Source organism: Pelobates fuscus, chromosome 1, assembly GCF_036172605.1.
Source record: "Pelobates fuscus isolate aPelFus1 chromosome 1, aPelFus1.pri, whole genome shotgun sequence".
Lineage (NCBI taxonomy): Eukaryota > Metazoa > Chordata > Amphibia > Anura > Pelobatidae > Pelobates > Pelobates fuscus.
This window is the reverse complement of record NC_086317.1, coordinates 69,178,075-69,250,163: the sequence shown is the minus strand read 5'-3', so window position 1 is coordinate 69,250,163 and position 72,089 is coordinate 69,178,075. Positions and strand designations below refer to the sequence as shown.

The 72,089-nt window shown below is 43.3% G+C and overlaps 3 protein-coding genes across 7 annotated transcripts in view; 2 read left to right on the top strand and 1 right to left on the bottom strand.

The window, feature by feature from the left end:
* TEKT1 (tektin 1) overlaps window positions 1-2,500 on the top strand; it is a 12,114-nt gene extending 9,614 nt beyond the window's left edge. The window contains exons 6-8 of the mRNA XM_063443818.1: window positions 1-166; window positions 748-944; window positions 2,249-2,500. The exon at window positions 1-166 is cut by the window's left edge and continues 57 nt beyond it. Coding sequence (XP_063299888.1) covers window positions 1-166; window positions 748-944; window positions 2,249-2,408 — 523 coding nt within the window. The 3' untranslated portion in view covers window positions 2,409-2,500. The remainder of the gene's footprint in view (window positions 167-747; window positions 945-2,248) is intronic.
* Window positions 2,501-29,299: 26,799 nt separating this feature from the next.
* On the bottom strand, window positions 29,300-52,644 carry FBXO39 (F-box protein 39). Of its 5 annotated transcripts, none has more exons than XM_063443796.1 (4): window positions 52,611-52,644; window positions 31,812-32,959; window positions 30,769-30,942; window positions 29,300-29,548 (listed from the first exon to the last, which is right to left on the bottom strand). In XM_063443796.1, the coding sequence occupies exons 2-4, from the start codon at window positions 32,814-32,816 to the stop codon at window positions 29,423-29,425; spliced, it is 1,305 nt and encodes a 434-aa protein (XP_063299866.1). In that variant the 5' UTR covers window positions 32,817-32,959; window positions 52,611-52,644; the 3' UTR covers window positions 29,300-29,422. The 5 variants fall into 5 exon arrangements, with proteins under 5 accessions (XP_063299866.1, XP_063299849.1, XP_063299875.1 ...); XM_063443779.1 differs by lacking the exon at window positions 52,611-52,644 and adding an exon at window positions 40,636-40,750; XM_063443805.1 differs by lacking the exon at window positions 52,611-52,644 and adding an exon at window positions 40,411-40,455.
* A 1,609-nt stretch (window positions 52,645-54,253) lies between these two features.
* Window positions 54,254-71,817, top strand: POM121 (POM121 transmembrane nucleoporin). The gene is made up of 16 exons (XM_063449598.1): window positions 54,254-54,815; window positions 59,852-60,058; window positions 60,167-60,325; window positions 60,712-60,780; window positions 62,477-62,662; window positions 62,767-62,922; window positions 63,186-63,254; window positions 64,281-64,452; window positions 64,930-65,012; window positions 65,285-65,355; window positions 65,984-66,108; window positions 66,246-66,339; window positions 66,485-66,640; window positions 67,260-68,681; window positions 69,656-69,751; window positions 70,110-71,817. The coding sequence occupies exons 1-16, from the start codon at window positions 54,325-54,327 to the stop codon at window positions 70,205-70,207; spliced, it is 3,654 nt and encodes a 1,217-aa protein (XP_063305668.1). The 5' UTR covers window positions 54,254-54,324; the 3' UTR covers window positions 70,208-71,817.
* Window positions 71,818-72,089: the final 272 nt, after the last annotated feature.

Genomic DNA, 72,089 nt, shown 5'->3' with positions numbered 1-72,089 from the left:
AAAGCAAAGAAATAATGCTTTGGCACTGCGAGCCCTGATTGATAGTATTCTATCCGAGACAGCTGGTGATATGCGCAAGCAGTGCGACTCTGTGAATTTTGCTCTGAAAATCCGAGTGAACGAAACTAAAGACGCAAAAAATAAACTGGAAGTACATTTGGCCAAGGTACAGGATGGTATTGGGATGGGCAAGTTGGATTAAAATATAAATTATGTAAAATTCAAGGTATCATAAAATTCTACAAATATAATACCGCAATTCACTGGGGTCTTTACTAGATGAGGCAAAAATAATTTATGTTAACAGTCTTTGAGAAACCTTAGGAAGTGTCACAGGGGATACATAATATCATAAAATATCTCACTGCATGTGCTTTAAGGGAGACTTCTCTTCTGCATGTAAATATGCATTAAATTACTATTTTCACTAGCACATTCATCCTTGTTGCACAGTGGTGCGCTACTTACTAGGGCTTAATAAATTGTAATGAATAAAATAGTCTTTTGCTTGTTCCTTAAATAACATCAGTTACATCAAACCCTTAAATGTCCCTGCCCACCCCAAAATTTAATTCACTTTTGCGTGGGAGATTTGTTTCTGATGTATTGCTTTTACCTTGTTAAGTAAAATAATTAAATAATAGGCATTGCAGAAAAAAATATGACTAGCTATCTTTAACATGACCTGTCTCTGTTATGGAGTGTAGAATCAATACAATGAGTTCTGCTAAATCCTTTAAATTTCAGGTGATGGATGAGATAAGTTCTCAGGAAAAGAACATAGAACACTTGAAAAAAGCCATTAGCGATAAGGAAGGACCAATCAAAGTCGCTCAGACTCGTCTGGAGACAAGAACCTTACGTCCGAACGTGGAGTTGTGTCGTGACCCTGTACAGTACAGACTCCTCAATGAGGTTCAGGAGATCACAACCAGTGTAGAAAGGTGAGAGTGGCAATAGTTAGGGATATTTAGAAACATGGAGATCACGCAGCACTGGAGGCAGACAAAATTTAGTCATATTTATCTGGTTAAGTTGACAATGTTGACATACCTCAACACAAATATTTAAAGCAAAAAAGGTGAATGAGACTTGTACATATATCCAACAGGTTTTATAATTTTGACTTTTTGACATAGCATTTCTGAGCTGGATATCTGGCTTCATAGATAAATTATGAGAACCACACATTTATATCAACAAAACACAAAATGTAACCAGCTCCTGTATTAAGATAATGTTGGCACAATTGTGGGTGTGGGTTCAAGTTACATGAATATTGGTATTTCTAAATCCACAATTTATTTGTTGTATACATACATAATAGTGCAAAAAAAAAAAAAATGCTTTTAACATGGCAAGAAAAACTGCATGAGTCTGGACCTAATTATGAACCCAAAGTATGTATCAACCCATGGTCATGTGCATTCTAACTGAAAATGATAAAAAAAAAAAGTCCAAAAAAACAGAGGGAAGCAGACAGAATACTAAGTACAGGGGGAAATATAGTGAAAGTATGATATAGTACTTTTCTCATGCGCGAAATTAAGTCATTTGCTTTGCCCAAGCATTGCTCCACAAATGCCTTTGACATAAGACTGCAGAGACTAACCATGCCAGAACTCACAACAGTGATATCACGAACTGATAAGGGTTTAGATTGCAAGTACTCACAGTATGCTTCATTTTTTAATATTCCTCTAAAATGTTTAAATAAATCAAACATATGAGTTATGATAAAAGTAGTCTACATATTAATGTGATCAGTTTAGTATTTTTTTTTTATATCAGTCAGGAGAAACCAGGACATTCTTAGTGTTTTTTTTTTAATTTATTCATTATCTTGACTTTACTTAGCTTAGCTTATCTTCCCTTATAATATATATATTATGTATGTCAGTTTGGCAACCTTTTTAGTTTGTTTGTTTGTTTATTTGGTATTTTATTTTCCTGTAGTGTTTAGATTTACTCAAATCCAGGTGCTGTCTTTTAACTCAAGAGAAAGACTATTTCCTTACTTAGCAAATCTTCCATTAGTATTAAGGCAACTCACTGTGACTTCTTTCATTGTATTTAGTATTAGATTTGGAAATTAACCAAAATTTCTATTACGCAGAAAAATCCATCTAGAAAAGTTAGGAGTAGATTATATTTAGAAAAGTCCCAGAAAGCGGTGAATGCAAACAGGGATTTTGATCTGTGTTTATGATCTGTAAACCCCTGACAATGCTCTTATACTCCATAATAGGCTCCGGGAAACTGTAAGGCTTGCAGTGATCGAACTAAAAGGTCTCATCCGTAACCAGCTGTCTCTAGAAGAGGAGATCCAGGTTAAAGAGAATACACTATACATTGATGAAGTGATGTGCATGCAGATGAGAGAGGCAATATCAATCAACAACTTATAATGTAGCTTGTTAGCTCACAATAACATACAAATAACTGAAATGTGTTTCCCACCTTCTGCCTCAAAATAAAGTCTTAAAAATCATAAAGTTAATTTATCTTGTGAACATTACTTTCCAAATGGTTGCGGCCACCTGAATGGAGAAGATTTATTCATATTTACTATAAGTTTATTTTCCAAGCTACTTCTATGGCAACATTACATATGGCTAGCTCTTCACTTCTCAGCAACCGGACAGGATACATAATTAATTAAGCACGTAACAAAGATCTATTTTATCCCAAATCCCCATGCCTTGGTTCCAAGACAATCAAACTAAACAAGGAGGGAAGGTAATGCTGCCATACGAATAGCTGGGAAAAGATAGGATGAATAAATTTTCTCTATTACCAGCTATCGGGGGCAGCATTACAGATTAGTAATAGTTCTGCAAATAGGAAACAGGGAGGCTAAAAAAGAGAAACTAATCACACAAGAAAGAAGTGAAAAAACAAAACAAAATAAAACTAAAAAAATAAAACCATTTATTATGGACAAACGTAGCTGAAAAGTCCTGTGCCTAACTAAGAGAAGTCTGCGTGAAATTCCAACTGATATTGCCACATTAAAGTAATAGTGGAAGCCCAATTGTGGCTTGCAGATACTGTCTCCTGAAACAGCTGCCCATGAAGAAGAGAGCCCTGGTGGAATGCGCTTTCAGCCCATGAGGAACTGGAAGAGTCTTGGCCTGGTAGACACAAACAATTGCCGCCAAGATCTATTTGCGTATAGCAGTTTGTTCCTTCCTTCACGAAAGCCTCCAAGAAGGACAAATAATCTGCGAGACTGACTCCACACTTCAGTTCATCAAAGAGAAATGGAAAAACCTATGACCAAGTCCAGTGAATGCCAACATCCTTCCTCCATATCAAAGAGATCTGTAAGCAGACAGGGAAGAACGCCTGAAATAGCTGACTTGACCTTTGGATGGAAAAGAGGCACAGGACCGAAGACCACACGATCAACATGACAAAGAAAAGGTTCCTTAGAAGATAAAGCCTCCAATTAAGACAAGTGTCTGTTTAGAGATAGGACAATGAGTTACAGTGTCTTCAAGGTGAGGAAGAGAGAAATGTCTGCTAGAGCTAGTATCAGGAGATTAAATCCTACAGAATTAGTAGGAGATCTCAGGAAGGAGAGAATGAGGCAAAAGACAGGCAGAGCTGAGCAGAGCACTTTAGCTGGAGGCAAATGCAGACTAGCAAAACCTAGGAGTACACTGACAGAGCACAGAGGACCAAAAAATATCATTTATAAGCTAATACTTAAAAGGGAGCTAAAAAGGTTAACAGACCCAGATACGCTCTGATATATATATTCATTTATATATATATATAGAAATGAATAAAGAGAGAGCACTCAATTGATTTTTCTCAAGGTGTATTCGTGAAGAAATGAACGATCAACGTTTCGACCGAGAAGGTCTTTATCGAGATGTGTACAAATGGGAATATACAGTTTATATAAGCCATAAAACATAAACAAGCAATCACTTACCCTAGTGCAGGTGTGCCCAATAGATCCGTGCTCAAGACGCTGTGTGGACCGGAAGAGGTAACCGCGGATGCGTGGGAAACGTGCGTGATGACGTGAGGTATATGTAAATGATGATAATCGCGTCTCATAACCAAGGTGACGCGTGAATAAAAATAAGTGACTAAATAATGTTGTGAAAATTATTTAGTCACTTTTTTTTATTCCCGCGTCACCATGGTTACGAGACGCGATTATCATCATTTACATATATTACACGCCATGCAGCACCGTGGTCTATTGAATATTAACAGATTTAAGGTAGAGTGCCGGATCATTTCTTTTTCTAATTATATATATATATGGAAGGCAGGGCCTGAAGTTGTGGAGGGGCTTGGTTCCCCTTCTTAAGGAGCATCAGCCCTTCCCTCAGTACCGTCTTAGGTCTGGTGATTGCGTGTGGTCGTCACTTCCGGTCCGACCAAACAGCTGTTACTTAGCTTCAGCTCATGGGCAGCTTCCTGGAGGTCCAAACGGTTCCTGTTTCACCTAGCGTGGCTGTCTGACTTTGCAGTCAGACAAACTGTATCGGAGGCTTCCAGGCTCGGATCCAGTCACAAAATCGTAAGTTGCGGCTGTCGCACTAACGGCGTGGCCAATGACATCAGGGGGGGTCGACGGGCACACGCTGTATATTCGCATTTTCGGATACTTACATTACTATGCATTTGGTTAAACGCTTGACGATTCCTTAGATTACTCGGTCATTCGGTAGGTTATAATTATGGCTTGCTTAGGCCGTTCGTTTGTCGAACACTGTCTTATTTTAGTGATAGGTTTTCGGTGTTAGGGCGACCTCTGGTGGCTGAATTGGTTATAGCAGGTCTTATTTTTACACAGTTTGTAGTTACAGTTTTAATTACATGTCTGACTGACCCCTGGTGGTCATAATAGTTATGACTTAGTGCTGGGAATTTTGTCACATATGGATGATGATAGTGTACTACTGATAATAGGGGTTCTGGTAGGGTGTATGGCTTGATAGGTATGTGGCACTCAAATGCTACGTTTGAAATTTTGAATAAATCAGCAGATGGTTACTAGAGATGGAATACCTTTTCTATGAGCCTTTTACGTCTCCAGCTCTTAAAGGTCCAAACACGTACACTATATGTACCACAGCTAAGAGTATCATATGTCTGCAATTGTTATAGGACATATATATTTAGGTTCTGAGGAATCTGTAGCATGTCAGTAATTATATACCTTTTGTTTCAGTCTCAACAGCATCCACAGTGTGCTGCTACTATACCAACTTTTCACCTCATATAGGTCAGTAATTACTAGTTATTATCCTCTCATGATCCCACAAGGGCCGGGTACTTATGTGTATTTTCTGTATTACTAGGTTTAGGTTATGCTTGCTCCTTTGGAGTATTTGGTTCCAGTCCCCTACGGTTAGAATATATACCGGTAGGTATCCTGTTAGCAGGGGGGTAGGAGGGTTGCATATTATCATAACCCTGGAAACTCACAATTACTTTCATAGGTTACTACAGAACGCCTGTTTCACCTCTTACTACTACCTTGCAATTTGCTCATCAGGTACGTCATGATTTCTCTACAATTTTCCCCATTCTCCCTACCCTTTCGGGTTCATAGTACAGGGCTATACTGGCATTTAAGAACAGGAGCCTCTAGGTACGTTTTCTGGCCTTTTAAGCCTTACGTTAGTGGTCCCGCGAGGCCAACACCCATCCTCATTTCGGAGGTACGACATTCCCTCTGGCCAATTCATAGGTAGCCGCCTCGCTTGGTTGCATAGAGACCCATTCTGTCTTATGCTTTTACAAGTCACAGAGAAGCCATCACCCCGCCATAATGTCAATGGCCACGTACCCCACACGAGCCAAATCATAGATAGTGCCTCTCAAAGCCGCTTGGCAACTAGCAGGGCGTCCCCCGTCACGTTATTACGTAATAGTTTCGCCGCTTGGCATTAGTTACATCAGCCAGTCGGGTAGTGCCCCAATTATTTTGTTTTGTAGCATGTCACAACTACCTGAAGGCGGGGAAGATTTGTCCATTCCGAGTACCCAGATCAGTCACTCCTTCCCGGGGTGACGACACAGCAAGCCCCGCATCACTCAGGGCATGGACCATTCCTAGGATCACTGCCGAACTGAGGAAAAGGAACATTCCCTTCTCTGCTACGGCAAGGAAAGTCGAATTATATAGACTGTTGAATACTCAGACTGATAATTCGAGGGCAGGTGAAGGGTCTAGTGGTAGCCAGTCGGCTGATCTACATACTGTTTTATCTTCAGTCCTGACTTCCTTGGGCCGTATTACGGCCAAACTTGATAAGATGGGTGCAGATAGCCAGCAACGGTCACCCTCAGAACTAGGGCATCCGGTCGCTACAGTTCGCCCAGACCACCTAACGGGTAATATTCCAACTGGTATGAAAGACCCGCATATTATTAACCCATCACACATGGTGCCTGTTAGCATCAAGAAGGACATCTTGGAAGAAAAGGATATCAATCTGGTATCACTTCTCATTGTTCTCAAGATGTCCTTGAAAATAAAACTTCTGCATATGGGGACCTGTCTGTAGTGTTAAAATCTAGGGACCCTAGATTGAATCGCAAGCTATCCATACCCGAATTTGTGTTGGCTTTCGGGATCAATAGAGACGTGATATGCTCCGTATATCCTGATAGGAGGGAAGAGTTGGATCTCTATCTCCACAAGCTGGTGGATTTGGGACACAAGTACGGTGGCACGTCTTTTTCTGACTACCACCGTGCATTTTCCACAAAGGCGTTGGCTGCTCTATCCCAGTTTAATTATCAAGCCGATAGGGGGGTGCTTGATACGGAGCTTTTTTGCCGACACTTTGCGGGCCCTAAAACCCCAGCTTGTGCCATTTGTGCGTCCAACTCCCACACGGCCAATTTGTGCCCTAGCTCCCCAGAGGTGAATGCTTTATTCCCCCCTACAAATATGATGCCCACTGGGAGAACAGGCAAGGTACTGAAGGATAAACTGAGACGTGATATAGTGTTTTTGGGAAAGTCTCAAATTTGAAATAATTTTAACACAGGCACTTGCGGCTACAGTGCTACTTCATGTCTGCTCCCAATGCTTCAGGGCTCACTCTAGGTCATGTGTCCGAATAAATTATATCCCAAGCAGTACCTTTCGTCTCATAATGTCTCCCTGCTGAAAGAGTTATTGTGTGATCACCCATCTCAACATCTCGTAGATTTTTTGATGGCAGGGTTCACTTTGGGGTTTCACACTGGTATTGTGCACATGCCTACTGGGATCTTAGAATGTAAGAACTTGCAGACGGCCCAAGCAGCTCCCGACACAATTGACCTACTTCTACAGAAAGAAATTGACCAAGGGTTTCTAATTGGCCCTTTCGACTCCCCGCCTTTTGCGGTTTGGAGAACTAACCCCATAGGACTTGTCACAAGTAAATCCTCCAATAAGCAAAGGCTGATTCTGGACCTCTCTGCTCCCCACGCTTCACCTACCCCGAGTCTTAACTCGCTTATTCCATCTGAGGAATTTTCTCTCCAATATGCAACCATAGATCATGCCATCACGGCCATCCTCTTGGTGGGAGTGGGGGCATGGCTTAGTAAAACGGACATAGTAAACGCATTTAAGTTACTCCTTATCCATCCGTCCCTGTGGCATTTACATGTTGTTAAGTGGCATGATTCATATTATTTTTTCACGCGTCTCACGTTTGGATCTAAGAGCAGCCCCAGGATTTTTTATATATTTGCTGAGATGTTGATTGGATGCTGCTTAACATATGTAAATGCCCTACCGTTATCCATTATCTAGATGATTTTTTGTGCGTAGAAAGTAACCTCTTACCTCCCAGTAGCCTCCTTTCTACAAAACGACTGTTCTCACAACTTGGAGTACCTTTTTCACCCACAAAGACTGAAGGTCCGGATACGATCATTAACTTCTTAGGGGTGGTGCTTGACTCGTGCATATGCAGGCTAGCCTCCCCGGGGAGAAGATTGAACGCATCCTTTCAGCCATTGACCATTACCTAGCAGGTAGTTCTTGTAATAGAAAGGAGTTGCAATCCCTGTTGGGTTCACTTAATTTTGCGATGAAAATTATACCACAAGGGAGAGCGTTTATATCACGATAGCTGAGCTTATTTCCCCTATTACAACCTGATTCCTCACGCATTACGTTAGACATTCATGCTACCGCTGACCTACGCATGTGGAGGGAATTCTGGAAAGCATTTTCATCCAGTATGGACGGATAGGTCCGTGTCTGTATGGACAGATGCAGCAGCCACTTTGGGATTTGCCGCAATTTTTGGCAATGAATGGATGTGGGGTATATGGCCTGGGGAAATTAATGAGATTCACGAGTTTAAAGACACCTCTGCGTTATTTGAGCTCTACCCAATCATGGCAGCAATAGTTAAATGGGGTGCTTGCTGGTCTGGGAATACGGTGCGTTGCTTCTCAGACAACATGGCAACATGCCATATTGTAAACAAGGGACGTTCCACTTCCCTGGCCATCATGCGATTTATGAGGACTCTCACGTGGCTAGCTGCAAAACACAGTTTCTTCTTAACGTGCATACATGTTCCTGGGGTTCTGAATATCACTGCTGATCATTTATCGCGGTCTCGATTTCAGGAGTTCCGGGCGGCACTACCAACAGCTACCCTGATACCAACTCCAGCGCCGCGGTGGCAGGAGATGGTTTGGGACTAACGGAACTACTCACTCACGGGCAGCAACTCTCTCAAATGGGTCTTTTGGTTAACACCAGGAAGGCATACGGCAGGGCCTTCCATATCTTTAACAAGTTTCTGCTTGACTTCAAGATCACAGACCAATTTTCCATGGAAACAATGATTGCGTTCATTTCCTTTTGCCACCTTCACCTAACACTATCATTCAACACTATTAAGTTATACATCACCGGTATTCAACATCACATCCTCACTACTTGGCCTAATAAACAACGCTTTCTGTCATCTTACCAAGTTAAAGCTATACTTAAAGGTATCAAGGACTCCACCCCTACATCCACACCATCCAGATTACCCATCCACAATCTCCTGTTCCAGTCACTGTCAAACCTGTTAGACACTTCACCATTTGAAACTCACACTAATCAGGTCATTAAAACAGCCATCTATTTAGTTTTTTACGGTTTCCTTCGGCCCAAAGAATTTACCACTTCTAACTACTGCACCCCCAACTTTATCACAAGGTCAAACCTGGTAAAAGCACACGATCACTATTCACTGTCGCTACACCATACGAAAACAAGTGCCAAGGGTCAGATGGTCACTATTACCTATTACCCCACTGGTAATAGATGGTGCCCCGTGGAAGTGTTCGATCAATACCTCTTCTCCTTTCCCTCGGCTCCAACCCAACCCCTGCTAGCCTTACACGGGAATACGCTCACTGGTGATTTCTCCCACCCACCACACCTCCTTTTATAAATAGTTCATAAGGTAGGCCCTCTTTTATTTCAGGCCTACTACCTCGTCAGTTACGGCACACCACAACTGACTTTTTCCATGCACTGTTTGTTTTATGTTACTAATTCTACGGCTTTATGCCCTGACCACAAATATATATATATATATACATACATACACACACACACGAAACTTGGGTTGGATGTGGGGAAATCTACTGAGGTATAGTATGGCCTGTACAGGTGGATGAGAGAAAATTGCAACCACTGGTTTAGGTATTAAAAATAATTAAGATACAATTACTAAAAATTATCACAATAAGTCAGATGGGTTGGAACAAATTCACATTAAAATAAAAAAAAAATCATGAATAAAAAGGCCTGACAATGCACTAAAATGGAAATGTAAAATAGTGATACAATTATTAGCAATATAAATCATTAATTTATTAGCATTGCAACTAGAAAATATATAAATTTAACGAATAACAACTTGATCAGTTGAAAATACAGCTGACTTTTTCTATTTAGGCTTCTGTGACCTAAAATGTGAAAATTCACTTTTAATTCCTGACAATTCATATTTTAGTGAAGAACCCTGCTGTGTACATGTTTAGAGAAGTAGCACAACATGCAGTTATTCAAGCAGACCAGGAGATGGTACTCATGGGTTTACTCTACCCCATACTCTAATAAAAATATGATGGGACTAATTACAGAATCTTATCGATCAAAAACACTAAAACAGTCATACCTCCCAAGCATCATATATCTGCCGGAAGTGGTGCTGGAGGGAAACTCATAGGATGCAGCTATAAGAAAACACATACCCTGTGCCATTCACTCTCTAATTTATGTTTTCATCTTTCAAGTAAATCCATACCCCCTAACAGCAGTGTCCAGTGAAGCAGGCAGTCAATGGGCGGGGTAAAAGGGTGTGCTACTGACACAAATCACGTAATCAGAACTGCTGAAAGAGGCGAACATGCCTGCCTAAAGAAATGGAAGGCCCGTCTGGCATGAATGCATGTCAGGTTGTCTGCCAATCATGCAGGCTAGCCAACTAAGGGCATGCTATGCAGACAGCACCCTGAGCTTGGCATAAATGCTTCTAATGATGTGTTGACTCCACACTTTCTAAGTACTGTCCCCTAGCACTGACATGTCCACTTGTCTACTTACCCTCTTACTAGCAGGCTCATGGTATATAATCTAGGACAGAGAAAAGGTGGATGTAGTGTGTAGAAGAAAGGGAACACGCCAAAGTGTTAGAGACCAAAGTCAGCATTACCTTAACTCATTTTATTGTCAGCCAGTCCACACAAGTTTTGTTCCCATACATCCCTCTTAAGTTTCCATACTTAAGCAAGAGTATGTGAAGGATAGTTAGGGCTGCCACCTGTCTTGGAAAAATACCGGCCTTACAATTTTGCATAATTAATTATGTATGCGTGTAAATCACAAGGAGATTCTGTACAATCACCAAAAAACTACTTCCATTTATTCTGCTGAATAAAAGATCGATTGTTCCCAGTATCTCCCTGTCTCCCAGTCTTAGTGTCCCCTAGGCATGTGCATGGGGAACATTTTCGGTTCGGTATTCCAAAATTCTGGATTTTCGCAATTCGGGACTTCAACACTTCGGCAACTTCAGCATTTCGGAATTTCTGGACTTCCATTGCAGCCGCTTAGTAGATAACTCCCTAATTCCCACGGTATTAGGGAGTTATCTACCAAAAGGCTGAAAGACCTAAATTGGTCTTTCAGACAAATTTACTAATACTAAGTAAAAATGACTTAGTATTAGTAAATTTTCCCCTACTCGCATGTCTAGTAAACAGTGAGCAGCCTATGGCTGCTCACTGTTTAAAAAAAAATAAAAAAAATAGGGTCCTCCCCCCGAGCCCCCACCGCTTTTAAACTAAAGGGGGGACACCTATTGCCCCCCCCGGCCCCTACCCCTGAGTAGCGGGTGGGGGCCCTAAAGTAAAATGATGGGGGGGGGGGGATCTATTGTCCTCCCCCCTGGCCCCCACTCCTGAGCGGCGGGTGGGGGCCCTAAATATTAATAAGGGGGGGACCTAATGTCCTCCCCCCTGGCCCCCACCCCTGAGCGGTGGGGGCCCTAAATACTAAAAAAGGGGGAGACCTAAGGTCCTTCCCCCTGGCCCCCACCCCTGAGCGGCGGGTGGGGGCCCTAAATATTAATAAGGGGGGGACCTAATGTCCTCCCCCCTGGCCCCCACCCCTGAGCGGTGGGGGCCCTAAATACTAAAAAAGGGGGAGACCTAAGGTCCTTCCCCCTGGCCCCCACCCCTGAGCGGCGGGTGGGGGCCCTAAATACCAATAGGGGGGGACACCTATTGTCCTCCTCCCCGGCCCCCACCCCTAAACGGCAGGTGGGGGCCCTAAAAATATGTCCCCGTCCCCCCAGGTCCCTAAACCCCTAGTTACCCCCCCCCCCCCAAAAAAAAAATCCCCCTACCTACCCCCCTCACCCTAAAAATAATGAGGGGGGACCTTTAACTAAAAACCTGTAAAAAAAAAAACAAAAAAAAAAACTACCATTCGATGTTTTCTTTCTTCTAAAATCTTATTTTTTCAGCCCCAAAAAAGGGCAAATTAAAAAAAACTAAATAACCGACGCAATTAAAAAAAAAACGCTGTGTAATTTGACTCATAACTCTCTGATTGGTGGATTAAGTAACCAATCAGAGTGTTATGAGTCAAATTACAAAGTGTGGGAAAATTCCAAAGAACTTTCCCACGCTGTGTAAAATGACACAGAGCACTCTGATTGGTGGATTTCAAACCAACCAGAGTGCTGTGACAGGTAAATGTAGAGACTTACCTGTCAGTCTCTTCATTTACCTTCAGAGCACTCTGATTGGATTGCTTAAACCCACCAATCAGAGTGCTCTGAGCCTAAATGCAGGGCGGGGCAAGGCTTAAAAAGCCTTCCCCCGCCCTGCAGAGCTCAGTCTGCGCAAAGCCCTCCATGGGTGAAGAAGGATAATTTTTTATTTTTTTTTATTGCGTTGGTTATTATGGTTTTTTTATTTGGCCTTTTTTGGAGCTGAGAAAAGAAGATTTTAGAAGAAAGAAACTTTGAATGGTAAGTTTTATTTATTTTTTACAGGTAATTAGTTAAAGGTCCCCCCCTCATTATTTTTAGGGTGAGGGGGGTAGGTAGAGGGTTAACTTTTTTTTGGGGGGGGGAGGGGGTGACTAGGAGTTTGGGGACCCCTAGTCACCTGGGAGGGGGGGTTAACATTTTTTCAGGGCCCCCACCCGCCGCTCAGGGGTGGGGGCCTGGGGGGGGAAGACAATAGATCCCCCCCATTGGGCTCAAGGGTGGGGGCCAGGGGGGAGGATATTAGGTCTCCCCCCACTTATTTTACTGTAGGGCCCCCATCCACCTCTCAGGGGTGGGGGCCAAGGGGGAGGACATTAGGTCCCCCCCCCTATTAGTATTTAGGGCCCCCACCCACCGCTCAGGAGTGGGGCCCAGAGGGGAGGATATTAGGTCTCCCCCCCTTATTTTACTGTAGGGCCCCCATCCACCTCTCAGGGGTGGGGGCCAAGGGGGAGGACATTAGGTCCCCCCCCTATTAGTATTTAGGGCCCCCACCCACCGCTCAGGGGTGGGGGCCACGGGGAGGACATTAGGTCCCCCCCCTTATTATAATTTAGGGCCCCCACCCACCGCTCAGGGGTGGGGGCCAAGGGGGAGGACATTAGGTGTCCCCCCTATTCTGATTTAGGCCCCCCCCCCCCCATTATTTTACATTAGGGTCCCTACCCGCTGCTCAGGGGTGGGGGCCGGGTGGGGGGGGGGCAATTGGTCCCCCCTTTAGTTTAAAAGCGCGGGTGGGGGCTCAGGAAGGGGGACCTAATGTCCTCACTGCTCACTGTTTAATAGACATGCCCCTACTCGCGGTATAGCGAGTAGGGGCATAATTTACTCATAATAAGTAATCTTTACTTAGTATTAGTAAATTTGGCTGAAAGACCAATTCAGGTCTTTCAGCCTTTTAGTAGATGGCTCCCTAATACCGTGGGAATTAGCGAGTTATCTACTTATTCATTCCTGTCATTACACTGACTGGCCAAGTAACTTACATTTTATATGAATGTATGTTACTTGATTGTTGTAAGTGTTGCAAATGCTTACAGGTGAATCCTGGCTATGTTTGTGTAGTTTGTGTAGTTTTTATTTAAAATTGTATACAATGTAACATTCTTCTTCTTTCACTGGGTAAGTATATTAGTACTTAGGCAATTCTGTGCTTCGGGACTTCGGCACTTCGGACATTCGGAAGTACCCGAAGGTCCGAATTGCCCTAAATTCATCCGAATTCATATTCGGACCGAAACGAATTGCACATGTCTCCTAGTCTTCCAGTGTCCTCAAGTCTCCCAGTATCCTCTAGTGTCTGTGTCCCCTATGTATCACAGTGTTTCAGTGCCCCATGTGTACCAGTGTTCCCCTTTGTATCACAGTGTTACTATATATCACAATGTCTCAGTGCCCCATGTCTCCCAGTGTCCCCTCGTTTCCCCATGTTTCCCAGTGTCACTTGGACAATTGGGAAAACTGTAAGACATTGGTACACTAGGGGACATTGGGAGACACTGAGACATAGGGACACTGGGAGACATGGGGACACTGAGACACTAGGGAAAATTGGGAGACATGGCGACACAGACACTAGGGACACAGTGTCTTACAGCGTCCTCCAGTGCAGGGGTAGGCAACCTTTTATCAGCACTGTGTGTAACGGCTTACCTTGGTTGGGAGTCTGTAGCGCAGATATATGCTCACCCTTGCAATTAAACACAGGACAAGATGGTCAGGTAAGAACTCACCTGGCCTGTGAGTCTGTGCATGGGGGCTGTGTAGGTTAATACTCCAAGTTGCAGTACAGAAACGGATAAACCAGGAGAATAGTCGTGGGTAAGCTAGAGGTCAGTGGGTGCCAGAAATCAGGATAAACGAGTAGAGAGCCGAGGTCAGAGGATGCCAGAAGTCAGGGTACAACGAAATAACAATCCAAGGTCAGGAGAACACTCGAACACGAAACAGCAATACTTGAACCAGAGTCAATGAACTGACACTGCCCTCAGGGAGAGGCAGTGTCTTATACCTGGCTAATTGGTGATCAGCCACAGGTGTGCTGAGAATGTTGGATCAGCCACAGAATACCTCTAAATGTGGAGTGTGTGTGGATGGATGTGTCACATTGTGTGTTTGGGAATTTGTGTATGTGTGGGGCTGCTTGGGGGTATTGTGTGTGTGCTGATTGTGCATGTGTTTGTGTGTGAGCTGTTCGTATTATTTGTATGAGGGGAGGGTTATTCTGCAGCTCTGTGTATATCTAGCAGTGTGGGTGACTTCCCTGGGGTTCAGTGAGGACAGGGCAAGGGCAGGAGCTGCAACAGCTGCTGTGTGGATTCCTGTTCACAAGTGCTGGGAGGAAGTTATCTGAGATCGTGCAGGGACAGTAGAGGAAGTGATTTAGCTGGGTGACATTTTTCAGGGGGCAAAAATAGCCGCCCCCAAATGCCCAGGGCAAATGTCTTGTTAGCCTTGCGGCTAAACTGTCCCTGATCTCATAACTTCCTCCCAGCACTTGTGAACAGGAACAGGAGTAGGAACATACAATTTAATAGAATAGGACCGGCAGGCTACTGGACATCACAAGCACAGTGCTGATAAAAGGTTGCCTACCCCTGCACTGGAGGACGCTGTAAGACACTGTCTCACAGTTTTTCCAAGTGGCACTAGGAAACATGGGGAAATGAGGGGACACTGGGAGACATGGGGCACTGAAACACTGTGATACATAGGGGACACTAGAGGATACTGGGATACTGGAGGACTAGGAGACATGTGCAATTTGTTTCGGTCCGAATATTAATTCGGACGAATTTCAGGCAATTCGGACCTTCGGGTACTTCTGAATGGCCTAAGTACTAATATACTTACCCAGTGAAAGAAGAAGAATGTTACATTGTATACAATTTTAAATAAAAACTACACAAACTACACAAACATAGCCAGGATTCACTTGTAAGCATTTGCAACACTTACAACAGGCTGCTGGGCGAGCGGCACTGGCGAGGGAGCACTTTCTGCTCAGCTCCCTCGCGCTCCGCAGAGTGATACCGGGAGCCGGAATATGACGTCTGTGGAAAAGTGCTCCCCCGCCAGCGCCACCCGCCCAGCAGCCCCACCAGACCCCAGGGAGAGGGAGAACCCCTCTCTTACCCCCCTCCAAAGGTAAGGAGGCTGAGGGGGTTAAATACAATTTTTTTTAAAAAGTGAGTGTGTTAATGTGAGTGAGTCTGTGTATATGTCTGTTAGTGTGTGTCTGTTAGTGTTAGTTGTGTATCATTTGGTGGGTGAGTGTGTGTCTGTTGGTGAGTGAGTGTGTATTTAGAAGGCGGGGCAGGGGGGTGGGGGGCGCCTGAACTATGTACTGCCTAGGGAAGCACTAACCAGGATACACCACTGTCTACATGCTACAATGCATACATTGAGGATTGTCCCTCACCACCTGCAATCACTGCTCAGGTTGCACTAGCAGATATCTGAAGTCCCACTGGGACTCATGATAGGCCAGAGCCTGTTTGGCTCCAACAGTCTTGAGTGCCGTACAAAGACACCTTGAGTGCCATGCATGGCACACATGCCATAGGTTGCCTACCCCTGCCTTAGTGTCTCAGTATCCCCAGGTCACCCAGTGTCACCAGGTCTCCTTGCAGCCTTTCCCCCATCCCTCACTTACTTGAGCTGTAGACTGTCTCTGCAGGCTGGGAGCTGCTCTCTGGACTCTCTGTGCTGTGTAGCTGCTCCCCCGCGGATCAGGGAGTAGAGAGAGGCAGGGAGGGATATGCTGTTATTTCCTATCCATGCCTCTCTCCACACACAGTGATCCCTACTGGCTGGTGCTGGTATTGCATAGTAATCTCTGTTTATACTAAGAAATATACCGGTGTTCTATCAAATTTCCCTACCCCATTAGATTTCCCTATCCTCGTCACTTCCGGTGACATGGCCGCACCGGAAGTGATGTTCGCCAATGGAGAAGGAGGTATGCCGCACAGCGCAGGCGCACAACCACAAGGTAGGGAAATTTCACAGCAAGTGCTGGGGAGAAGGGGTTACCTATTGCGCATGCGCCATACCTGCCCGGCCATCACTGCGCATGCGCAGGGAGCCTCAGGAGGGATTACAGGGTAGGGAATAATTACGGGGCAGTGCGCACGCGCGGCTAAATACTCCCGTTGTCGGGATACACCGCGCGTGCGCACAACTGGGCAGGGAGATCTCTTATACCGAACATCCATCCGATCCGCAGACCCAGCTATCACAGCCTGACATGCGGACACTGCGCGTGCGCAGTGTGGGGGTAGGGAGATCTAATGGACACTTTCACTGTTAAATCTCCCTATCCCTCAGTGCGCACGCACGGTGTCTGATCATCTGGTGTCTGATCTACCAGGTCAGTCTCTCCCTTTTCCCAACACTCTCAGCCATGTGGGGTCTGCAGAGTATATGGAGGGGTCTGTGCAGTATATGGGGGCTGTCTGCGCAGTATATTGGGTGGGTCTGCGCAGTATATGGGGGGTCTACGCAGTATATGGGGGGGCTGTCTGCACAGTATATGGGGGGTCTGCGCTGTATATGGGGGGTCTGCGCAGTATATGGGGGGTCTGCGCAGTATATGGGGGTCTGTGCAGTATATTGGGGGTCTACGCTGTATATTTGGGGGGTCTGCGCAGTATATTGGGTGGTCTGCGCATTATTTTGGGGGGCTCTCTGCGCAGTATATGGGGGCTGTCTGCGCAGTATATTGGGGGGTCTGCGCAGTATATTGGGAGGGTCTACGCTGTATATTGGGGGGTCTGCGCAGTATATTGGGGGCTCTCTGCGCAGTATATGGGGGTTGTTTGCGCAGTATAGTGGGGGTCTGCGCAGTATATTGGGGGGTCTGCGCTGTATATTGGGGGGTCTGCGCAGTATATTGAGGGGGTCTGTGCTTCATATTGTGGGGTCTGTGCAGTATATTGGGGGGCTCTCTGCGCAGTATATTGGGGGGCTCTCTGCGCAGTATATTGGGGGGCTCTCTGCGCTGTATATTGGGGGTGTCTGCGCTGTATATTGGGGGTGTCTACGCAGTATATGGGGGTGTCTACGCAGTATATTGGGGGGTTTGCGCTGTATATTGGGGGGATCTGTGAAGTATATTGGGGTGGCCTGTGTGTTAGATGTGGGGGGCAGTGTATTAGATGGGGGCAGTGCGTTAGATGCTGGGGGGCAGTGCGTTAGATGCTGGGGGGCAGTGCGTTAGATGCTGGGGGGCAGTGCGTTAGATGCTGGGGGGCAGTGCGTTAGATGCTGGGGGGCAGTGCGTTACATGTGGGGGGTTGTGCATTATATTTGGGGGATGTGCATTAGATGGGGAGCTGTGCAGTACGTGAGGCCTGTGTGTACAACCCTAGTTTCACAAAAAATATTTATTTCCTAGATATCATATGCCATGGCATGCTTTTTGCTACGAAACCGCAGCCATCTAGTCACTCACCAGAGAAGGATGAGAAACTGCACCCCAGTCAGAGGGACTGCCCCACATCCATGTGCCAATTCCACCAATGTGAATGTAATACTTATGAGGTAACCATAAATACAGTGAATATGGAGAATTAAACGCCCATATCACCCAAACACTGCTTACACTGTGACCGTATCACCTAAACACTGCTCACACTGTGACCGTATCTCCTAAACATTGCTTATACTGTGACCGTATATCCTAAACACTGCTCACACTGTGACCGTATCTCCTAAACATTGCTTATACTGTGACCGTATATCCTAAACACTGCTTATACTGTGACCGTATCACCTAAACACTGCTTATACTGTTACCGTATCACATAAACATTGCCTTATACTGTGACCGTATATTCCTCTGTGAAGAATGAAGTTCACACATCTGCTGTGCTGACATTCCAGTATCACTTGGGGCATGAGAACCATTTACCTAAACCTATAACAGAGCTTTTACCTCCAGTGAGTATCATAAATAATGTCGCTTCTAGTCTGCCCTTTAAGGCCTTCTTGCATCCTGGAGAAACGTGTTCACATGAAACTCCTCATTTTGGGCTTTCCAGGGACCCATCTATAGGTGTCCTCCAAAAACAAGGAGATCCTCATCTCTTGACTCCAGTTGCATCAACCCAAATGGACTTGGAGGCCGTTGGCCCCTCTGAAGAACTTGCGCCTCAGTCTATGTTCATAGGATTACTCAAGCCAGAATCCCAGTCAGATCCAGGACTACTGAGTAATGCACCTCTATACAGCAAAAGCCCTGTGTCTCATAGGATGGTATGTTTGTTACTTACTGGTAATACGTCTTCCTTATCATATTTGCCTCTAATTTCTGTTTGTGTCTGCCTTTCTAATGTTCAAAATTATTCACAGTCCTTGCTCTTCTATGTCTCTATCCTGCCTCGCTGGTTTCTAGCTTGGAACTTCCTATCTTTCATTCCTCCTGAACCTCCTCCTTATTTCCTCTACTAGTTTGGTGACTCTGGTATTTTGCTGTCACCAGTGGGGGTTCTTGGGGTTTTGGAGTGCCTGGAGGCGCTCCTAAAGGGGGGGGGGGGGGGGGGGGAGGTACTGTTACGATTCACTCCTTAGTAGATATGCCTTTGTGCAGTACCTATAATCACCACTCTAACTGTTTGGCACTATTCCTCATTTCTTTTCATTTAGCACTACAGCTGGCCCTTGTTTAGCACCTTTATAGTTTGGTTTCTCCCATCATTGTTTCCTGGTTCCTGTGACTCTGACCCTGCACCCTTCGTTCCTTGGTCTTGTGCTCCTGGGTCCTCTGGTCCTGTGTTCCTGTCATCTGGTCTACCATCCAGTGACCCTGATCCTGCTTCCTTTTGATCGTGTATCCTGATTCTGGCCTTGCTTCCTTGTGGCTCTGGACTTGTGTACTGTCTGTTGTTCGTGGTGGCTGCCCGGCCCTGCCCAAGAGTATTTCGTATACCAAAAGACTGTTCTTTATGCTTTGCCTGCACCATTCGTGCTAATCCTAAATTACTGTATATACTTGTTTTTGGCTTTGTATATAGTTTGATCTTTCTTTGTCCTTTTGGTTTTTCGTAATTATATATATATATATATATATATATATATATATATATATATATATATTATTTACTCTCATTCATTGTGTCTTGTCATTTATTCTCTGCAAATTGGGTTCCCACATTTAAAGGAATATTGCTGTCTGAGGGCAGCACCCCTTCCTGTCCTGACAATAACACCTGTTCTCCACTCTCTGCATTGGCTTCCAATTAAATGGCAAACATATTAAAAAATTGGCCTGCTAACCTTCAAAGCCTTAAACAATCAAGACCCACAGTACCTGAAAGAGCTCTTGACACCCTACATTCCATCCCGATCAGCAAAACCCTCCTGTTCGTGCCAAGAATAAAGACAGACTTAGGTTCCAGGGCATTCAGCCACGCTGCTCCTACCTTCTGGAACTCTTTACCGTGCGCAATCAGAGAGGCACCATCCCTACAGATTTTTATTTTTTTTTAAATCTAAAGACCCACCTCTTCCATCAGGCATTCAGTCCACTTATCTGATCTTCAGAAACTCCTCACTTTTATGTTTTTATGTTTGTATATTTGTAAAGTGTTTTGAGTCTCACAGGCAGAAAAGCGCTATAAAAATCGCAAATTATTATTATAACTGTAAGACCAGAATTTTTAGTAGCACTCCGGGCACCATAACAACTTAAATCAAAATTATGTTGTTATCTGTGGCAGGAGGTTGCTGGCACTTCCTTATCATTAGGGGTTAAACTGTTCACAAATAGTTTAACCCCAACATCTGTGCTCCACCACCAGATTGCTTTGCCTCCCTGTCCTTCTGCCCTTTGAAATTCTTTAGAACGGAAGGATCAGGTAGCAACAGGTAGGGGCACCAATGAGTTGGCTTACAGTGTTCACTTGACACTCTAAGCCAATCATTAGCTCCCCATTCATAAAAATGGTTTGTATGGTGCCAGGAGGCGCCCAGCGTGTCCCTTAACTAATTTCCAAAGCATGTTGTAATTGTAATCTACAGAATATGCTCCTCAAAATGTGGCTGCTCAGCTTCAGACCAAGTTTCAAGAGAGATTCCAAGATATTCACCCACTAGAAAATAACCCCTTCTCTGTGAATCTAAAGGATACTCCAGGGGAACCACCAAGGTAACATTAAAAATCAAATATTATGGGGGGCGTGGCCGACAACCGAGCAAGATTAGGATTTTAGGCTTAGGATTTTGTTCCGGCACATGGGCTCCGTGAAATTGCGACTAACGAGCAGAAACACCTCTGAACGTCTTACCAGACATGTCACAAGCCAAGGCAAAGAAATCTGCCTCTAAGGCAGAAAAACATAACTTCTTCGGGCAGAAACCTCCCGCCACGACGGAGAATTCCGCCGGCGATTCCGATACTGGCTCACCCGCTGGACTGCTGGACGACCAACTCCCTAATGAATGCCTCACGAAGCACTACTTCGAAAGGGCAATAGAGGCGATGTCAGCGAAACTCATACAAACCTGGCAAGCTACAGCCGACCAAATTAAACATGAAGTCAGAGACCTCTCACATAGGACATCGGCGGTAGAGACACAGTGTCAAGACCTAGCTGCTACACAAACTCTTTACCGTGCGCAATCAGAGAGGCACCATCCCTACAGATTGTCAGGAAATCTACACGATTTACAACGAAAAGTGGATGAAATGACCACCAGAATGGCTGACTATGAGTCCCAGAGTCTGTCCTACCTGACGACCTGCAGTTATATGTAAGAGGCCTAATGCACGCCTACGTCCCTGAAATACCGGCGGACATGCTGTTGATAGACAGGGTTCACAGGATACTAAAGCCGAAACACTTACCTGACTCGGTGCCCCGGGATGTCCTGCTCAGGGCACATTATTTCCACATCAAAGAGCTGGTACTCCGGGCCCACCGCAACAGACAAGATCCCCATAAAGAATACCCATCAGTGCGCATAATGGCGGATCTCTCGACGGCAGCGCTGAAGAGGAGAAGAGACTTCCAGCAAGTCACGACGGAATTGAGGACCCAAGGCATACGATACAGATGGGGCTTCCCCACAAAACTTATCCTGACGAAAAATGGAGAAGTAAAATCCTTCTCTACGCCAGAGGAAGCCGCGCAGGAATTAGCGAAATGGGGTCCACGCAACAAGCAATGCTCCTCACCGACACACTCCTCACAGGGCCGCAAAATTTCAAGATCTGATCGCATGAACTGACCGCCATATAGCAAACTGTCGCAAGTATACTTTTGCAATGGTTAACTTCTCTGTTTCGTTTTACAATGCCTTTTTACCTTTTACTCTTCCCTCTATGTAAACTTGAAATAACTGTTAAACTACAACACGGCTAAATATGCTTCAAATGCAATTGCCAATATTGACCGCAGCCAGACCACAGCGCCCAGCGACCTGCCGTTGGGGAACTGGACAGGTAGCACTGAACCGACCCAACGGTAGGGGAACACCCCCTGAGGTTATAGTAATGTACTGACACATAATGCACTGCACTGTATGACTGCATAACCTGACCGCTAAATGGCAAAATGTCGCAAGGCTACCTTGCAATCGTTTATAGTTAATTTTCATGCTTAGATTTATGAAGCTCTTTCTTTTGTTGTTATGTATGTTTAAATAGTCGTTACACTATACCACGGATACACATGTCTTGAATATGTTTGATACAAATGACCGCAGCCAATAGCCATATAAAACATGTTATATGTATCATGAGGTTGATAACACTGTATTGATGTTTATTGCATTGACCTGAAGCCCAATATAGAACAGAGACACTTATTGTGCTAAAAAATCCTCCCCCAAATTTAACCGTTGCTTGAACACCATACCAATTTCTGCTCCACCCCACATTATATATCGGAGTTCCACAAGCCACCCAATTGGAAGTTTCTCTCAATCTCCAACCCCCGCGGTACAACTAGTGTACCAGACCGAAAAGGTCTATTGTATATACCGACCTTCCCTCCCATAACCCCTAGACCACCCTCCGACCTCTACCTCTCCTCCCTCCGCCCTCACTTACCCCCTCCCACAGGTGACAACTAGATACACGGACGCCCATTCAGTTCCTCTAAACACCATTAGTTCTACGCAAAATGAAACTTTACTCACATAATACCAAAGGACTGAACACCCCACACAAGCGGAGAATACTACTAAAAGATCTAAAAAGTCACAATGCGGATATTGTGTGCATCCAAGAAACACACTTCGCCACTAACAGAATCCCCTCCTTTGCTCTCCAAGACTACCCCACACAATACCACGCCACCCACTCCTCCAAATCAAGAGGGGTATCTATCCTCCTACATAAGTCCCTAACGATAGAACTGCTCCATATCAAAAAAGACAGCCAAGGCCGATACCTGATTCTACACTACCATTCATACTGGTGTGCCTATACAGCCCGAATGACCAACAAAGAAATTTTTTACATAAAGTCCTCACCAAACAGCCAACTCAGACAAATACGCCCACAATAGTGTGCGGGGACTTTAATCATACCATGAACTCACAAATGGACTCCACAGCACCTGTCAACTCCGCTAGGCACACTCAGCTGTCGCCTGCGACCAAAGCACTCACAAAACTGATCCACGAATATGGCCTCTATGATACCTGGAGAACGCGCAACCCAAATGGAAGGGAATATACATTCTACTCGCATGTCCACAAAACTTATTCTAGGATAGACCACATTCTAGCCTCAGGCACCCTCCTCCCGAACATCACCGAATGCCTCATAGGAAACATAGTATGGTCGGACCATGCTCCACTAATGATGTCTATACAAGACCAATATCAACATAGAGGGAAACCGCCATGGCGCCTCAATGACACTCTGTTACTTAACACTGCTTTTTCCGAGAAACTCGCTGAGGAATTACAGATGTACTTTGAACTCAATGACTCCACGGAAACCTCCGTCACTACCTTGTGGCAAGCCCACAAGCCTGTCATAAGAGGATCACTAATTAGCCAGGCATCCTTCCTGAAAAGGCAACAGGAACGAGAACACACGGATCTTCTAAGGAAACTGCGTGACACAACCGCTGAACACCTACTGAATCTATCTGACGAACTCGCCAAGTCAATAACCCTCATTACCAAACAAATCAACACAATGTCCCTAGCCAAGACAGCGTACATGTTAACAAAACTGAAGTTGAGAACGTACATACAAGGAAATAAAGCCGGGAGGCACTTAGCTACACTCCTCCGACAAAAACAAGCAAACTCAAAGATCCCATACTTACTAGCCAAATCTGGAGGTAAAATACACAACCCGCAAGATATAAATTACGAAATGGCAGATTACTACCAAACCCTCTATAACCTAAACACCGACACCACACTGCACCACCCCACTGACAGGGAAATCGGAGGCTTCCTTCAGCAAACAACACTGCCCACACTATCCATAACACACAAACAAACCTTACAACGTCCTGTAACAATTCAAGACCTCATAGATACAATACAAGCGCTACCCCCAGGGAAATCACCCGGCTCAGACGGACTGACTAATGCATACTATAAACAATTCGCCCATATCCTAGCCGCATATCTAAGTAAACTAATCAACCACACGCTCCAATTTGGGAGCATACCAGCGGAGATGCTAATGGCACATGTGGCCACGTTGCCAAAGCCAGGGAAAACCCCCAACAGATGCCAGAACCTAAGGCCAATTTCCCTTTTAAATACTGATGTTAAACTTATCGCAAAGATCTATGCAAACAGATTGTCTTCCATCGTCCCTACTTTGATAGGCGGAGACCAGGTGGGGTTCGTGAGTGGCAGACAGGGAGCAGATGCTACAAGGAAAATACTGGACCTCTTGTATGGAATACGCGAGAGAAGGACCCCATGCGTCCTTCTGTCTCTAGATGCCGAGAAGGCATTTGACAGGCTCCACTGGCCTTTCTTGCACGCAGTCCTGCGGAAATTTGAATTCCCGCCTCAATTCCTAGCAATCATAAACACGCTTTACTCCACCCCAACAGTGCGAGTAACAAACGGGGGTTTCATCTCTAAAACATTCACTATATCAAATGGCTCCCGTCAAGGCTGCCCACTCTCCCCAATACTCTATATCCTGGCACTGGAACCCTTAGCCCGAACATACGCGGGATACACATAAAGGGACACGAATACAAGATGACGTTATTCGCGGATGACATTCTGCTTTCGCTGGAAACACCACACGTATCCCTGCCACACTTTCACAAACTATTGACCCAATATAGCAGCTGCTCATATTACAAACTAAACGTAGCAAAAACACAAGCCCTAACTATTAACATCCCGACTCAAGACTTGACCGAGCTAAAAACCAAATTCCAATACGAATGGAGACAGGACCACATAAAATTCCTAGGGATTAATTTTACACCCACACCCAACACATTATTCAAAGCAAACTACACGAAACTTTTGGGGGAACTTAAAACCACCATACAGGGATGGAGTGGGAAATATGTATGTTGGATAGGTCGGATAGCTTCAATAAAGATGGTAATACTGCCGAAGATACAGTATCTCTTCAGAACACTCCCACTTAAGCTCCCTATGAAATATCTCCTGGACTTACAGAACCAAATCAACGCATATGTGTGGGAAAACACGAAACCAAGAGTAGCTCGGACCACAATGTACCGATTGTTCCCCCACGGTGGGATGGGCATGCCGGAAATGAGAGGCTACTATCGGGCAGCTCATATAGGCCCCCTGCTCTCAACGTTCCAACACAAAGAGACAGCGGCCTGGACTGAAATAGAGAGGGGCTATGCGAATGGGCTCTCTATCCCAATACTGGCTTGGCTACCGAAGCTCCAACGGCCGAACAACAAAAACCTGTTACCGACGACCGCATTGACCTTGGAAATATGGGACGACTACCACATAAAAACAGGCATAAAGACAAATATTTCTCCAGCCCTGCCGATAGAAGCAGTGAGCGCACTTATAACGGATCTCAACTACAAAGTGTGGAACGAACACGGAGTGACAACCCTATCCCAACTCATGACAGGCACCCGCCTAAAACAATTCACCGACCTCCAACAAGAGTTCAACATACCCGCAACCGCTAACTTCTCTTACAGACAAATACAAGCCTGGTTCGCCTCGCAAACGAAGCATCAACCGATAGCCCCGTCAACACCGCCCCTCTCGGAAGTGGAAAAGATATGCCTGAAACTCAAACCGGCAAAAAAACTGATCTCCTTAATCTACGCCTCGGAACATGATTCACATGCACAACATCCTCTGTCCTTCGAAGCAGCTTGGGAAAAAGATATAAAGCACCCACTATCGGAAGATCAGTGGAAAAACATCTACAAGGCACACAAGCAACTAACCCTCTGCGCAACTCATGTGGTACTTTCGTGCAAAATACTGTACAGGTGGTACCTGGTACCCACACGCCTTAAAAATAGCTTCCCCAACTCGTCGGACGTCTGCTGGAGGTGCCAGGCGGACAAAGGCACCATGATCCACACCTGGCAGCCCAATGTACCAAAACACACCTACCACTCCTTCCTGAAACATTTCTTCTTCTACTGCTCTCACACAAACTACAAAAGAGCCATAGATATCTCCTATACCACATCATTGTGGCAGCACTAGCGACCATAAGCAGAAACTGGAAACAAACCAGACCACCTACAATCGATCAATGTATCACAGCTATAAACGCAACTAAGCACTATGAACAGATGGCAAGGAAGGCAAGATCGAAAGCATCCTACTGGTCCATAGCCTGGGAACTGTGGGACGAACACAAGTCAGAACCCTCGAAAGCACCACCAAGTATTGCAACACAAGTAGTTCTCTGACACATCTAGTGCTCTGACTCGGAACCACTATAAGCTCCGCGATAGGAGCATGACAGCCCCCAATACACTACACTTCACGAAAGGAACAATCCCGGCACCCAAGCTTAAAAGTATCACTTACCACCCCCTCCCCCTAACCACCACTTTTTTCCTCCCCCTCCCAATGGAAGACAACAGAACAGCACTGACGAAAGCGCCACTAGCACCCGACATCCCTTGTACACCACTAAACAGCATAGAATAACCTTGGCGCAGGAAGCGCCCTCTCAACCCTAACACAAACTGAGTAACTCGCTAACCTACGAAATCCAAAGTACACATCTTGATTCGATTACATAGGCAGACACACAGGAACGGCACCAAACTATTGTTACTGTGTAAATACTGTGTAAAAAACAAGGAATACAACAATATGTCAATGCTGGATGCAAATGTTTATTCCCCCCTCACCTCTTTTCCTTTCTGTACCCCCCTTCTATTTGTGTCCCGACAAAATAAAATAAAAATTGTCAAATTCAAAAAAAAAAAAATCAAATATTATGAAATACTTCTCCTAGAATTTTAACAAAAGTATGTAGAAAAGGGAACATTTGTCAGTTTGACAATTTCATCTTCTTCCACTTCAAAAGCTCATATTTATGTTAATAGATGTTTTACAGAAAGAAGCAATCCAAGTCATAAAAGAGGATAACAATTACTGATTGTAGTCTGGATCACTGTGATCGATCAGCTACCACAGAAATAGTTCCTAACATTGAATTATGAGAAAAAAAGAGGTGTCTAGTGTGTGGCCGACAATGTGTACCAAATGATTTAATGGATGTACAATTTCATCCCTGGATTTATACAAAACTCCAATAGTTCACAAAAATACACACACCCTCCATAACAACTCAAAAACAATGACACTCCACTCAAATTCATGTTTACATTAACACATACTGTCACTTCACACACATTCACCCATGTGTGAAAACAACACAACAAGATTTTTGTCTAAATAACTTAACTTACTTTTCATTTGTTTGGTAAAATCTTGTGTGAAACCATATAACGCCTTATCAAAATCCAAGCAGATCACATCCAAATATTTCTTTGGTATATATTTATTTATAAAATATTTTACCAGGAAGGATACCTTGAGATTACAAAAGGGTACAATAAAATTCAAACACAATATTAATACAAAATATATACAAAATGTAACATAGAACAGGTAGGAAATATATAATCAACCATGACAGGTGAATTCAGTTTTGAGATATGTAGAGAGGGATCTCTTAAAGGATTTTAGGTCTGGGGAAGATTTGAAAGTGTGCGGGAGGTTGTTCCATAATTAAGGTGCTCAGTAGGAAAAGGAGGATCGGTCTGCTTTCTTTTTATATTGAGGTAGACTAAATAAAGTGCTGGTACTGGATCGGAAGTTGTAGGAGGTGGGAACAGCCGGGGAGAGCATTCTGCTCAGGTAGGGTGGGAGCTTCCCAGAAAAGCTCTTAAACACAAGGCTGGAAAGATGAAGGGTGCGTCTGGATTCCAACGATAGCCAGTTTAGTTCTTTTAGCATGCCACAAAGGTGGGTCAAGTAATTACATTGTAGCACACAGCAGCAAAACGAGTTATACAATGTATTGGGGTCTAACAACATACCCAAGTATTTGAAAGAGTGGACTGCGGTCAGTGTGCTATTTGATTTTGTTTTGATGGATAGATGGTAATTTTGTAATTGGTGTAATTTAGGTACTGTTCCAAAGATCATTGTGACAGTTTTTAGGAAGAGTTTGTTTTTTGTGATCCACTTTTTGACTTCTGTGAACTGGTCTTGGAGCACAGCATCAAGATGTGGTAGATCGGAAATGCTTGCATAGATTACAGTGTCATCTGCATACATGTGTACATTTTAGGATTTGCAGACATTAGGCAGATCATTTATAAATAACGTGAATAGTAGGGTGCCGAGAATGGAACCTTGGGGAACACTACACGTGACTGGGAGAGGGAGGGAGTCGCTGTCAGAAATGAACACATTTTGTGATCGATCTGATACATATGATCTTGATCTATTGATCTATTTTCTACTGATTTCCTTATAAAACTTTATAAAACCACATTGATTAAGTGCAAAGGATCACATTCCTGAATATTACACCAAAAAACCCTTCAAATAATTTCCCAACCATTGCCATAGGTCTGTCATTTTTGTGTTGAGATTTTGTTTGTCATCACAATATAATTTCTTAGTAGTTCAAAAACATAAATCTTTATGAAATATTCATACTGACTGTGTTAGCATTTCATTGAAACTCCACCACAATCAAAATATGTCATAAGGCAAAATAGGGCCTATTTAGTTTTTTGGTCAAGCCTGAGGTTACCAAAACTTGACAGAGCTTCCTCTGTGACATGTTGCCAGATCCCATAACTGGTGCTAGGAACAACTGTAGGATATAAGCAGCATCTTCTCGTACATTGCAAGATTTGGTCAGTGGACGTTAGTGCAATCTCCAGGGATCCTCAGTAGACCTCCATGCTGTATTTTTTGAGTATGCTTGTGGATGAAGCTCCAGGAACCAAAGAAAGAAGATGGCAGCACTGTCTAGGGAGAGCTCTAGGTTTGTTTAACAACTATTTGTTTTCCCATGCCCATCACACACAAGCAGGGATGTCACCTTCAGGGGTCTTTGCAAATTTGCAGAGATGCCCAAATATGAGAGAGCTGCTTTAAGTATTGGTGCCACCTTGCCTTTACTTTGTTCCTTTATTAGAAAATAATCTCGGGAAAAAAATATTCCTTGCTCCATTGGTATGTAATTTTGCATGCGTTGTTGTATTATAAGAAGATATTTTGTATTTGAATAAAAGTTACAGTAGCACACTGAATTGATTTTTTAACCATTTTTAGTTTACAACCAACAATTGAATTGTGAATTGTGAGCTCTTCAGTTTATGGTGACATTTGTGAGATTCAGCCTCACAATGATGGTCAATTTCCTGATGTTCCCTTCATATATAAGGGTAGACCATGGCAAAATAATTCATATTCGGAATTATATCCATGTACTTCAGAAATATCTCAAAAAGCTTCTTATCTTGTTTAACTGTCTCACTTCTGCTGATATAAATTCGGATCTGTAAAAAAACAAAGCAAGAATTAAATAAAGTGACAGATAAACCAACCAAAGAAGTAGATTAAATGTGATCATTGGTTATCTTGTTTACTTGCCACAGAACAAGTTTCTCAGTTATTATTAAAGTAGTGGAGGCCATTACGACAACTGTCCAAGCCTACCTACTCTTTATTCCATCCCTTTAACACAAACACCTGGAAGGAAATGCACAGTTACTGTTAGTAACTGGTGGAGTTCAGCAAGACCGCTGTCCCATCATACTCATCATTTCATCAATCCAACACATACACATTCAGGTGGAACATTTTAATGGTAAACTAGAGGTGGCCATTAAAGGAACACTATAGGGTCAGGAACACAAACATGCATTCCTAGTGTTAAAACCACCATCTAGCCCTCCCTGGTTCCCCATTTACTCCCCTAAATATAGTAAAATATTACCTTTATTGCAGTCCGCTGCTGCTGGCTCTGCCCCTGTTATTCCTACTGAGTGAACCAAACCAGGAAGTAACAGGGCAGTTTGTCTGGCTGACAGCCAGGGGGGTGTAACAAGATGAATTTATAAATGTCTACTGAGATTTCTACTGAGATCTGCACTTGTAAAATGAAGAAATGGACACACTCTTTACACATAAAACACTTGAGCAATCTCTAGTACTTTAGGAATCCAGAGTGTTTAAAGGAACATTATATACACCCAGATAACATTATCACATTGAAATGAATTGGGTGCAATGTCCCTGTCTGTTTAACCCTGCAATGTAAAACATTACTGTTGGAGGGGCTTCCAGGTTCTTAACAGAGTTTTACATCGAACATCTTCAAATAATTTAATTATTCCCTATACGGAAGTTTTATTATGCGTGTGGTGCTCCCATCACTCCCTCCCACTATCGCTGTGATGTTGGGGGAGGAGGAGACCTAGCCAGTTTCGTTAATGCTGGAAAAAAAGTTAGTACAAAAAGTTATTTTTTTTTATCCCTTTCAATATAGGGCGATGGAAGGGGGGTACCAATAAAGTTAGGGATACAGACACTATTGCTTTAGGGATACTGACTCATATTCCTAATGCTACAGTGTTCTTTTAACTAGTGGTGGTTATTAGGACCACTAGGCACACACACAGTGAAATCGTTCTATAAAGTTTAACAAAAGGATAATTAGACAATTACTACATAATCTTTTATTTTAGTTGTCAGATTGCAGTTATCACCTACTCACCTTGAAAGTTTCCAGAGAGCACTTGCCTTCTTTTTGTTTCTGTAATATCCTTTCCACAAATGCAACTTTCAGAAAAGCCCACAATTTGAGATAGTTTAACTTTTTACACAAAAGCACAAGTTTAATCAGCTCATCGTCAAGATATTCATGGTTGCTATACTCCAATGTCAGCTTCTAGGTTGGAGAACAAAAAACATTATAGAAGAGTCTAACACTTGCCCTCCTGACTGCATCAATCACTATATGATTTTTATTGGTCAGACATATACTTACAAATTGGGGTGGGTGGGGAGTGAACATTTCATGCCAGTTACATGCTTGCAATTTTCCAAAATTTGAAAATTAACTAATTGAAATGAAACTAAATACATTTTTCACCTCTAATTTTCTTTATTTTTCTGTGTGTATCTATATGTGTTTGTCAGTGTGTGTATATTTGTGTGTGTAACTGAGTGTTTGTGTGTATCTGTGAACAGATGTGTAGCTGTGTGTGTTTCTCTGTGTGTGGCAATGTATATATAAATATGAATATACTTTCCCAACACCAACATTACACAAAAATACATGCATGTATTCAAACAGTACACTCTTGCATACCAATGCGAACATCACATAAAAATACACAACTGCAGTCAAACAGAACCACAACAGAAAAACATCAACCTGTGTTCAAACACCAACACTATACACAAATACACTCCTGCATTCAAACATCAACATCACACGCAAATACACCCCTGAATTCACGCATGCATACTCCATAGAAAAGCACCACTACAATTTAACAAAACAATGAAAGACATTGCACAAAAATACCACCCTGCCAATATTCATGTATTCTGGTAGTAGATGGGCCTGCATTGATCCACAGTAAACAATGCAGAGCTAGATGTTCTCACTGCAGCATCCCACTACAATGAACAAAATATAGAACTAGAGACAGAGTTTCTCATCTGATATCTTATCTCTGGTCTTATGGACTCTAAACTCTGTTCTGTCCTATACACAACTGTTGTAAATAAAGTAAAAGGAATATACCATACTTGTAAAGTGTCTTTGTAATTTGGCAGGAGTTCAGTAACTGTAGATCTCAAGGACCACCTTCGATCACTGAAGTAACAACTTCTTATACTAATGTTGGAGGCAGGTATCTCTGGAAGGAGTATCCTGAATAAATCACTGTACAGCAATACTCTTTCAAACAGAAAGGTAACCTGCAAGTTCTTGGCTTCTTGTGCCAGCTTTTTCCATGACTTCCCGTCCACCACTTGCATGTGAGGATCATAAATGTGGCACTTGATAGTAAGCGTGGAAAGCGAGTATCTACAGTTTTCACACAGTATGTCCAAAATCTTATCTGAAATGCAACTGTAATTGAGGGTGAGACTATTCAGGTTATGGAAAGCAGACATTGCTTCATGGAAACAAACATCACTGTAGACAGGAATATGGCGGGTGAAGAAATCCTCAATGTTTAGCTCAGCTAAGTAGATCACATTCTCTGAAGAACTCAAGGACTTAAGAATGGTGCAGCCTTGTTCTAGGCTCATTTTGGCCCCTCGTATATTTAAGCTTTCCAGATTTTTCCCCATCTTTTTAAGGAATAGGCTGAGGCTCTGGATAAATGTATCCCTCAATTTGTTGCTCCAGATCACCCTTTCCAGTTCTAAGTGCGGAATAGAAAAACATTTTAGGCACTTGTTCTTTTTTCCCAGGTTTGCCAACAAACTTTTCATGGACATCTGGAAATCCCGGGTTAGGACAGAATTATAAACATTTAGAAACCTGATCTCCAAATTTTCCAGATATATACCAAACTTCTTGACATACCGGACTGCAGATTTAAATTCTGTTACACTGGGCATAGTCGAACGACCACCAAAAATAATAGTCCGGGACTTCCAAAGAATTGCAGAGTACAGGATTTGATTCCATTTCCGGCACACTGAAGCAGCAGATGTTCTGTCTTTGTCTCCAAGATACATGAAAATCTTCTGTAGGCACAGCTGAGGCAATGAGTCCCAACTGCTTTGACTATGATTATCCATTGGCTTGTTTATTTTCAAACTCTCACATTGGATACATTGGGAGAATCATTTCCAGGTATAAGCAGTTTCTGTAGGCTTATCTTTTGGCTTGGTTATCCTTGTATTTCCTTCAACTGGAGGTGCTTATGGATGGTATGCGAAACCTACAAAAAAAAAAAAATATTGCATAAATGTTACTGCTCTGCACTAATAAAATGAAAAATGAAGTGTAAAAACATTAAACACAATCTACAAAAAAAAAGAAAAAAATTCCACTAAACAAATTATAGAAAATAAATTAAAAAAAAAAAAGTTTTTGCTGCTAAATACAAAACAAACTTCCAATATAACTTTCCATAATCCAAAACTTGCAGTATTATTTCCATGTAGAGCACATTTATAATATACGGTACTATCAGAATGATTTAACCAGGAAGGATCCATTTAATATTTGCTAAATTTCAAGAATGTCTTAGTTATATCTGTTTATTATTTCTCAGCTCAATAGGGATGTGGGGCTTTTATTTTATGTTTTGGGGCTGATGTATACTATGGTCATTGCTGCTGTCCAGGAGTAGTGGGAGTCTGAGCGCAGGATTTTTGTGTATTTGTATTCACTCAACTTTACGCCTAGTTCAAAGTCTATATTACAAAAAGACACGAGTTCTCTATTTCAGTATATTTAAGGGAACTTTTAAAAGAGTTTTAAAACAGTGACTATGGCAAAACAAACACTTTTATACTGTCCTGTAGATATGTTATAGCAATAATTTTGTTGATGTACATTATGCAAAATGGTAAACAATAAGTGGTGGTCGGTATCATTGGAAGCATACATGAGCAGCATACAGACATAGGGGTGGACTATGGAAACCTGTTAATATTTTTAATTAAAAAGGTGTAATGGTTCCATTTTAAAAGCATGGAAATGCTAAAGAGAACGGTAACAAAATCTAAAATAACTTGAAGGTGGGAGCTCCACATTTTGTCTAATTTTGTCAATTTATTCCCTGACTGTAAGACAAATGAATCCCTACTTTGTCTTATGACATATTCTGGTTTAATTTGAATTTCAATGATATCCTAATGCAGTCAGTATGAGTATTTCACTAAGCATTTACCTTTAAGAAAATAGTAATAGTGGCAGTGTAGTGGCAGGTCCACTTTAATTATAACACCAACATAAAAATGTAAAAATGGACATCTAACCGGATTTAAGAAATGTTTAAGGAACCTATTGGCCTTTTTGTAAATGAACTTCCCGAAAGTGCCAATAGCATAGAAGATTCATCTGTCCCTTCCTATCCTGTACTGTAAGTACAATAACACGTCAGATTACCAGCCTTATCCACGCATCATTGCAGCACTTAATGCAATGTTGTGTACCATTCAAGGTGCAACTTTGACGCAAGATGCTCAACTGCTGCTCGGCATCAGATCCATATTGATAATGACGCTGTGCATCGTTCCGGCATCATATTGCTGCCCACTCATGTTCTGGCATCACTCTAATGTCGCAAGGTGCTAATGTCTGTCTATCTAGGTGCACAATGAAACTTGCTTCTGCACAATTAAATTGCTTCTTCAAATTTCAGTTTTTTGGCTTGTTCTTTGACTATCCAGATTTCTCCAATCCTGATATTTGCTTGCCTTATTGTTCTTTTGTTATTATGATATCTCGTGACCTTGACCTGCCATTGACCATTCTTACTTTTTTTTTTTTTTGTAAATCTCTTTTTTATTGAGGCGTAAAGGTATGTGGGTACATAAAAGAAGAGGGGAGACAATAAAGTTTCAAACAAGTCAGGGGTAATACAATGCAAGGCATATCATCTCTATATAGTGCTAGCCTCATTTTTTGTGTATAATATTTAGGTTACTTCAGACTGTTATTCAGTTGCTGGATATGTAAATACATGCTAAGACTAGGTTAAGGAATCTATGAGCTGTGTAAAGTCAAAATATACAAGCTGAACAGTGACACAGTACGACTTCTCCTATACAAGGCTGTCTCATGCGATGCCTCGTAGGCAGGCTAAACGATTATTGACAGTAGCAGCTTAGTTATAGTAGTTTCCGCGGTTCTGTGGTCTAGCCCAGATAGGGTGGCTGGGAGATTTAAGGCTAAGCTGTGGCCAACATGGCGCGTGTGTGGGTTTAATGTGCTTGTCATTAACAGGCTTTGTATCAAGGGTCATTTTATGTGAGCATAAGAAGACAATAGGATAATACAACAGCACATACCCCACTTATACCTATGGTGTGAGGCCTATCTAACCACATAACAGGATTAAAACTTATATGAGGCAAGAAGGTAGTTATGTAAAGCCAGTTAGTATGGCTGGAATAAGCAGGCCATGCCCAGTTCTATAAACGTGTAATATAACATGCATAGTAGTCATAGGTAAGCACTGTCTCAGGACTGATAATACAATCTAGGTTTAAAGCATAGGTAGCGAACTAAGTCATATAGCGAAGAAATACTGATAAGGTTCTATGTCCAAAAGATTCACAAGTGTTGTGCTATTTATGAGTCTGGCTAGATGTCATACTGGGACATCGGAGCTTCGCTGGGTCAAGGGGTCCTGACGGTGACTGTTTCGCAGACCTTGTGGATCAGTCCTGGCGGGGTGTACAGCTCCCGGCTTGGTCGCTGGCCCTGGCCCACCTCCTCAGCCGATCCCTTTCCGTGGCTTTGTGAGGTTTGAAGTTGGAAGGGTCCGCAGGGTGCAGGTGTGTTGCGCTGCTGTGAAGACCTCCGCCTGGCCCCAGGTCTCATGTGGGGTCTGCATCTCGGTGCCACAAACTCGGGTGTACATGTAGGCCGAGTTTTTCCCTGCTGGGGTGCCACGGAGGGCCCTGATGGTTCTGCGCCGCCAGCGGCGGTTGGGCCTCCGGCGATGTGGTCGATGCCGTGGAGATAATCTCCCCTTGACCCTCGGACCGGGTGATAGGTCGGTGGTCGGTGCTGGGCTAGGAGGGTGAGTAGTGCCCGGGGTAGGCCCGCTCTTACCCTGCTTCTCTTTTTCCCCTGTCGGGCCTTCGGGTGGCAGGAAGGGTCTCGTGAGGAGTTGCTCCCACCTGTCCCAGAATCGCTGGAATGCCAGGTCCAGGCTTGTAGGCTGCGGGTTCGTGGGCTCTGGCCTCATGAGGTGGGTTGCGTCCGCCATGTTGCCGGTTCTGGAGCATTCAGAACCCGGGCTTGAGTGAGTTGAAGGTCGATGAGCAGTGTGTGTCAGCGTGGTAGGGACCGGGATAACCCCCGCCGGTCCATAGGGGGGGGAACGGGGACTCAGATTCAGCCTTGCTGTACTTGTGGACGGCGGGAGAGCGGCCGTCTCCCCCACCGCCGCCATGCTTGTAGGCCGCAACATTAGGAGGCACTGACCCGCTGTCAAAGTCCACGTTTGTGGTGTCAATTTGCAGGTCTCAGATTCCCCAGTCGAGTGGGTTCCAACTTGAGTCAGCTCGCGGTCTCCGCTTGCCGGAAATCGGCATTAAGTTGGATCAGCTACGGGAGCAGCAGCGGCATGCGTCTGCTCCCTTCTGCGGTCAGGCCCCGCCCCCCGACCATTCTTACTTTTACCTCATACATTATCCTGATGACTTATTATCCTGGGACCGGTAATATGTTTACGTTTTTTTGTATTGACCTAGATTTGCTTGTTGGAATTTTCTATCACTCCTGACATTACCCAGGAATATGTAATGTACAGGGCATTGTAAGTGACTGTTGTAGTTTTAGTGTATTGGCATGTTATATATTCACAAATGGCTCTCAGACACTGTAGTAAAATAGAACTTCTCTTTACTTCAGTACACACACATAATGACATAACACAAGAGAGACTAACACAACAGAACAAGTGCATAACTTCACTATGCTGCCATCTACTGGAAGGTGGATTGCATAAATCCCATTACATAACACTCCTCCCCCCTAGACCTCAAAGTCTTTGAGATAACTGGGAGGTTAAATATTTTGTTTGGAACTGCTTCACCTGGACCTTCAGTTGTGCCCATCCCTTCTTCCTGTGCTCTGTCAGATGGACCACACAGAACTGGTTCTTCAACAACAACTCCTGGAGAACTGAGACCTGTATAATCCAGTGGTTCAACATCATCTGGTATCAGAGAAAACCCAGTATGACTGGGACCGGCAGCAGGCACAATCTCATCACTCCGTTCCCGAATCTGCTCGACATGCCTTCGTAATATTCTACCATCAGGAATTTGTACTTTGTATGACAAAGGTCCTGTGGCCACAAGTACTTTTGCAGGTATCCATTTAGGCCTAGAAACATAGTTCCTGACATAGACAGCACTGTCAGGTGCAAATACTCTCACAGAGAAGCATTATAGTTCTTATTGAATTGCAATTCTTGCTTCTCTTGTAACTCAGTTGTCAAATCAGGATGTAAACGATCCAGACAAGGTTTAAGAAGCCAGTTCATAAGGAACTCTGCTGGACTACTACCGGTGCTTGAGCAAGGTGTCACATGTTGTTGCAGAAGGAAATTTGCAAGTCTACGATTCCAATCTCCTTCAATATGTCTCTTTAATGAGTCTTTGGTAGTCTGAACCATACGTTCAGCTTGACCATTTGATAATGGGTGAAATGGTGCAATCGTAACATGTCGAATAAGATTACGTGCCATGAAAATTTTGAATTCTGATGAGGTAAATTGTGTTCCATTATCAGACACAATTGTATCTGGCAACCCATGTGTAGCAAACAGCCTCCTTAGAATCTTTATGACTGTGACTGAGGTAGCAGATGTAACTGGAACTTCTAACCATTTTGAAAAGGAGTCAACAACTAAAAAAAACATCTGTCCGTGAAAAGGGCCAGCAAAATCTATGTGTAAATGGGACCAAGGTGACCTAGTTACTTCCCAAGGATGTATTGAGGCTTTAGGTGGAGCATGACGAGTAGATTGGCATGGTACACAGTTCTCCACTTTTCAATTACTTCATCCATTTTAGGCCACCAAACATAACTTCTGGCTAAAGCTTTCATGCAAACTATTCCAGGATGTCCTTCATGAAAAGCATGCAATACTCGAGCTTGTCCTGTATTTGGAATTACCACTCTGTTTCCCCACAATAGGCACCCTTTATAGGCAGATAATTCATGTTGGCGCACTACAAATGGTTTGAACTTGTCTTCCACTTTTGATTTTGGCTACCCCCTCTAAACCCAGTTGAGCACAAGGGACAGCAAAGGATCCTTGGCAGACATACAAGCAATGTCACTTGCATGTAACGGAGGGTTTGGAATGGATTCCAACATGAGGACCTCAGACATAGGAGGAACAAGTAAGTCAGGAGAAGGCAAAGGTATCGGCTTAATCCATCAGCATCTGTGATATCCTTGCCAGGACGATACTTGAACTCACAATCATAGGCATTCAGCATAAGGGACCACCTGAGCATGCGTGGTGAAATTATTTGAGGAGTGGGAGTATTGCTGGTGAACAGACCCAGTAAAGGTTTATGATCTGTTATAATAGTAAACCTCCGCCCATACAAATAGTCATGAAACTTTTTTACACCGGACACAATAGCTAAAGCCTCCTTGTCAATTTGGGCGTAATTCCTCTCTGTAGTAGATAAAGTCCATGAATAAAACGCAATAGGAGCCTCAACCCCATTTCTCAAAGTGTGGCTCAATACAGCCCCTATGCCATATGGAGAAGCATCGCAGGTGAGGTTGAGCGGTTTCTCCAAATCATAGTGTACAAGCAAACTGTCAGAAGACAACAGTTTTTTAGCAGCACTGAAAGCGGTAGTATGAACGTCAGTCCACTTCCATGGAGCATCTTTATCTAGTAGACGATGCAGAGGTTCAGCAACAGTGGCTTTATCAGGCAGAAAAGAATGGTAAAAATTAAGCAACCCTAGGAAAGCTTGCAGTTCTTGTTTGTTTGTTGGAACCGGAGCTCTATGGATAGCTTCAACCTTAGAATCAGTTGGATGAATGCCCTGTGCGTCAACTCGGTAACCAAGGAAATCCACGCTGCTTACACCAAAAACACACTTTTCTTTTTTAAGTTTTAGACCAGCATCAAGAAAACGTTGTAAAACAAGTTGTAGCTGTGCAGCCAATGACTGTATAGAATCTGCTCCAATAAGAACGTCATCAAAATAAGGCACTACACCTGGTCCAAATAAGAGGTCCTCCATTAAATTCTGGAATATGCCAGGAGCAATGGAAACTCCAAACTGCAAACGTCTTACTCGGAAATCTCCTTTGAGTGTTATTATCGTTTGTGCATCAGCAGCCTCATCATCCACAGGTAACTACTGGTAGGCTTGAGCCATATCCAACTTGGCAAATACTTTTCCTTTTGCCAAAGTAGTAAGAATTTGATTAACAGCTGGAATTTGATAGGGATGCTCTTGCAATGCTTTGTTGATTGTACATTTGTAGTCAGCACAGATTCTGACATCCCCATTTGGTTTCATCACCGGAACTATAGGTGTACACCACTGTGGGTGTGTTACGGGTTCAAGTATACCTTGTTCCACAAGACGTGTAATCTCAGCATCTATTTCTGGTCTGAGAGCAATTTTGCATGGCTTCATCTGAATTGAGGGTACTGTTGACTCTAATACAAAAGAAACAGGAGGGCCTTTAAACATGCCAAGACCTTCTTCAAAAACTGCACTAAATTTATCAATCACATTCTGTAGAATATCTGTGGATACATTATTAACTCCAGTTAACGAAATTCCTAAGGGTTCAAACCACTCTCTACCTAGCAAACTTGCTCTTTGTCCCTTAGTAATTATTAAACGTAAGTGTCCTCTGAATTTACCATATTTTACTGGTATAAAACAAGCCCCTTTAACATTCACAGCCTGTTTGTTGTAGTCCACGAGATGAGTATCACAAGGTACTATTGAAGGAGAATTATGAGGCCATAACAAGGTATATGTCTCTTCTGAAATCAAAGAATATGCGCACCCAGAATCTACTTCCATTTTGCACGGAACATCTTGCAGCATAATTTCAGTGTAAACCTTCAGTCCTGATGGCGAATTTTCCACTTTATTCACATAGTCATTTGAGTAAACACCTGTAGTCATTTCACTATCTGAAACGGTATGTGGAGTATTAAAAGAGTGCGCTGTGGTTTATATTTTATTCACATTCTTATAGTTGGTCTGAATTCCACTGGCTTGTCTTTGACAAACTGTCTATATGTGACCTGTACTTTTACATGTGTGGCAAACTGCATTTCGAAAACGACATGTATTACGCCTGTGTTTTCCACCGCAACTATAACAAGTTCCTTTAAATGGAGCTGTGACATCAGTGAGTGGTGAAATGTCTTTTGATTTAACATCAGTCTTCTTCACTAGATTTATTTCAGGTGGGTTCTCTTTGCTGGAGGAGGATTGTATCTCTTTTGAATGGACATATGCAGCCTGATTTGCGAGCGCTTCCTCTTGTGCAATAATAAAAGTTAAATTGCAAGTCTCCTCTGCAGTGCTTCATCTTGCACCTCACACACAAGCCTATCCCTTAACAAGGATTCTAAGCTGGCACCAGAATTGCAATTTTCAGAGAGCCTGTGCAGGTCTGCAATGTATGCTGCAATGCTTTCACCTGGTTTCTGATTTCGTCTATTGAAATGGAAACGCCTCACTGTTTCAGATGGGGTGGGTGCTAAATGATTTTTTAACAATGCCAGTATTTCTTCAAATGAGTAGTCTTGTAGTTTAGCAGGAGATATCAGTGAGCGGACAGTATCAAAAGGCTTGGATCCAATAACACTCAGCTCTCTTCTGAATTGCATCAACCACCTTATTAGCTTCCATGAAAAACACTAACCTGTCAGCATATGAGTCCCATGAGGATGTATTAGCCAGATCAAATTCCTCCATGTGTCCCAGAGAAGCCATGCTGGAGATATATGTAGATAATAGATTTCCAAAAGAAAAGTGTTACTTCCTCACTCAGGCTGATCTTATTTCCTTTATATATATTCTGCAGTGTCCATTTACTGACATCCCATCCTCGTCACCAGTTTAGAGTATTAGCATGTTATATATTCACATAATGGCTCTCAGACACTGTAGTAAAATAGAACTTTTCTTTTCTTCAGCATACACACATAATGACATAACACAAGAGACACTAACACAACAGAACAAGTGCATAACTTCACTATGCTGCCATCTACTGGAAGGTGGACTGCATAAACCCCAATACATAACAGTAGTAGTAATCGATTGGAGTCTTCATTCACTGATAGAATGTTGTTGCAATACTTTTAACATTGAAGGTTCCTGTGCTGGGCAGAATTAAAGGTGTGTTTATGATCTCTCTGTCTGATGCAAAATAATTGAATAGAGGTCTAACAGAGAAATATGCAGTGACTGGGTGACAAAATTACAGCAAACCAGAAGAGGTTAAAGAAGTTCTAAACATAATTTTTCCTGATACCTTGTGACGGTACCGCTGGCTGTCTGTGAATTGCCCTCTTCTATATTTGTAGATTCCCCAGAATAAAATGTGTGTTTCTCCATGTAGTTTTATTTTAACTGTGTAATATTCCTTTTGACTGCGCGTGGGCGCTCCGGCGCACGGAGCCTGTGCGCCTCCCAAACGAGGACCACCCCGTTGCCCCATTAGAACGTTCCCACCAATTAATCAGAACGTTCGCACTTGCAACATTGGTGTGAAACCGCAAGGGAAGTAATTAATGAGCGCTCCCCTGGGTGGCCACCAGGGGGAGCATTCGGATGCTTCCCTTGCGGGGGCTTTGCTCTGGGACTCCAGGGATGGGTCCCTGATGTTGGTAGGAATATCTTCTGGGGTACTGGTGGTCCGGATTACCCTAACCTACTCCTAAAGGAGCCATAATAACTGTTACCTTACCCGGGGGCTGAAAGATCAGGATCATAGCTGCCCAAAGAGCGCTATCCTCGGGGTCTGCCTCAGTGTATTTTAAATGGTTCCTGATCGGCTGAAGGAAGGGAATTAGTGGAGGTAACGGTATGCCATAACACCAGAGGCATACCGAAGGCGGTTTTCGAGAGTTGAAAAAGGCAGATAAAGACTCACATGCCGAGTGGGCTTGTAGGTTGCAGCGGGCGGCCCTTGGCTGGGTGCAAGCCAGCAAGGCTCGATCCATGGAAGATGTGATACAAATGTTGCTCATGGAACAATTCTATGATGGGGTAACAACGGATGTACAGGAGTGGGTAAGACACCGCAATCTTGTATCCCTCACAGAGGCGGCTAGGAAGGCGGATGAGTACCTAGATGCACGCAGGTCACAGAAACCGGTAGCCCCAAAAGTCACGATGAAAACCTTTGGGGGAACAAACTACCCCCCTGTACCACCCCGACAGCTACCACCACCACCACCGGCTGTGCAACCATGTTTCCGCCAACCTAGCTCTGGGCCCTGTCATCACTGCCAGAAGTGGGGGCATTACAAAATAGAGTGCCCACAACTCCAAGACCGATCCTCATGGATCCGACCAGGGCCCCCACCACCCCCGAGAGCCGCTGCCCATCACTACCAGGAGGAGCCACCAGTTGCTTATGGCTCCGCGGTTCCTGTCACCACCATAGAACAGTGGGAGGTACTACACGAAGCTAACCCACTACAAGCCCATGCCGATAATCGCCAGCACCACAGACAGACGGTATACCTGGAGGGAAAAGCAGTACAGGGGCTCCGAGACTCTGGTGCCACTATAACCCTGGTCAAAAGCCACTTGGTCGCTGACAAGGCTAAGACTAACCGGACTATAGCCGTCAGAGTTGCTGGGGGAGCCGTCTACCGGCTGGACACTGCCAACGTCCATTTGCATTGGGGAGCGGGGGCAGGGAGGGTGGAGGTGGGGTTGATGCCCCAGTTACCCGCAGAGGTGGTACTGGGAAATGATTTGGGAAAGCTCACATCTGCTTTTGAGCCACAACCCACCACCACTGAGGAAGCACACCCAGTGGTCACCCGACAACAGGCCCGCACCCAGGACTACAACACACTGACGGAGGTCCAGGTAAGAGAACCTTCCCCTTCCCTAGACTGTGTCCCCTGGTCCCACCCTAACGAATTTGCAGCAGAGGTGATAACTGACCCTACCTTGCAAGTATATAGAGATAAAGTCACCTCTGATCACCCTGGGGCAGAGGGGGAAAGATTTGTATGGGAGGGACAGCTGTTATACCGGGAGTCCGACAAGAAAGTAGAGGGGTCAGACCCGATTGTGTTAAGACAATTAGTGGTACCACAGAGGTACCGAGCCGAATTGCTGCGGATAGCACACGACATTCCGCTATCCGGGCATTTAGGGGTTAGTCGGACCAGATACCGACTGACGCAAAATTTATTTTGGCTGGGAGTTAGCCAGGAAGTACGGAAGTATTGTAATACCTGTGACACGTGCCAGAGGGTGGGGAAGAGGGGAGACCGGCATAAAGCAAAACTGCATCCGCTACCGATAATTGAGGAACCCTTCCACCGAATAGCGGTGGATATCATAGGTCCCCTCCGGAAACCTAGCCCTTCCGGCAAGAGGTACATCCTCACGGTGGTAGACTACGCTACCCGATACCCCGAGGCAGTGGCCCTGACAAATATCCACGCTGAGACAGTGGCCGAGGCCCTGATGCAGATCTTCTCCCGGGTAGGGTTACCTAGGGAGATCATCTCGGATCAGGGTACTCAGTTTACTGCCGAGATCACCCAACAACTCTGGAGGCTGTGCAATGTTAAGTCCATTATTAGTGCCCCATACCACCCCCAGACCAACGGGCTCTGTGAAAGGTTCAGTGGCACCTTAAAGCAAATGCTCCGAACCTTTGCTGAGACCCATAAGGACTGGGAGCGATTCCTGCCGCACCTCCTCTTTGCTTACAGGGAAGTGCCTCAGGAATCAACGGGGTTTTCCCCATTTGAGTTATTATTTGGGAGGAGGGTAAGAGGACCCCTAGATCTCATCCGAGAACATTGGGAGGGAGACCGGAGTGCAGACGGTACCCCCATCATACCCTATGTGTTGGCACTTCGGGACCGACTGGAGGCCCTAACTAAGACAGTAGGAGAGAACCTCCAGGCGGCCCAGACGCGTCAGCGTACGTGGTATGATCGGGGCGCCAGGGACCGTAGCTTACAGGTGGGACAGAAAGTTTTAATTTTAAAACCTGTCCGACATGATAAGCTGCAGGCCGCATGGCAAGGCCCTTATAAAGTCGTGGAACAGAGATGTGACACCACTTACATAATTGGCCCCTGCACAGGAACTGGAGGGCGACGCATGCTCCATGTGAACATGCTAAAGCCCTACCGGGAACGTTCAGAGGAGGTGACAGCGATTTGTGCACCCACCTCCGACGAGTGTGACAGCCTTCCCCTTCCAGATCTGCTGGAAGATGGGAAGCTGTCTGGAGATTTAGGAGAAGCTGCACTGGGAGACCGGCTGAGTCCACAGGAGCGTATCGAGGTACAGCAGCTGTTGCGAGAGAAGCAAGAAACTTTCTCTAATGTACCTGGGTACACTCCTCTGGCAACTCACCGGGTTGAGACCCCAGGGCAACTACCCATGCGCCAGACCCCCTACCGCATCCCAGAAGCGGTGAGAGAAAACATGCGCAAGGAGATCGATGAGATGCTCCAACTGGGGGTGATAGAGCCCTCAGATAGCCCATGGGCCTCTCCGGTAGTCCTCGTGCCGAAGCGAGACGGTACGACTCGCTTCTGCGTGGACTATAGGAGATTAAATGAGAAAACCGTGTCAGACGCCTATCCTATGCCCCGGATAGACGAGTTACTAGACAGAATGGCCAGGGGCCAATACCTCACCACTATTGACTTGTGTAAAGGATATTGGCAAATCCCCCTGGCCCCAGACGCCATCCCGAAGTCGGCCTTTGTCACCCCATTTGGCTTGTATCAGTTTAAGGTCATGCCATTTGGGATGAAAAACGCCCCAGCTACCTTCCAGAGGATGGTAGATCGACTTCTGGATGGATTCCAGGACTATACCTGTGCCTACCTGGACGATATTGCTATTTTTAGCAATATGTGGCAAGAACACTTGGCTCATATAGGAGCTGTACTAGACAGGATAAGGGAAGCTGGTTTGACCCTGAAGCCGGCTAAGTGTAGTATCGGAATGGCTGAGGTGCAGTACCTGGGACATAGAGTAGGGTGCGGTAAACAGAAGCCCGAACCTGCCAAAGTAGAGGCCGTAGCCCAGTGGCCCACCCCTAGGACTAAGACCCAGGTGTTAGCGTTTCTAGGGACAGCTGGGTATTACAGGAAGTTTGTCCCCAATTATAGCGCCCTGGCCAAACCCCTCACAGACCTGACCCGTAAGAACCTTCCCCGCCAAGTAAACTGGACCCCGGAGTGTGAGCAGGCATTCCAACACCTGAAAAATGCACTGATAAATGCCCCTGTCTTGGCAGCCCCCAATCCAACTAAACGATTTCTTGTTCACACAGACGCTTCTATGTTTGGATTGGGAGCAGTACTGAGCCAAGTCGGGGCCGATGGCGGAGAACATCCCATGGCTTACATCAGTCGCAAGCTGTTACCTAGAGAAGTAAGCTACGCTGCCATCGAAAAAGAATGCCTGGCTGTGGTGTGGGCCCTAAAGAAACTGCAGCCCTATCTGTACGGACAGCCCTTTTCCTTGCTCACGGATCACAACCCGTTAGTATGGCTGAACCGGGTGGCTGGGGACAATGCCAGGCTGCTGCGCTGGAGTTTGGCGCTGCAGCCCTTTGACTATAATATCCAGTACCGACCGGGTAAGCAGAATGGAAATGCTGACGGGTTGTCCAGACAAACTGACCTAGAAAAATGATCCGTGAGCCCCGGACATCCCCAAGCCGATCCGTGTTGGATCAGACTGTATATGCCGGCTTGTGGGCAAGGGGGAGCAGTGTAGCGGAACCCTATTGTGGCTGTCCTCCCTGTATTGTGGATTGCCCTCATCTACCCTACCCTGGCCCTAAAGACAAATACTGTGCCTGGCCCTTGGATTACCTCAGGGCAGTGTTGCTACTTCAAATGGGCACTTCGGATACCGTCGAAGTGCCGAAGTAACCGTCGAAGCTGTCGAAGTGCACGGCATCGAACAAAGGACCACGTGGCGGCGGCCATTTTAACTCCGAACATCGCTGACCCGTACCATCGACTCCACTTCGACACTTCGACTAACGTCGAAGTACCGGCCGCACTTCGAACGGGACTTAGACATTTTTATGCCAGAAATTGACCGACCGCACAGCTCAAATCTATGGAACTATTTTGGGCAGGAAAATGTGCTTGCGGTCGGTCATAAAGGGACCTCCAACTAACTTTTGATCTGCTGGAGGGATTGGGACGATTTTTGAGAGGATTACTAATTAAAGGCTGCTGATTCTGAAAATGCATGTTTTATGTTTGTAGCACAAATATTATAGAAGTTATGAATATTGTGTAAAAGTTATGTTTGAAACTGTACAATAATGGGATTATGTGTCACACTAAGGGGAGGGGATGTGTGGGTTGTACCCAAGATACCATTGGTTGTTTTATGCCTCCCCCTGGGTGTGGCTTGTCTGTGTACAGTTGTAATAAAAGGCAGGCTGGATGTACCAGCCAGCAGTTCTGTTCCTGAAACTGTGTGTCGTCCAGTTATTGGGATTGCTGTGGGGATATCGCTGTGTTATTTTGCCTGCTGGAAACTCTGCCTATGGATTTACTATTGCCTTGTTCCTGAGCCTTCCTGGGATCGTCAGTGGAGAATAGCTGTGGGATATCAGCTCTCCGCTACATACAGTATTTAACCCCTGCTGCTGGACGTGTAACTAGAGTACTAACAAAATCGTAATTTATTGTTCATTCATATAACAAATGTGCTACTACAAGTTTTATTGACATACACTAAATCCACTCACAGATTTTGATCTTCAGATTTAGGACAAATCAGCACAAATGCTTAGATCAAGAGAAAGCCCACTATGATATGTCATATTCAACATTTCTCCAAAAATGAATCACCCATATTTACCAGTTGTACTTCTTAATTCATGCACCATTTCAACAGAATAATGTGAATCATAATTCTTAGCTTCAAGAGCTACCCACATCAACAAATACTCAGCAATGTAGAAAGTTACCAATTACTTACCTTTGCTGCTCCTAACATCCAGGTGCCAACATGAAAACACAAATACAGTAATGGCCTACCTGAAGCTAGCATAGCTGATTTTGTTATTGATGTGATGTCATAAACTGGCTCTCATGTCATGTCTCATTTTTGCCTTAGCTGTCCATAACAATTCTGTATTCAGCAAGTAAACTCCCCAATGTTTTGTACTTATACATACCTCACAGCTTTCGAAGGTATACGATCGGGACCAGGTGGGCATGCTTTGGGGGGAGCAGAGCCAAGCTGTTCATGCTTTTGGGGGACTTGCATCACTGGAGATGGTCAAATGGGTAGCCCAACTGAATAAATGACTACAGAAGAGCAGTGGTGTATTTTGGATTTGTGCTGCCCTAGGCATGACTTAATTCAGGCACCCCCCTAATCTAAATCTGCCCCACCAATTTGTGTCAAGGCTACCTTTTTGACTGAAAGACACACACCCTCATTGATACATGCACTGACATAAACTCACTGACTGATACACAGTCATTGGCGCACACACACACACAGTCATTGGCACACACATTGTTTAGCCAACACATACTTTCACTGACAGACACACTTTGACACACCCACTCACTGACAGACACACAGTCTCAGAAACAAACACACTGACACACACTCACAGACACACACATCCTAACTGATTTGACTGACTCTGACAGGCACACACACATTCACTCACTTACACACACACACTGACAGCTACAAGCACTCACTCACAGACCGACACAAACACACATTCACTGACAGAAACACGCACTGACAGACACTGACTGCTGCTGGGCTGGCTGGGCAGGCTCCTCACTGGCTTTGCTGGGGCTGCTGTTACTGCCTCGGCTAACTCTGCTGGCAGTGCGGGCGCTTTATGGAGGCGGCAAGGGAACTGAGCTATGCTTGCTTAGCTCCCTCGCGCACTGCTTAGTGATGCCAGGGGCCGGAGTGACATCATACTCCGGCTCCCAGCATCACAGAAGGGCGCGCGAGGAAGCAGGAAGTGGTGAGGACAGCGCTCCCTCACCGCCAGTTTAACACTTCGGGGGGTCTTATGGTTGCCAGACGGCCAGCTCTTGGTCCCCCCAGGACATGAGGCTTCAAGGCATTTGCTGCCACCCCCTTAAAGTGCAGCCCTAAGCAAATGCCTTGTTTGCCTTGTGGTAAATACAGCCCTGCAGAAGAGTGCTGTTGAACCCTAGTCTCAGGCTACTAATGCACTTATGCTGGTGCTTGCTGGGGACAGTTCCTTGGTTTCTCTAGATTTGAGGCACTAGGGAAATTGGCTTTGTTCCAACTAAATAGGGATAGTTGAGAGGCCTGTTTATATGTTGGTAAAGGCTCCAGGAGTAGGCAACCTTCAGTACTCCAGATGTTGTGGACTACATCTACCTTGATGCTTTGCCAACATTATGGCTATGAGAACATTATGGGCAATGTAGTCCACTACATCTGGAGTGTCAAAGTTTACCTACCACTAGTATAGGCAGTGTCACATGTGCTCATACTATAGGTTACAATTACCAGATTTTACTATTAGTCATGATTTTATTAAAGATACAGAAGCCAGTCACTTGAGTCACCGTCCTAGACATAGAAACATAGAAACATAGAATGTGACGGCAGATAAGAACCATTCGGCCCATCTAGTCTGCCCAGTTTTCTAAATACTTTCATTAGTCCCTGGCCTTATCTTATAGTTAGGATAGCCTTATGCCTATCCCACGCATGCTTAAACTCCTTTACTGTGTTTTTTACTATTTGCCACATCTGCGAAGTACCACAGTGGTTTCTTGAATTTTTTGAACTTTTAAATAATCCCATTTCTTTTGGACTCCATTTAAATTGCTCCAGTCTGATAATGACTCCTTTACACATATTCTAATTTTAGAAAAGTCTGTTTTTCTAAAGTCTAAAACTTTTGTTTTTGTGTGGTGTGACTCAGTCACTGTTCTTATATTAAACCACACTGACTGATGATCACTGGATCCTAAACTTTCACCTACAGTAATATCTGATACCAAATCTCCATTTGTTAACACTAAATCTAGTATGGCCTCTTTACGAGTTGGCTCCTCAACGACTTGTTTTAGAGACAATCCCAGTAGGGAGTTTAGAATATGTGTGCTCCTGGCACAAGTAGCTATTTTTGTTTTCCAATTCACATCAGGAAGATTAAAGTCACCCATGATGATAACTTCCCCCTTCATTGTCATTTTAGATATTTCTTCAACTAGTAGATTATCTAACTCTTCAATTTGTCCTGGGGGCCTATAAATCACACCTACACGAGTTACTGTGTGATTACCAAATTCTAACGTAACCCAAACGGACTCTATGTTCGCCTCACTAACCTTTATTAGGCTAGATTTTATGCTATCCTTTACATACAGGGCCACCCCTCCCCCTTTCTTGCCTTCCCTGTCTTTTCTATATAAAGAGTACCCTGGTATTGCTATGTCCCAGTCATTTTTCTCATTATACCATGTCTCAGTAACAGCGACTAAATCTACACTATCAGTTGCCATTATTGCCACAAGTTCATGGATCTTATTCCCTAAACTGCGAGCATTTGTAGACATGACTCTAAGCTTATCATTTTTTTAACACACTTGCTACAGGCACCTTCTGTCCTTGTTTTGGGGGACAATTGGATTGATGTTTTATCACCCTTTTGCCCCCCCCTCCTAGTTTAAATACATCCTAGCAAAACCTCTGAACTGCTCACTGAGAAAATTTGTTCCCTTTTGAGAAAGATGCAAACCATCTTTTTTGTACAGTTTATTTCCATTCCAAACAGAGCTACCATGAGCAATAAAGCCAAATCCTTGCTCCCGACACCATTCACCAAGCCACAAGTTAAAGTCCCTAATACGCATCCGCCTGTCGTTCTGAGTGTTATGCACAGGCAGAACTTCAGAGAATGACAGTGTGGAAGCAACCTGCCGTATATCATTGGCAAAAACACTAAAAACTTCCTTAACCTCTGATACCTCATTGCAAGCCAAGTCATTTGTCCCTAAATGGACAAGTACATCCAATTCCCCTTCTTGCTTTGCTTGCTTAACAATATTACAGATACGCCTCCTGTCTCTGTGAGCAGTAGCTCCAGGAAGACACCTCACAAGACCACCATTGTCCATCTCCACACCTCTTATGATGGAATCCCCCAACAACAACTGCTTTCTATTAGGCCTCGCCATAGTCTTCAAGCCTCTCTGCACAACACCACTAGCCTCAGTGCCTCTCTGCACAACACCACTAGCCTCAGTGCCTCTCTGCACAACACCACTAGCCTCAGTGCCTCTCTCCACAACACCACTAGCCTCAGTGCCTCTCTGCACAACACCACTAGCCTCAGTGCCTCTCTGCACAACACCACTAGCCTCAGTGCCTCTCTGCACAACACCACTAGCCTCAGTGCCTCTCTGCACAACACCACTAGCCTCAGTGCCTCTCTGCACAACACCACTAGCCTCAGTGCCTCTCTGCACAACACTACTAGCCTCAGTGCCTCTCTGCACAACACCACTAGCCTCAGTGCCTCTCTCCATGACACCACTACACTCTGAAAGTGCAGAAAATGAATTATGTAGAGCAACAGACTGTGCAATATGCCTTTTATCCACAACTCCAAGTCTACCAGATCCTACAGTAATCCATCTGCCATTCCTAGTATGTCTCTGTGGCAGTGGCTTTGCAGCAGTTCCAGCCTGAGTTTGTTTACCAGATAATTTACAAATCTCAGACTTCAAAAATACAATCTCCTGCCGCAAGATAGAGAACTGTCTACAGATTAGACAACAACCAAACCTCCAAAAAGTGGAACGTGAAACAAATGCAAAGCAACTATTACACTGAACTAAGTCTGCCATTCCAATGAGGTGAATAATTTAAATCAAACAAACCTTAGCTTTTTATTTATCCTCCTGAATACCTCATATTACCTCCAGTTTATCTCCAGAATATCTCCAACCACACACACACTTAGAAGCAACTCTCCAGAATATCTATATACACACACACACACACACACACACACACACACACACACACACACACACACACACACACACACACACACACACACACACACACACACACACACACACACACTTAGAAGCAACACTTAGATGGAGCAACCAAGCTAGATTAGCCAAGCTAATGACAACTACCCTTATATACTCCTAAAATCACCTCCCACTAGGAATGTTTAACACCTGGGTAGGCCTCTGCTTATTAGCAAACAATAGCTAATTTACACAGCAATCAATAGCAAGTAGCTACCACTTCATTGACATGAAGCTCGTATGAGCAGGATCCTCTTCAGCCTATTGTTCCTGTAAGTTTTTGTAATTGTCTCGTTTATTGTTAAATCTCCCCCTCTGATAATATTGTAAAGCATTATGGAATATGGTAGCGCAATATAAATACCAATAATAATAATGAAGTTGTCTGGCTGCAGTGGCCATATTCTTTTAACCCTGCAATGTAAAAATGTTTAGAACTCGCAATGTTTACATACCAGGGTTAAAGGAACACTATAGTGTTAGGAATACATGAATACATGCAGTAGCAGTATAGGTTCCGGGCAGCCCCCCTCAGAGTGAAGTTAAAGAGTGTTTAAACTTACCTTTTCTCCATTGTTGCATTGGCCTTGCCATTGGGAGGCTATTGAGCATTCTCTGCAAAACAAATCAATGCATCTCTCTGGGGAGCATTCAGCATCTCCATGCAAATCATGGAGATGCTGAACGTAGGTGCAGCACACAGTGCAACATCAACATAGGAAACACCTCTAGTGGCTATCTGAGTGACTGCATCTAGAGGTGTTACTAGGCACCAAAGTAAATGCCACCTTTTTTCTGAAAAGGCAGTGTTTACATTGAAATGCCTGCAGGGTCATGCTATAGACACCAGAACCACTACATTGTGCTGTAGTGGTTCTGGTAACTATAGTATCCTTTAAGTCCACCTCTTGTATCAGTCATACTGACAGCATCTAGAGGCACTTTCGCTCTACTGACTGAAGTAAAAGCTCTTTCGTTGTATGGATGTGGAAGCCCCCATAGGAAAGTGTTGATTCAATGCTTACCCATGAGAATCACTGAGGGAGCCTTGGCGCTGGAAATAGATAAGTAAAACTTGGATTGTTTTTACATTTTATTGCAAATGGGGGTGGGGCCCTATGTTTAGATGTAGTGAAGGGACACTAGAGCATTATAAATACAGGTTTAGTGTTAGGAATACACCTGTATATAGATCTAGGGAAGGGACACTATAGGGTTAGGAATACAGATTTGTATTCCTAATACGATAGTGTTCCTTTAACTCTCAACTCATCAAGTCTTTCAGGAGTGGACAGCAGCCGAAGGAAGGAACACAGGAGGTAGATCTGGCAGCCAGGGACAATTGAAACACATTTGTTATGGTGGTGGGAGTGCTCAATTGTATTATATTTTTTCTTTAATTACCAACCAGTAGCTTTAGTACCAAAAATGTATTTACTTTGTGTTGTTTGCTTTGATGGACAGTATATCAAATAGCACAAGTTTTTGAAACATGATCAATACCATGGGTGCCCAATAAGTCAACCGTGATCTACCAGTCGATCTTTAATTACACATGGGGCGAGGGGCTGGGCAGCACTACCTGATCCTAGATGAGCAGGAAGGTACACCTTCCTCCAGTGATTCCTGGCAGCGGAAGGATTCCTGGGTGCGAGCTCGGGGGTAGGGCATTGAGGCTGGGGCCAGCAGCAGGGAGCAGGAAGCAGCCTTCATTAATTGTGAGTGGAATGTTTGCTTGCTGATATTGTTGTTGTTTTTTTTTTTTTAATGGATACTGCTGTAAGGGTGTGGGCAGGGATTTTGTAGAGGGGAGCAGGGGTTTTGTAAAGGGGGGGGAATTGGTTTTGTAGAGAGGTGAAAAGAGTTTTGTACAGGGGTGACGGTATTTGTAGACAGGGGCATGGGTTTTGTGGAAAGGAGTAATAGGGGTTTTGTAGAAGGGGTGACAGGGATTTTGTAGAGGGGGTGCAGGTTTTTTTTAAGGCAACACAGGGGTTTTGTAAAAGGGGACAGGGGTTTTGTGGAAGGGAGTGACAGGAGTTTTGTAGGGTACAGGAGTTTAGTAAAGGGAGGTCAGGGTTTTTGTAGAAAGGTGAGAGGGGTTTTGTAGAGGGGTCAAAGAGGTTTTATATAGGGGGGATAGGGGTTTTGTAGACAGGGGCATGGGTTTTGTGGAAAGGGATGACAAGGGTTTTGTAGAAGGGGTGACAGGTTTTATAGAGGGGGCAGTTTGTTTGTTTTTAAAGGGGTGACAGGGGTTTCGTAAAGGGGAACAAGGTTTTTGTGGAGGGTGAAATAGGTTATTAGAGGGGGACAGGGATTTTGTAGGTGTCGTGACAGGTTTTGTAGAGAGGTGACAGGTTTTGTAGAGAGGTGACAGGGGTATGTAGAGTTGGAGTAGGGTTTTTTTTAGAGGTGGGGCAGGGGTTTTGTAAAGAGGGACAGGGGCTTAGGGGTTTTGTAGAGGGGTGACACGGGTTTTGTAGACGGGGCAGGGGTTTTGAAGAGGTGGGACAGGGGTTTGTTAAGGGGGTGACTGGTTTTGTAGAGAGGTGACAGGAGTTTTGTAAAGGGGTGACGGGTTTTGTAAAGGGTGACAGGCGATTTGTAGAGGGGAGTTTGGGTTTTGTAGAAGGAGGTGACGGAGGTTTTGTAAAAGAGGGCGACAGGGTTTTTTGTGCATTTTATTAGATTGATTCAATACCATGATACATGGAATAGTTGCAGTAAGGATTGTAATGTGTTTTTTTTTTTGTAGGTAGATCTTGTTGAGCTGGTCATATCAAAAGTAGATCATGGCACTAAAATGTGTGGACATCCCTGATCTATGTGACCTAAGCAGCATGTATCATGGAGTCACTGATGGTGAAACATGTCAACATGTGGCTGTCAGGAAAACGAAAGAAGCGCCAGCCCACATGCCATGTCCAGTAAGGCAATGGGAGGGGCTTAGAGACTCTTATCCCCGCCCCTCTATCCTGATTGGCTGTAGAATGCTAAATACTCTCCTGAGTCAGGCGGGAATTAGAAGGGTGAATTCTTATTGGTGCAGGAGGGGCGGGGATATAGTATCCGGAAGTGACGTCGCGACCATCGAATTTCCACCACTCCCCTTTAACCTTGTTGTCATCGCGCACTGGTTGTCGTCACATTTTGAAAGCGAGCGGGAGGCGGGGTCTGGGTGAGAGGGGGAGGGGGACAGCGTTGCCTTGGGCAACCCGGGATGTGACGCAGCCCGGGTCGGCGCGCGCGAGGCAGGCTGGGTATTTAAGGGCCTGGCTGAGCGCGCTCCGGTCATGTGTCCGCCGAGAGGACGCGAAGGAGGGGGTGTTGTCAGTGGCGGCGGCGGGCTGTGGGAGCGGAGAGTCCCGTGGGAGCGCTTGGCGGGCCGTTGGCTGCAGCCGGGGACTCTGCTCGTGGCCGCGCTCTTCGCCCTCGGCGCCTCCGCCGTCTATTCGTTCCCGCTGCTGTCCGCCTGCGCGCTGTGTGTGAGCGGCTGCTGGGTGTACCGGAGCTCCGGCAGGCGGTTACTGGTCCTCGCCGGCCTCAGGCCTCCCCTGGGCCCAGTGCACGCTCCCCCCAAACGGCAGAGGCCGTACCCGGCCCGCAGGCACAGGGATCCGCACTCCTGGTGGAGCCCCGCCGACCTCCTGCTCCTCATGGGGAGCTACCTGGGCAAGCAGGACCCCCCGGCCAGGGGCCAGCTCAGAGGGCCCCGCGACATTAAGGAAAGGCTGACCAGACCCAACCCTGAGGTGGCGACACCGGCCAGGCGGCTCTCCTTCAGGTGAGGTTACCGGGCCAGGCTCGCTGGGTGCCCGCCGTGCAGTCTGACTGGCAGGGCTGGCACTCTCTGTTATTACAATTGGCATTCAGTAAAGCACTGTCTGTCACGTGTTACTATTCTAATCTCCTGCTCCCTCAGCACTCCATTTAGAAGCTTACAGCACGATTACTTTACTGTTTCTAATAAAAAAAAATCCTCTAAAATATAATGGCTGTTAATTTTGCTTCTTCGTGGATGGGTGGACAAAAAGTGCAGATTTCCTGCCTGTTGTAGAACTGAAAACCTCAGGTTGCAGGTAAGCTGTAGTTTAGATGAAACAAAGAGGGCTGCACTCCACCTGGACATGCATACATTATAGGGTGATGCTGGGGCCAATATATACAAAATTTACAATTCAGCACACTCGCTTATTCGCTGAATATTTCGGATCTCACAGATTGTTTTATTTAAAAACACCTCACCTAGGCAAGAAAATTAGGTTTTAGTTACATTATATGATCATATAATGTAACTAAACCCCCATTATTTTTTTGCCTAGATTAGGTGTTTTTTTTTTTAAAATAATACTATTACAATCCTTGATCATTGTTCAGTGAATAAGCGAGTGCGCTGAATTGTGTATTTTGTAAGCTGTAGTTTAGAGCAATGGTTCCCAAACGAGTCTTCATGGGCCACCAACTATCCAGGATTAATGTGTTTTTATATATATATATATTCACACCGTTTTTTTTTCACTAGGTGAAATAGCTCCCATGTCAAGCAAAAAACTGAGATTGACAGGTCTGCTTTAAAGGGGAAACTTGGTATCAAAACCACTGCAGCAGAGGTAGGCAACATTTGGAACTACAGATGTGGGCTAAATCTCTCATAATGCTGACATAAGTATCAAGGTAGATGTAGTCCATAACATCTGGAGTCCTGCAAGTTGCCTAGCTCTGCTCTACAGAATGCTCTAGTGCCTGATGTAATGTGGGCCTGAGGCAAATCTGCCAATATTTTATCAGTCTATTGTGGTTTGACACAACCTCTGGCCCACTGGTTGCCATTTCTGCCTCAGTGACAGCTGGAAACTCTGCTTTAAACAAAGCCCAGGGTTTAGCTTATTGGCTGAGAGCAATACACAATGGTCTGCTCCATTAGTGTAGGGATTGACTCAGAGGTAATAAGTTAAACCGGTGGCAAATGGTTTTACTATGTACACTTAAGGTTGGGAGCTCTTCACACCATAACCACAGGAGCATGCTGCAGTGGTTGTGTGGAGTTTTCCTTTAAGCTGGTTTGACAAAATGGACGTTCTTACTACTTTAACACACAAACACTTACCTGTTTTAAGCAGTATTGATTGAGAGCTAACGCACTTTGCCACTGAATGTTCAAATCTGACATGAATTGGTATGAACGCTGTCAGATCAGGACTACAGCAGATGTCACAGCAAAGTAAGTGTCAAACTATTGGTTTGACATATTACTGGTGGACATGTCCTTGGGTAGGTCTGCTCCCTGGAGGTCCTTTTAAAGGAACATTCTAAGCACCTTAATTACTACAGTGCTATACCCTGGTGCATACTATACTAGAAGTACTCAAGCCATTTTCTTTTATTTTTGAATGATTGTTACCAGAGGTCTGCTCGGGACCAATCCCCAGCCTCCCCTACATCAGCAAGGGAGCCTGGCTTAGCTCCGGTAAAGAGCTTCTGGCTTTCAAGACCAGTGTAGTGGAGGCAGGGAACAGCACCTGGAAGATCCCCAATTAAGAAGTTCAGTTCTTAAACTATTTGACTGTTTATTATGTGGGGGCACCATTGAATGTCTTACACCATAACCACTATAGCCAGTTGTAATGCTATGGTGCTTGAAGTGTTCCTTTAAACCAGTGGTTCTCAACCTGTAGGACGTGACCGCTTTGGGTTCGAACGACCCTTTCACAGGGGTCACCTAAGACCATCGGAAAACATACTTCCGATGGTCTTAGGAACCGAGACAGCGCTCTATACTATAGGGCAGTGATGGTGAACCTATGGCACTAAAGTGTACCTCAGAATGGCATAATAATAGGAACGCGGAGAATAACTGGAGTTTAGCTAGTTTTGGTGCATAGGTCCAAAGTGCCCATAGATGCCCCTACCAATATTGTAACAAATCTATGCCCAAGATCGTATAGCACTGGCTAAGAGTAAAAAAGTATGTGCCAATAGATTTGACTTTATACTGGGATATTTCATTTTAAAGTTTAAACCATCTCAAAAAAATGTTATGGCTGTGTTCCTTCACATTTTGTTAGGTGCTATTTTGTACTTTGGTAACAAATGTGTTACTGTAAGTGAACATCCTTCATTCCTCTATAATGGTAATGAAGGTATTTATTTTAATAAGGTGGTGTAGTTGTGCCATTAAAAGGACACTATAGTCACACAACAACTTCAACCCCCTGAAGTCTCATTGCTCAATATGCTGCCATTTATTAGTTAAATCTGTTTAAGCAGCCCTACCCACTCCTCCCCAGCTATGACAGACACAACCTTCATGGGGAAATAAGTTTGTTTTCAATCAAATGTTAACCCCTTAAGACCAGAGGACGTACAATTACGCCCTATTTTGAGCGGCTCTAAATGCCGCCGGGCGTAATTGTGCGCCCTCCGGTCTTTTCTTACTTAGTGCTCCTGCTGGCTGAAAATAAAATTAAAGTGTGTGTGTGTGTGTGTGAATTTTACTATTAATATATATTATAAAAAAGTTAAAAAATATATAGATGTGTTATTTCGTTCCAACTGTTGTGATATTAATATATTTATATCAAAATACACGTAGAACGAAATTATTTTTATATATATATTTATGTAATATTTTTACATAATTAGGTATCCTAATTAATTACAATTAGCGGGACCTGCCTGACAACCCATGTCGAAAGTATAGGGAATTTAATTTGCTAGCACTATATTTAACCCTATAACTTTCCAAGACACCATAAAACCTGTACATGGGGGGTACTGTTTTACATGGGAGACTTCGCTGAACACAAATATTAGTGTTTCAAAACAGTAAAATGTATTACAACTATGATATCGCCAGTAAAAGTGAAGCTTTTTGCGTTTTTCACGCACAAACAGCACTCACACGGACGATATTATTGCTGCAATACTTTTTACTGTTTTGAAACACATATGTGTTCAGCGAAGTCTCCCGGGTACAACAGTACCCATCATGTACAGGTTTTATGGTGTTTTCAAAAGTTACAGCGTCAAATATTTTTCACATTAAAATTTGCCAGATTGCTTACGTTGCCTTTGTGACCCTATGGTAGCCCAAGAATGAAAATTACCCCTATGATGGCATACCATTTGCAATAGTAGACAACCCAAGGTATTGCAAATGGGGTATGTCCAGTCTTTTTTAGTAGCCACTTGGTCACAAACACTGGCCATTTTCCCATTTTTTTCATATTAAATTATGTTTCATAGCTAAATATTTGATATTAAATAAAAGCCCTGTCTCCCCTGAATAAAATGATATATAATAAGGGGGGTGCATTTAATATGAAAGAGGTGAATTACGGTTGGACAGACATATAGCGCAAATGCCAGGTTTTGTTCTGTTCACAACTTGTACATTTGGCTTGGTCCTTAAGGGGTTCATTTCCTTTAAAGGTTTATTTTTTGTAAAAAAAAAATCTTCTGCTCTGTAAATTGAATGTTAATCACATAGGAGTCCCCTGCAAGGTCTAGCAAAGTATTAACAGCGCAGGAGATAAGAAATTCTAACTTAAACAATTTACAATAAAGGAAGTGTAACCGTTAGTTCACCACCTTATTGGTAGTGTTTAGGAAGGCTGTACATGTCACCTGCATGGAGGTGTTACTAGTCTGTTACTGCAGAGAGCCTGAAGTCTCTCAATTAGTGTCTAATGAAATATCCCAGTTTAAAGTCAAATCTATTGGCACAATACTATCACTAGTGCTGATGGCTAAACAATGTATTTACTTATTTCACTTAGCCAGTGCTATATGATCTTGGGCATAGATTTGTTACAGTATTGGTAGGTACATCTATGGGCACTTTGGACCTATGCACTGAAACTAGCTAAACTCTGGTTATTCTCTGGGATTTTTATTTCTTTGTGTGATCCCATTAGTCTGCACTAGTCATGGTGCTAGCAGTTGCTAGTACACATTCCAGAGCAAGTGGTCAAAAAACTTAATGTTTAACATTTTACCTGGGAAAAGTCACTACTAAGCCATAACATGTCAATATCTGGCAGCCTTAGATGAATTATTTTGACTTCCCTCTTGGATCTGTACTTGGGATGACTGTATGTGGTTGAGACTCCTGTATGTGTGGCCTTCTGCCCATAGCATTTCATTTTCTTTTAATATTGCTGGTCATTTATTTGGCCTTGTATAATTTCTTTTAAACTTCCATTTTTTTTTATTTATTTTTTTTATTTATAGATTAGGTATAAACCATACAATAAGTAACTAAAATGAGAAAATGCTGTAAAATTGCACAATCCTATTTCTTCCTTTTTAAATGGATCCCTTTGTAGTAAGGCCGCTTATCACCAGGGTTTGCAACATGCAGAAGTTAGCTCTTGCAAAGCATTCACCCTGTCTAAAACTCCCTGTTGCCTTCAGTTGACTAGATCTGTCAATCAGTTTGTTTGTGTTATCACTCTGTACCAGGTGCACTTTTAAGATCTGTAATTTATTTATAAAATATTTTACCAGGAAAGATACATTGAGATTTCTCGTTTTCAAATATGTCCTGGTAATGCAAATGAGTAGCTTCCTGGTTGCTTCACTCATTGTTTTGTAAAGAATCATTGACTTTTACAGTGTGCATCTGATCAGTGAACACTTCTGGAAGAAATTGCAGGAGGACACGTGAGGGATTTTCTGTCCTAAATCACTAAGCGGATTGTTTTGCAAATAACATGGCTTGTTGTGGTACTTGGATTGTCGTTTTCAATATCATTCAGCTAATTAATGCTGTCAGTTGCATTGTTTATGTATCTTTTAACATTCCCTTTTCTATTTTAGGGAAACACCGGTGCATAATCGTGCTTACATGAATCCGCGACGACATTATCCAGCTCACCAGCCTCAATATAGCATGACTGGCTCACTTCCTATGGTATTTATGAATGGACATCAAGAAAAGACTGTTGTGTCACCTAAAAAATATATGCTGCGTAGCCCTGTTACTGTACGAATACCGCCTGCAGACAAAAGCACTGCGTACTCCTTGTAAGTGTGGTTGGACGTGTGTTTTATTTATTTATTTTTTTTCCCTCACAACTAGGTTTCATAAAAGAAATACTGTGCATTACTTCACTATATAATTTCTTGTTCCAGCCTTGATAATGTGCCTTCTCGGTGTCCAGTCTCTCCTACTCACTGCGCTCCAGATCCTTGTGCAAAGGAGACTGTGTTGAGTGCCATCAAAGAGTCTCGAAAAAGGCTAAACAAAGATGAAGAGAATGCTTTATTTGGAGACTTGGATACTAAGAGGAGGTTAGTTTTAGTTCCCTCCATGAACTAGCTTCTTGTATGTTTAGGTTTCAACTGATGTACTGTCTAAGTCAGGGCTCAAGATTTCCAATGGCTAGCAAGTAGAAGTTTACAGATGTTGGTGTACTCTGGTCTAAATCTATTAGACCCTGTCATCCAAAAAAGATTATGTAAAAGTAAACTGACAGTTTTCTCTTTGAGACTGTCTTTATATTTTCATTAGTTGGAGAATATTTGTGCTGAATATTTGTCTTGGATCCTGGCAAAAAAATGTCTTCTGTTTGATGGAAATTATATGTAGCACCTATGCGTTCACAGTAATATTGGCTTTATAATGTGGAATCTATATATTTGTAAGATTTTTTTTTTTTTTTTATCTATTTATTCAGGAGATATGGAAGTGGTCCATCACTTGAACCACCTGTAGCCAATGGACTGCTCTCTTCATTTGCTGCAAAGTAAGTAGTGGGTTCTGTAGACCTGGGATATACTGCTCAATTGTACAGCCTGCAAGTCTTGTCATGGCTCAAGCTTCTAAATTCCTTCTAATACAGCTTTCAAAATCTCTAGTCTGCCTGTCAAATTAAACTTACTCATTGTGTCAGCATAGTGTAACTTAAAGGCTTAGAACTAAACATTGTAATCACTTTCCATTTGGCCTTCATGCTGTAAGCAATATTCTCCCTATATTTACAGTTATTGCTAGAGGGGAAATTTAAGCTCTACAATACTGTCGTGGCTATGTCAACAGTCCCCTAGTGATTTTCCCCAGCAAGGACTAAAATGGTTTGACACTCCTGGCACCTTTAGCAGTATTGCCCACTATATCACTCACTGTCTGAAAGTGCCAATTCTGGACACTTGGCAGATGTCTTAGTGGTTACAAGCTGAAGCTGTGTGCATTTGACATTAAAGGGACACTATAGTCACCAGAACAACTACAGCTTATTGAATTTGTTCAGGTGTGTAGAATCAATACCTTCAGGCTTTTTGCTGTAAACACTGTCTTTTCAGAAAAATGCACTGTTTACATTACAGCCTAGTGATAGCCATCTGAGGAGTGGCCAGTGAAGTTTTTAGAAATCCTTCCTAGGTCATGGCTGCCTAAAATGCATCCAAACATTCAGTGTCTCCTCCCTCTGCATGCAGACACTGAACTTACCTCAGAGATTCATTGATTAAATTCATCTCTATGAGGAGATGCTGATTGGCCAGGGCTGTGTTTGAATTGTGCTGCCTCTGCCTCTGTCAGTCAATCCTATGGTGAAGCACTGTGATTGGATCAGGCTACCACTTCTGATGTCAGTGCTTTTGTTTTTTGAGGCAAACCGCATTCAGATCTACAGCTTCTGGCTTGAATACAGTAAGATTTTGCTATCTTTATGGAGGCATGAGGGGCCTGGGGGGCTAGATGATGGTGTTAACCCTATAGGGTCAGGAATATACATGTTTATGTTCCTGACCCTATAGTGATCCTTTAAAGACAACTGTCTCATTCAAATGTTTAAATGATAGTTGCCTCACTCTGCAGGCTGAGAAAAATCGGTAAATATGGAAAAAAAAAAGTTTACCTCTTTCCTTATGCTTTTCACACCTATTTCAGTGGGAACTGAACTAGCCATTCAGTGTCCGGTCCTAGGATTCGGAAAACGTGTATTGGGCATGCTGACAGATTTACACATGTGCCCTTAGAGCTCTTTATCTTGCAACCTCCTGACTGTCAGAATAGCTGTGTGTGTGTGAACATGCAGAGCAGGCTCTGGGGTCTGGTTTCTCTCATGATGCTACAATGATGCCTGGTTTCTGTCCTTATTGGACTGTTCTGAAACTAAGCTTTGTGCGTAAGAGGGCCTAAAGGAACTCTCCTAGCTGAGAATTGTGCCCACAAATGCATCCTGACAGCTTATAAATGTTAATTACATACTTTGCTAAGATTTTCTTGGTTTGTATATTTAAATGTATGTCTTAAAAAAAGTGTTGCATGTTCCTCTAACAGAATAACCAGCAAAACTGAAGCACCTGCAGGGGAAAAAAGGCTGCATCTTCTGGATCTCATAAAAAAAAAAAATCTATTTGCATAATTTAAATTGCTGGGATTTATTTCTTTTTTTTCTTTTTTTACTTCTATATTTTTTTTAACCCTCACTCCTTTAGGGATATACCTGAACGTGCTTATGTGAATCGGCGTTACCCAATTCACCAACCACAGTATAGCAAGGTTGGATCCCTTCCTTTGGTGTCTTTGGATGGATATCAAAAGAAGCCTGTTCTGTCACCTAAAAATGCATACCGACCTGGTATTGTAAGAATACCCCCTCCAGACAAAAACATTGCTAACGTGTGAGTAAATCTTGTTGGGTATTTCTTTGATTATGATTTAATATTTAAATATTGCTGCTTCCTTTCTTATGTAGTTGTGGTATTCTTGTTTTTGTTTCTTTCAGCATCAAAAACTTGCATTGTAGTTCAGTGTCTCCGCCTCACAGATCTCCAGATCCTTGTGCAAAGGAAACTGTACTGAATGCCCTGAAAGAGTGCCGGAAAAGACTAAACAAAGATGACGACTATACTATAGCTGGTGATCTTGATAACAAGAGGAGGTTGGTTCTTTCTTGCACTGGACTGACTTCTTTGAAGTTTCTGTATTGACTAAGCAGCCCTCAAACAAGGGGTAGGAAATACATCAACTCTTCAGATGTTGTGGACTACATCTTCCCTAAAGCTTTGCAAGCATTATGGGAGATGACTTTCACAACGATACAGCTTTGGGGGAGAAGGTTAAAGATTCTGCATATCCAAAACCTGGAAATGTATTGTGTATTTTAAAGTAACCTTTTATAATTGCCATTTTATTTTTTGTCAGGAGACATGGAGGTGATCCAACTTCTGAACCACCAGAAGCCAATGGACTCCAGGCTACTTCTGTTTTCAAGTAGGTATTGATACGGATATAAAGTTACCCATAGATATGTTCAGGTGAAACCAAACTGTTATATGTTCGCGCCGCTCTGTATAGCAATCAAATCAGACCAGGCACTTTGTGATTCAAAGGTTACTTCCTCTTTTATTGCAAGAGCTTTCAGACGATATAGTACTTTGTAAAACAGCATCTAAATGCAATAAAGTGTGTTTTTCCTTGAACTTCTTTTGCCCTTTTTTATTTTCAGGCCCACTCGTACGTTGGTTTCGGCACACCACAACCAACTTTCATCTCAGACACGATCCATTACGTATTAAATTCAGAGCATAAGTAGAAAGGCCATTAGGCCTGAATTTGTGGGAGGAGTAAGTCCCCTAATTAAACTCCCAGCCAGCCCCTGCTCACCTCTGCGTTCAAGTTGATTGTCCCCACCTTCACCCTTATAGCATTACAATTCTCTTTGGTGGGCCCTTTTTTATTTTCAGGCCCACTCGTACGTTGGTTTTGGCACACCACAACCAACTTTCATCTCAGACACTCCATTACGTATTACATTCCGAGCGTGTGTGTATAAATAAAAATTTAGGACGTAAGAAGGGGGGGGTTGAGGGTGAAGCTGCAATAGTCTCCTCAGAAACCACAGAATGTCACAAGTCATGAATTTATGCTAACTTGTCACACTGAAACTAGACTAAGCTCAAAGCATAACAAAGTAAAAACAGACTGGTCATCTGTAGCTTGAGCCTGGGGTCAAGGTGCCTTCCATCACAGTATATGTTTGCAGCTGCTCTGAAATGTAGTGCTCAATTGTAGAGCACAAGGGCTTTAGGATATATTTGTTAGTATCTTTGGGTTTTGACTTTTGCCATTTGATCTGCACACAAATTAATGGAAACTTGGCATTGAACTTCTTGGTTCAAGTCCTACTTGGTCAAAAATCACTTTCTGGTATGCACCAACCTCTTTTTATTATCTGTAATGACTTTTCTGTGTCAAAAATAAATTGTCTTTATAGAAACATGACTCTTGTCTTGCCAGGTCAGACAATCTGAAGAGAAGACAGAGTGTGCAGAGTTTTGATGAAGATCCCAGTAAACGTTCCCGGACCTCTTCAAGCAGTTCTGTGACCAGCAATACAATGAACGGCATTCAACTGTCTGCACATAATGCGATCACAAGTTCCTACAGTTCCAGCAAAAAGCTGTTGAAGGTAAGTTGACTGAGAAACTCATGTAGATGGGCTTTCATAATTTTCTAAGATTATACTTTATAAAAGACATGAACACCTGTATGATCCCTTTTCCAAACCCTGCTTAAGACTAAAATTAAAATTTTAGTAGTGCTACAGTGACCTTTAAAAGGTGCAGTCTAAGCACAAACCCTAGTTTTGTAGTGCTTATAGTGATGGTAGACTGTATTTGCTGTTTGTTTCTAGGCCAGTTTTTGTCTTAATTGTTTTATCAAATCAATGTGTTCCTGAATTTCTTACATTTAACAGGTCTTGGTTAAATCATATTTAAAAAATAAATATAAAAGCTTTCAAATCTCTTTACCTAGAACAAAAGCATGATTCCTGCAGCCTATTGGCATCACAGCCATGACTAGGGCATGTCTGATGCTTAGACTGCCCCATGTAAACTGTAAAAGGTGTGTTATTACAAACATTATGTGTCTCTTAACCTTTTAGGAAAGGATGGCTTCACTGAATAAATCTGCATCCAGTTCTTCTTCCAGATGCCAGACACCAGAGTGGCCCATTAAGAAGGGAAGGTATGAAACCAAATGTTTCAGAATATATTAATCAAATGCGCTCAATTCTGGTATACAGTAGTTATTCAATAACCTAATACACAATTACATTTTTGTCCTAGTTCTGTTAATGAATGCTGCTTTTTTTGCTGCAATGTCTTCAGCAATAACACTTAGTAATGTAGGCCAAATTTTTGCTGATAACCATTATTTGAAAATGTTATAAATGACTAGTATTGCAGACAAACTAACAACTTAATGAGTTGACCAATTCCTCTCACTTTTATTTCCAGCCAAGATCTGCATACCAAAAGCCCAGTAACGCCACTAAAATCCAACAGCAGGTTGAACTCATCTGGACAATGTAAGTCTGCTTTTGCACTTAATAGCTTGGAAGAGCTGCTATTTTCCTCTCTGAATTCACAGCTCTGTATTTTGCTTACATTGAGATCAAGGTAGTATCACGCAGGACAACAATGCATGTACTAATGGCAAAGTAGGGGGCCATCCTGTCCTTTTAATGCTCTTTATTTTTTTTATTACTAAATAAATGGTACTTTTACAATTGGATCGGAGTCCTGGATGTAGAGGGCAAACCTGGAATTAATGTCCTAAAATGAAAGTCTTGGTGGAAGATATATTTTTTCACAGCAGAAAGTTCAGTGTTTTATTTGAACTGTTTAACTCATGTTAGCCACTGGCTCCAATTAGTCTGTACAGCCTGGTTCTGTTCTGTGAACTGAATTGTCTTGGCATCAGCTCTCAATGCACAGATAGCATTCATACGCCAATTACTGACATTAGTGTGCTCACTGTGCTTGGAGCATCAAATGCTGCAATATTGCAAACGGCAGGTACCCTTTAATCTAAAGTCGGGTCCAAAACCTGGTCAAGATTAAAGTGCAGTAAGGTAGGTTTTGTATCTTGTGCAATGCTTGTTTATTTAATAAAAAGTTTGTGCTTGGTACATCAATTTAATGTTTCCTCCCTAGTTGCTGATACACCAGTCTCAAAAGGATTATCCACCATAAGTACATCTCCCACTGGGAATGTTGTTGCTGGAAGAAGAAGCAAAGTTTTGCTGACTTGCCCGGAAAGGAACGAGCCATACCATCTGGTAGGTGCTTGGAGAGTTACAGATGTTAAAATGATCAGGCTAGCAGAGTTCTGAATCATGACCAAATGCTCAATCATGTTGAGCATTCTGTACTAAAGGTTTAAATCAATAACAAGCACTCTAATATTTATATTCAGCCTCCAGCACCTATTGTGGGATATGAAGTGACTACAGAAGATTATGATGCTGAGAAGAAAGCTGCGTTACAGAGGTTGCACAGGGCATTGGAAGGTACATAATGGAGAATTATTTTTCTTATATATTTAAAAATAAAATTGTGTGTGTGTATATGTATATGTATGTGTGTATGTGTGTGTGTGTATATGTATATGTATGTATGTATATGTATGTGTGTATATATATTTATATTTTCTAGATCTGGTTCCAACCACTTCAGCACCATCAAGTATTGCTTCCTCTGTCTTCACTCTGCCAACTACAGCACCGTCAACCTTTCAACAAGCACCTGTTGCTAGTAACAGTTCTCTAATGCAGAGTCTGGCTAAGATGCAAGAAAAGGAAAAGCCTCCAGGTGAGACATCTGGAAGTGTTTACACATGAGCATGTATGGTGTATATTGGCATTTGTTTTAAAGTAGTTTTTTTGTTTTTGTTTTTTGTTTTTTATTATCTTTGTATATTTTGCAAAGACTCTGATGGTATCATCCACAATTGGTGTGCGGGGGCCCATGGTTGCAATAGAGATGAGTCCTATTCAGTCTTCAGTTATTGCCACTTCATTAGCAAGGAGCTCATTCCAGTGCTGTATTCTCGTACATGGTTGAGTACAAGTCTATGGAGGATCCCTTGACACCACAGTAGTCTCCATAGATATTCTTTTGCAGTGAGTGAGTGCCTTATTGCCACAGGTGACAAACATTTTTTGTCAACTTTTGTGGCTTAAACATAAGACAAAGTAGTCCCTACTTTATTTTTGTTTTTTGACTCTACTGGAATTTTATTGAGATCCAGCAGTCTTTGTTAATTTTGTACGTTATGAAATATTTTACTTACATTTTTTTTGGGTAGTTGACAACGCTCTTAATCTTGTGAGGGAGTGATCACTAGCTAAAGCCTAATGTTACAAAATTGACTATTTTTTGGCTTCTTGTTAAGATATTTATATTGTATAATTTTATTTTTCCCTCTTAGCCCTTGGAGCAACTGCACAGAGCACAGCTGAAGTGGCTACCACTGTCTCAAAAGTCTCAAATTTAACATTTGCTTTTGCGGCCAACTCTAGTTCTTCTGGCCTGCAATCTGCCATATCTAACACAACACCTAATCTTGTTACTCCTGTGGTCACCTCAATCAGCACCCCTGTTTTCCCTCAGCCACTGGGATCAACCCATATGAAGCCTCAATCTCCCAAAAATGGTCTTCTCCTCCAGATGCTCAGTAAACCAGAGGATAATGCCCAGACTGCTTTTAAACCAATCTTTGGTGCTCCTCCATCTGAAAACTCAATTTCATCGACTGCTACTCCTGTATTACCTGTCAGTACAGTAGCTTCAGCCACATTCAAACCTGTATTTGGCAATAATCTTGAGCAACAGACTCCAGCCTCCGAAGCTACATTCAAACCAATTTTTGGGGCGAGCAGCGCTCAGCCTCCAGCTTCTTCTGCACCATTTTCATTCCAGATGGCATCCAAATCGAGTACTTCAACTCCAGCCTTTCCTGGTGTCAGTGTCACCGATAATGCACCCAAAACCACACCTGTACTCTCTGCCCCCATTACAACAACTACAAATTCTAATACAGGAACTGCATTTCAGTTTGGAGCAGCTTCCCAGTGCCCAACTACATCAAGTGCTGCTGCAGTGCTAGGTAGCAACAGTAATAAAGTCTCCCAGGCAAAGCCTGCCATATCATTTGGCCAAACTGCTAACGCTCAGAACAGTGGCTTTACTGGTTTTGGCAGTGCATCAGCTGCATCAACAACTCAACCTAAACCATCCACTGCATTTGGGTCTACCACCTCTGCTTTCACTGCCACGTTTGGTTCAAACAATTCTTTCCCTGGTAATAGTGGCACACCTGCCTTTACCAGTGGTGCCTCCAGTGAAGCACCAGCAAGCAAATCTACAACCACACCTATTCCCAACTTTGGATCAGGAACTCCTGCTTTTGGGTCAAGCACGCAGCCTGGCTTTGCCAGTAATGTGCAGCCAGCATTTGGGGCTAGTGTTCAACCAACATTTGGGACTACAAACACAACTTTCAGTTTTGGCAATTCTGCCCCAGCAGCAACAAAAGCTACGACATTTGGCAGTATAAGTAACAGCCAAACCAGTAGCAGCACACCCAGTACAAATATGTTTGCAGGTGCATCTTCTACACCATTCTCTTTTGGTGTGGCTTCAAACAGTGCAGCATCTTTTGGTAGTGGGAGTCAAAGTGCAAACACAGCTGGAAACACTGGCTTCAACTTTGGAGCAGCATCAACTGCAGCACCTGCTGCATCATCATTTGGTAGTTCAAATGCAACACAGAACAGCATTGGAACTCCAGCCCAAAACTCTACCTTTACGTTTGGGACCCCGGGGGCAACAGAGAACAAGTCCTCTTTTGGTGAGTATGAATTTCATTAGAGTTCAAACTCCTTTTTGCCATTTTTCTTCTGTAATCTGGGGAGAGGATGGGCAGAATGTTTGCATATGTATCATTCACTGGCTCTGCTGCAGGCTCTTGGTTGATTCGTAGACTCTGTTAATTGCTGGAGTGTGTGCTGGGCTTAATAGTGGCATGCCATGGTTGCAATGCATTACACCATGACTGAGGAATGCATAGATTGTGATGCTTGTGTTAAAGCAGGAAATCTGCAGATATAAATGGTAACACATGGAGTGCTTAGAATATATGACGAATGGCAATTGCCTTAAAAAGTAGGGACATCATGATAACTTGTTAGGATTGATATCTAGTTTACCTGAACTACTAGAATGTAGGTAGTTTTGACATTCAGGATTATTCTTTATTTGAGAGGTCTGCTCATTTAAACCGTGCCACCACATGTACACTAGGTAAAGGCTAGAAGGTCAACAAGATTTCCTGACTGCATTAGACTTGGTCAATGCCCAATCTTCTCATGAATGCAAGAGTGATGAGTGGGGGAAGGGGGAGAAGGATCTGCTGGCTCCCAGCAGAATGCTAAATCTGGGTGGAGCTTCATGCTCCCTTCTGTTCCCAGTTCCTTGTATAGAAACATCTTGTGAATGGAACAGCTATTGGATATGACTAGATGCCATAGACCAGAATGATACAGAAGGAAATGGTCACATGTAAACCACCTTGTCTGTCCTAGCACACCTGTAAATCCAAGGAGCGAAAAATAAGTAAACCTAAGTGAGAACAGACAACAGCTCAATTAACCTGCCCTTCGGTGGGTCCCCAATCAGATCCCAAGCTGGTTTTAGCCACATCCAAAATGCCAGCAAGTTCCCTCTGCACGAGTACCACCTGTAAATTCATTTTCACTACATAATATGCACCATGATGATCACATTATTTTAATGTAATCTATCTTTTTTTCCCCTCCCATTTAGGTACATCCACTCCAGCATTTGGCCAGACTACCCCTACAGCTGGTTTAACTTTTGGGAGTCCAGCTCCAGGATTTCCAAATGCTAGTCCCTCATTTAGTGAGTACCACGTGGCTTTGCAGTTGTCATATTTACTCTTCTAGATAAACTTGTTCATGTAATTCAATTGTTGACTTGCTGAAAGTTTTCCAAGCACTTGTCTGCTGAAAGGCATTGTTGCAGTAATATAATAGAAATTAAGCATGCTGTATGTTATAAACAGTCTTTATCTGCCAAAAGACCCTCCCGTATCAAGCTTTTGTCTTTAAAATTTATCCAACCTTATACAATTATTACTCTTATGGGGTATCTAAGTACCAGCATGGTGGCTCTTCTAGAAACACCTATAGGCTGACTGCTGTTTAACATCCTGTAATTTAATTTCTGGTTTCTAACTGTCTTTCTCATCTCGTCAAAGGTCCTGCTACCCCTTCCTTCTCTATTGGTGCTGGTTCAAAATCTACAGGTGTTCGTCAGCGACTCATGGCCCGCCGTCAACATGCTCGGAAGAAATAGATGACACTGCGCTTATACTCTCCCATGGTCTTGTTCCTCCCAGTATTGGCTTGCTCTGTGGACATATTCATTATCTACCCAGATATAATTAACTAAGGGACTGATGCAAACCGCCACACAGCACAACTTGCTGCCCAAGAAGTTTAACATTTTCAGGCAGGATTGTGACCAGGGAGTGTTATGTGTTGGAGTAGAAGAACTTTTTCTACATACTGCCAAATTTGACTTTGAGACCTGCCTCCTTTGAGGTATGCCTGGTTTAATTGTACAATTTCAGATGTTGGTTTGAACTTGTAGAATATGGCTGGAAATAATAGCCTTGAGAAAGCTGCCCGTGCACTTTCCAATTGACTGTTTACTGTAATACCACAAACTTATTCTCATGTCTTTTTAGACTTCTGTATCTCCCTATCCTATTTCTAAGTTTTTCTGCTACTTTTTTAGAGCCAGAATAGTACATATCCAATTGTTTTTACTGCCACTGTAACTGTGGAAGTTGGAGCAAATACACCACTGTACACCTTTCCTCGTTCTACAGTGAGAACCTTTAGACGTCTGCAATGAATGTTTGTTCCTCTTACTAGACAGGCTCTGCTTTGTCAAAAGTGGGGGGAAGCCCTTTTGCACTTAATGGTGTGGTGCTTGATGCAATTGTTGCTCTCCTTCATTGTTTTACCTGTCTATGAACTTCTTTTGTGCAGAGGTATCTGCATAAACTTGACTATGGCAACAGAGAGTAAAATACTGGGATCCAATACAGCTAGAATAAAAAGCTGCATATATGACAGCTTTTGTTTTTGTAAATAACTTGTAAAGTTGTATTACCTTACAAACAAAAAAGTCCACAATTAGCACTACTCTAGACCTCTCTGCATAGTTCCTATAAAATGATTTTTTTTTTTTTTTAAAGACAGGTTAAACCTGGGATCTGTTATCCTAACTTTTTCCAGAGGAGCAAATTTGTTTTGAGGCGCAATGATGAGAGTGAAATTTGAATGTCAAGATGGCACGAGTGATCTATGTAACTTGTCAGTTTTATCTGTGTTGTAAAAATTGTATTTGTAAGCTACCTCGAAGAGCAAAACTGAGATGGGTGATAATGAAGCATGTTAGAACACTTGAGACTGTATATCAAATTATATGGTTGAAGCGTTTGGAGTAAATGATCAATTGTGACAAAGTACAGATCTAAGGAAAGGCTATTGGGGTGTTTTTATATTTTTATTTCCCCCACCATTTATGCTGCAGGAGTGAGACTACTACTGATGGGTTTAGTCACAAACTAGTAAGATGTGGTTAAGATGCAACCAAACATAACTATTCTTAGCTACTCTGTACCCTATTCACAGCTTACAGCTTTTGTGTATAAACCCCCAGTCAATCGATGGGTTGCATGGATAATTGGGTTGTGAATACCTATTGGCATATGTTGGTAACTTGGCGTATTGCAGCATGCGCAGGAATTCTTCTCAATGTAAAATTATGTCCATATACTGCCAACTCGCAGCAATATGTATCAACAGAAATGGTTTGGATGGCTTTATGTACGTTTAGTGAATGCGCATTGTATTTCTGAAGACTGGCTGAGTTGGTTTGGGAGGTTTGTGTGTTTTTTTTGTTTTTTTTGAAGACTTTTTATATATTGTCTTGTCTTACGTTTTTGATTTTAAAATAAAACAAACAAATGTATATTTGCCTCTTGTGTTTTTATTTAATTTGGGTAGGTGGTTCTTTGTTAAAGCTCTCCAACCCTGAAACTGGTCTAATTGTAATTTCTGTGTAACTTTTGTTGTACAGTCAGTCTTTCTGTAGGACTGAACAGTGAACCGCAAGCATTGCAAATGCTTATTTTTAAAGTATAAGCATTCACTGTCAAACTACA

What these genes read in the sequence shown, in the direction of transcription:
- FBXO39 (XM_063443796.1), bottom strand. Translation starts at nt 32,816, where the DNA reads ATGGATAATCATAGTCAAAGCAGTTGGGACTCATTGCCTCAGCTGTGC. An exon ending in ATTACAAAGACACTTTACAA is followed by an intron (nt 30,943 to 31,811) that starts GTATGGTATATT and finishes TCTCCAACCTAG; the next exon opens with AAGCTGACATTGGAGTATAG. An exon ending in GCTCTCTGGAAACTTTCAAG is followed by an intron (nt 29,549 to 30,768) that starts GTGAGTAGGTGA and finishes GTTTTTTTACAG; the next exon opens with ATCCGAATTTATATCAGCAG.
- POM121 (XM_063449598.1), top strand. Translation starts at nt 54,325, where the DNA reads ATGTGTCCGCCGAGAGGACGCGAAGGAGGGGGTGTTGTCAGTGGCGGC. An exon ending in CAGGCTACTTCTGTTTTCAA is followed by an intron (nt 63,255 to 64,280) that starts GTAGGTATTGAT and finishes TTGTCTTGCCAG; the next exon opens with GTCAGACAATCTGAAGAGAA. An exon ending in CCAGCAAAAAGCTGTTGAAG is followed by an intron (nt 64,453 to 64,929) that starts GTAAGTTGACTG and finishes TTAACCTTTTAG; the next exon opens with GAAAGGATGGCTTCACTGAA.